General features: G+C 51.6%; 1 protein-coding gene across 4 annotated transcripts; it reads right to left on the bottom strand.

The window, feature by feature from the left end:
• Nucleotides 1-32,595: 32,595 nt before the first annotated feature.
• PATZ1 (POZ/BTB and AT hook containing zinc finger 1) lies at nt 32,596-50,486 on the bottom strand. Of its 4 annotated transcripts, none has more exons than XM_075533314.1 (5): nt 48,223-50,486; nt 46,893-46,956; nt 41,263-41,434; nt 35,426-35,563; nt 32,596-34,141 (listed from the first exon to the last, which is right to left on the bottom strand). In XM_075533314.1, exons 1-5 carry the CDS (start codon nt 49,491-49,493, stop codon nt 33,723-33,725), a joined length of 2,064 nt encoding a protein of 687 aa, XP_075389429.1. In that variant the 5' UTR covers nt 49,494-50,486; the 3' UTR covers nt 32,596-33,722. The 4 variants fall into 4 exon arrangements, with proteins under 4 accessions (XP_075389429.1, XP_075389430.1, XP_075389431.1 ...); XM_075533316.1 differs by having other exon boundaries at nt 33,961-34,141; nt 35,426-35,498; XM_075533315.1 differs by lacking the exon at nt 35,426-35,563.
• Nucleotides 50,487-65,073: the final 14,587 nt, after the last annotated feature.

Genomic DNA, 65,073 nt, shown 5'->3' with positions numbered 1-65,073 from the left:
TGGCTTTCCAATCCTGCCTGCCAGGAGACTGTTCTAGAAATTTCTTCCACCTGTCTCTTCCAAGACCTGCCATCACCTTTTGAAGGGTGTATATGTCACGAAATTCCAAGACACAGTATCATGGGTATCCCTCTGCCTCTGTAGTGCATTGAATTGGACCCTAACCTGCCCAAATAATCCTAACTTCTATGCCCGTGTTTATGGTCCTCTTTGGAAATTGTTTTATTATGTCAATGACGTAGGGTGAGTGGAAGGTAAGTCTGGAGTCAATCTTGACAAGATACAGAAAGAACACATTACAGAAAACCCAGAGAGGGGAAGGTAGATACTGAGGTAGTTAGTTTATTGTGCCAACCTGGCCGATAAACACATGTGGGGTTAATTGAAGGGTAGAGAGATAAATGGCTCCATGAGGCTCTCAGTTCTAGTTCTCAGGTCTCTTGCTTTATGAGGGTCAGACCAGGGTGCAGCTGCCTTAGCCAGTTCCCTGCTTCAGCTGTCAAAGCTCACTTCCTGCAAGACATCCCTGAGGAGAAGCCTCATGGACCTACCCTGATGCAGCCCTGGGTGCTGGAGCAGCCGTGTGGAGACCCCTGCCAGCAGTGAGATGCTTACACGTTCACTGACTCGGCTTTCCTCCTGCAGTCGGCATCATAGTGTCTGTTTTGTGAGATGGAGGAGGACTTTGTAGATTGGTGTCTGACATATAGGCCAATGTTGAACTTGTGGGCTTGGGCAGCACTGGGTTGGGGTGTTTTCTTGATGTGCACTTAACCTTTATATAAAACTCTCTCTTATACATGAGTTTCTATGGATTTGTTTCTTTAAAGTACCCAGACTGACACAGATGCCAAGCAGTATGGAGGGCTAGTAAAACCCCGCTAGACCTAGCATCCGGAGTTTGAGTTTCCAACCTTCTAAGCTGTGTGAAACAAACGGAACTTTGTTTAAGTTAAAGGATCTGTGGTAGTTACATAATCTGGTGTCAATTTGAGGATGAAGAGTGAAGGGGTGAAGTTTAGCCTGTCAATCAGATCGCAGCTTGATGCCTTCATTTGGAGATGCTAAGCGGGAGATAAATAGCTCACTAGAGGCGGGAAACACACACAGACTCCCTGCAAGACATCCCTGAGGAGAAGCCGCATGGTCCTATCCTGATGCAACCAGAACCCTGGCAGCTAGAGAAGCCACGTGGAGACCCTGCCAATGCTGAGATGCTTACACTGCCACAGAATCCACAAGACTTCCCACCCACTGGCCTGTGAGCTTCCTGTATTTGGCGTCATTGCAATGTGCTTCGTGAGTCTAAAGAGGAATTTATAGATTGGTATCGACATATGGGTGACTATCGGATTTAGGGACTTGATCTGGACTGGGCTGGGATGTTTTCTTAATATACAATTACTCTTTATATAAAACATATAATTTATATATATATATATCCCTGGATTTGTTTCTCTAGTCTACCCGGACTCACTAGAGCAACACTGGAGAGCTAAGACGGCTTCCAGTGTCGTTGTCAGTTGTCTGGGCCCACCGGCTACGGTGGCCATCTGTGAGCAGACTAGAGCTGCTCCCTCCGGTGTTCCAGATGGGGAACTTTGGGAAGCAGATCGCAAGCCCTGTCTCCCAAGGCATCTCTGAATGGGTTAGAACAGTCAACTTTTGGTCTAGTGGACAAGCGCTTGACTGTTTGTGTCTTCCAGGGACCAGCCCCCATTACAGTTAAATGGACAAAGGAAAGAAAAAAGAAAAATCTCAAACAAGATTACAGAAGGATGATGGCTTAGTGAAAATGCCAGGACCAGAGGAATCCATGCCCCATTGCTACGAGGCACAACCATGAGATCTGATCGCTGCCCTCCTCACCCCGAGCGAGGACCAAACCCACAAACACAGCCCTCGAGTTGATTCCAGCTCACAGCGTCGTCCCTGTGCCCCTGGAGAGACCTGCCCCACAGAGCGTTCAGGGCTGTGATCTTTACCAAAGCCAACTGCAAGGTCAACTTTCTCCATAGAGAGCAGGTGTGTTCCAGTCACTGACCGAGTGCTCAACCAATGAATCATCATCGGGGCTCCCTTGTGAATGAAGCCCAGGTAGCAGAAATGAGCAGTGTTTGGGGGGGGGGGCACAACATAAGCCAACTGAGACTGGCCCCCCAGCAAGCCCCTGAATTCAATCAGTGGAGGTGAAGTAGCAGCTTCAAAGCACAGTGTGTTCCTGCGGCTATTTCTACCTGGAGCTTTCTTCCCTGTTTATCTGAAGAGCGCAGTGGGAAGCCGGCCATCGCTGTGAAGTGGTTTTGCAGCTTTCTGCGGCACCTGCAGGAGAAGTACAAACACTGCCCACAGCCAGCCGGGCTGTCGCCACAGCCAGCCGCCCAGGCACTTCCACTTTCCAGGATCCCGTCCTCTCCCGGGCTGAGTGGCCGAACCTTCAGTCACCTTCGTGAGTCATCAGATCATGAGAAAGCTCCCTGTTCCTCGAGGGGCCCTGGCCGCAGTGGCAGCCTGCTCCCCGCCTCTGGGTTTGGGCTGTGAGTAGAAAAAGCCACTCCAAGGAGCGTTAGATTCGCTGGCACATGGAGAGTATCTAGAAGGATGCCTCCCAGACAGCAAGAGATGTAGAAGGAGGGCTTCATCGATTGTGACGTCATGTAAAACGCCAAGATGTCACTCGAAGGAAGAAGGTGTGCCTGACCCAGGCCACAGATTTTTCTCAGTTGCCTCCTGCGTGCGTGAAAACTCGACTCTGAGTAAGACAGGCCGGAGGGGAATCGATGCATTTGAACTCCACTGCCTACGGCCCAGGGCTCCGCAAACTCTTGAAACGGGGGCCAGTTCACTGTCTCTGAGACCTGTTGGAGGGCCAGACTATAGTTTTTTTTAAAAAAAAAAACTATGAACAAATTCCTATGCACACTGCACATATCTTATTTTGAAGTAAAAAAATCAAACGGGAGAAAAACACCCGGCGGGCCAGATCATTGTCCTCGGCGGGCCGCATGTGGCCCACGGGCCGTAGTTTGAGGACGCCTGGCTTCGCAATAGAACCCTGGACACACCAGGGGCTGCCAGAAGAAGAAGCACATCTGTTTCGGGAAAAGTTCAGGATGTTCCTCAGACGTGAGGATGGCAAGACTTGGTCTCTCATGCTTTGGGACGAATTTTCAGAAGGGACCGGTCCCTGGAGCAGGTCGGGATGCTCGGTAGAGTCCAGGGGCAGTGGGAAAGAGGAAAGCCCAGGAATGATGGTGAGGAGGGCGCAGGACCGGGCAGGGTTTGGTTCTCTTGTACATCCGGTTGCTATGGGTCAGAACCAACTCAAGGGCATCTACACAGCAGGGTCACTACCACCACGCTCATCTAAGATTAAAAAACAAGCCAACACCGGAGGCTAGCTGAACCTCTGATTTGGTTCTTGTTGAAGTGAGTTGCCTCCAGTCTAAGGATCTGGAAATAGCATTTAAAATAGGTGCCTTCTGTGGAAAAATAAGGAAGCCGGTGCTATCGGAGGTGAGGCAGCGGGAAGATGGAGAAGCTTCAGAGTGCCAGGGATGGAGCCTTGGTATTGATGGAGGAGAGAGGATTGGGTGAGGGGTAGAGAATGCAAAGCCCCCTAGGCACAGCAAGCTGCAAGTGCAGCAGGGCGAAGTAAGTTTATGACTTGAAGCACTCCTGTTTCAGGGGACAAAACGGACCCCGATCTCAAACACAATGTAAGGAGACGTTCATTCACCTCCAAGGGACAAAGACGCAGACGTGTCCTCTGGAAGTGGACCATCAGCTAGGGAGGTCACAGCCAGGATGCAGGTTAAGTAGGGCTTGGAACAAAGGAAACGCACCAATTCATGATTAGTGGCCGATCAATACATCCCCCTTACAGGTGGGACTGACTACAGGAGCCGGAGCAGAACATTATAATGGGGACACAGACATTATGTTTGCAAGATTGGTTCAGGGCCTTCTAATTCATGACTATATGACTCCATGTGCGGTCCCAGTACCTCCATCCAGGACACACCTGGACAAGCGCCTCAGAGACTGCCCCTCACTGGGCTGTCTAGAGAGGGGTGGAAGTCCTCCGCTTTCCAAGGCATTCCAAGGCTCCCCGTTTGTTTCCCCTCCATCCCCCACCCACCCTCCCTCAGGAACCCTTGATAAGTTACAGATTATTTTTTCCATATCTTACATCATCCTCTGTCACCCCTCCCCCACTTTTTCATTATCCCTGGGAGGGGGTTCCAGTTTGATCCTTTAGATCGATTATATTATCTATATCTAGATTAATGATAAGAATTCAACAGACATATATTAAAAAAAGAATTCAACATATGTGGATTGTGATAAGAGTTATATGAGCCCCCAAGAAAATGATCTTAAAAAATGTTTTGGAAATGTTGATGGCAACATATGTACAAATGTGCTTGATACAACTGGTGTATGGAATGATACAATTCTTATCACAATCCATACATACATCAATTGAGTAAAGCACCCTTATACATTCGTTGCCCTCGTCATTCTCAAAATTCGCCTTCCACTTGGTTTCCTGGAATCAGCTCATTTTCCTTTTTTCCCTCCCTCTCCCGCATGATAAAATTATTTTTTTAAAAGAATTCAGCAGCGGCTTAAATCTGCATGGGGGTTTCGGACCGTCACTCTTAGCCTTTGACAATGGAGATGCTCAGAACTGAAGCTCTAAGACACGCCCACCCTTCTAGATAGGTGCTGTGATCCTAACCTAGGATTCAGGCCTAGGGCTTTAATCCCATTGGGGAGTGGGTTCTTTTTTGGTGGGTGAGATCAGAATAATGTATGCTGTATTGAGTCAACCTCGTATAAGATATCAAAGAACAATACTAGGATAAGCCCAGAGAGGGGAGGATCCACACTGTGGTCGTTACATAATTTCATGTCAACTTGAAGCTATCTAAAAGGGTAGGGGATGTGTTTTGTTCTTTGTCAGTGGTTTGTTGTTGTTTTGTTGTATACTGTTGCTTTGTTTTCCTCTGTCTTGTTTTTGTGCATGTTATTATCTCCACAGGTCTGTCTAAATAAGATAGGCTGGACGAACTATCTGGAGGAAAAACAACGGGACCGACAGTTCTGGGGGGACATGGGATAGGGGGTGGTGGGGGAAAGGAAGTGGTGTTAACAAACCCAGGGACAAGGGAACAACAAGGGATCCAACTTGGTGGTGAGGTGGGAGTGGCAGGCCTGGTAGGGAATGATCAAGGGTAAGGTAACGAAGAGGTATAGTGTAACCCAGATGGGGACGGAGCATGATAGTGGGACAGGAGGAAAGTCAAGGGAAATGGAGGAAGGAGCTAGGAGGCAAAGGGCATTTATCGAGGTCTAGACAAAAGACATGTACATATGCAAATATATATATATGAGGATGGGGAAATAGATCTATGTGCCTATATTTATAGGTTTAGTATTAAGGTGGCAGAAGGACCTTGGGCCTCTACTCAAGCACTCCCTCAATTCATTAATACTTTCTTCTATTAAATTGGTATTCTATGATGCTCACCCTCCCGACACAACTGCTGAAGACAAAGCAGGTGAACAGCAAATGTGAAGAAAGCTGATGGTGCCTGGCTATCAAAAGAGATAGTGTCTGGGGTCTTAAAGGCTTGAAGATAAACAAACAGCCATCTAGCTCAGAAGCAACAAAGTCCACATGGAAGAACACACCAGCCTGTGTGATCACGTGGTTCTGAAGGGATCAGTTAACAGGCATCAAAGAACAAAAAATCATATCATTGGGTGCACACCTCCATGATATGATCTCCGAGGACCAATGGGTACATAAGCAAATGTGGCGAAGAAAGCTGATGGTGTCCGGCTATCAAAAGAGATAGTGTCTGGGGTCTTAAAGGCTTGAAGGTGAACAAGTGTCCATCTAGCTCAGAAGCAATAAAGCCCACATGGAAGAAGCACACCAGCCTGTGCGATCACAAGGTGTTGAAGGGATCGGGTATCAGGCATCATCAGAACAAAACAAAACAAAAAAATCTTACCATAGTGAATGAAGGGGGAAGTGCAGAGTGGAGACCCAAAGCCCATTTGCCAGCCGCTGGAGATCCCCTCACAGAGGGGTCTAGGGGAGGAGATGAGTCAGTAAGGGTGTGACGTAGCACCGATGAAGAATACAGCTTTCCTCCAGTTCCTAAATGTCTCCTCCCCCCCCCCCCCAACTACCATGATCCGAATTCTACCTTGCAAGTCTGGGTAGAGCAGAGGATGTACATTGGTGCAGATAGGAGCTGGAGGCACAGGGAATCCAGGGTGGATGATACCTTCAGGACCAGGCGTGTGAGGGGCGATACTGGGAGGGTAGAGGGTGAGTGGGTTGGAAAGAGGGAACCAATTACAAGGATCTACATTCAACCTCCTCCCTGGGGGACGGACAACAGAAAAGGGGGTGAAAGGAGATGCCGGACAGGGCAAGATATAAAAATAATAATAATTTATAAATTATCAAGGGCTCATGAGGGAAGGGGGAATGGGGAAGGAGGGGAAAAAAGAGGACTTGATGCAAAAGGCTTAAGTGGAGAGCAAATGCTTTGAAAATGATGAAGACAAAGAATGTACAGATGTGCTTTATACAATTGATGTATGTATGGATTGTGATAAGAGTTGTATGAGTCCCTAATAAAATGTTAAAAAAAATAAAATGTTTTGAGAATGATGAGGGCAACAAATGCACAAATGTGCTTGACACAATAGATGGATGTATGGATTGCGATAAGAGTAATACGAGCCTCCAATAAAATTATTATTTTTTAAAAGAATATAATTGTCTCCTCAGAGCTCTGGGTTCATGTAAGAGGGCAGTATAGAAACTGGATACCCAGAGATGACAAAATAACAATCTGTGGATTATCAAGAGCTCATGAGGGAGGGGGGAGGGAGGAGGGAGGGGAAAAAAAAAGAGGACCTGATGCAAGGGGCTTAAGTGGAGAGCAAATGCCTTGAGAATGATTGGGGCAGGGAATGTATGGATGTGCTTTATACAATTGATGTATGTATATGTATGGATTGTGGTAAGAGTTGTATGAGTCCCTAATAAAATGTAAAAGAAGAAAAGAGAAAAAAATGATTAGGGCAAAGACTGTACAGATGTGCTTTATACAATTGATGTATGTATATGTATGAACTGTGAAAAGAATTGTATGAGCCCCAATAAATTGTTAAAATAAAAAAAATTAAAAAAAAGAAAGGGAAAAAAATAAAATAAATAGTGAAGGAAAAAAAAAAAAGAAACTGGATACCCAAAGTTGGATGGATAAAGGCATGAAGTGGCTGGCTTACAAACTTTCATAGGTGGGGGAATATATTCCTAGGAATATCTTCTTAGGATTATGGTGTAGGTGTTCACATAAGTATAGGATATTTTTGTCAAATTGACAGGGAGTGGTCTGTGGCAGTTACATAATCTGTTGTCAATTTGAGACTCTTAAGAGTGAAGGGGTGGAGTGTAGCCTGTCAATCAGGTCACAGCTTGATGACCTCATTTGGAGGTGCTAAGGAGATAAATAGCTCGCTGGAGGCGGGACACATAGACTCTCTGCTTAACATTCCTGTTGACAAGCCACATGGAGCCATGCTGATGACAGCCAGAGTCCTGGAGCTGGAGGAGCCCCGTAGTGACCCACGCCAGCACTGAGATCCTCCCACTGCCGCCACTGGATCCACAAGACTTTCCACCCACTGGCCTGTGATCTTCCTGCATTCGGCACTATTGCAATGGCTGCCTGAGACTAAAGAGGAAAAGAGGAATTTATGGACTAGTATTGGACATGTGGGCTAATATTGAACTTATGGACGTGATCTGGACTGGGTTGGGATGTTTCTCAATATACAATTGCTCTACCTAAAATATATATATATATATATATATATACACACACTCACAATTGCTCTTTTATATAAAGCTCTTTCTTATACACACAAAAAAGAAGGTTATGGAAAATGGAACTAACAGATAATGCATATTTCCCCACAAACTTTTAAAAGCCCCTGCTCTCTTTGTTTGGAAGCCATTTTGTTGACTTAATTCACAAATCATATCAATCAGTGGTTCAAATAACATCGAAAAATGTATCTAATCGAGGGTGGAGTGGAAAAGGAGAACCAATTACAAGGATCTACATATAACCTCCTCCCTGGGGGACAGACAACAGAAAAGTAGGTGAAGGGAGATGTTGAACAGGGCAAGATATGACAAAATAATAATTTATAAATTATCAAGGGCTCATGAGGGAGGGGCAGCGGGGAGGGAGTGGAAAAATGAGGAGCTGATGCCAGGGACTCAAGTGGAGAGCAAATGTTTTGAGAATGATGAGACAATGAATGTACAAATGTGCTTTATTCAATTGATGTATGTGTGGATTGTGATGAGTTGTATGAGCCCCTCATAAAATGATTTTTAAGAGTTATGTAATCATTGCCACAATTGATTTTGCAACATTTTGTTCATTCTCGTATCCATTGTTATTAGCATCTCCTGTGCCCCCACCCCCTCACCCTCTGTCCCACCCACCCAACCTCCCCTGTCCTAACCCCAGGGAGCCATTGATCTAGTGGCTGTCTCTGTAGGTTTCCCTCTCCTGGACTTCATATAAAGAGCACCATACAAGACGAAGAAAGACAACAGAACCAGCAACAACAATAAAATGAACCACAGGACCATCTCCTGCCAAAGAAAGTAGAAAGTCATAAAAACTCGAACAAGGTAAAAATGGGTCAGAAAGGAAAGCAAATGGTAAGATGTTAATTGTAAACTAAAGTGTGTCTGTGATTGCGCCCTTTCCGATTCAGCCTGTCGGTGGACAAGACTGTCCTCCTCCATGTGTCTGAGGGAATTCACGAGGCTTCGCCTACAATGGCTTTTGTGGCGCCTCTTCTTAGATCGCCTTTGGAGCAATGTCTTTGCAAAAAATGGGTTTCCCTTTTTGATGATGGTGCCAATAAACACACCCAAATCAACACAACACACTTACAATCCAAACACAAAAGTTCCATGGTTGATGTGGGGCACTGTGTCACCATCTTTTCCCACAACATTCCATCACCGGAACTCAATGCCCCTCCAGAGCAAACACTTGCCCTGTCGCTGTTTGGTTCCTCTATACTTCCTCATCTGACATGTGTGAAATCACATGACGTTTGCCCTTTGCAACTGGCTCCTTTCACTGAGCCCACTGCTTTCAACGTTCATGCATGTGCGGCTGCCCAGCTTCGTTCCTCTTTAGGGCTGAGCAATATTCCACCGGATGGAGCTGGGCCACTCTTCTGTCGGTGGGCAGGTGGATTGTCGCCTCTTCCTGGCTGTGAAAAGTACTGCCATGAACACTGTTGTCTTTGTACATGTCCAAAAAAAAGTAAGTCGTTTGTCTCTCTTTTAAAAATAGCTTTATCGGCAGGTCATTCATATGGCATACAATTCAATCATTCGTTCAGATCAAGAACTGTACAATCGTTACCACAATCAATTGGAAAACGCTTTCTTCTTTCTTGTGCTCATTGTTCTCCGTGTAATATTTTCCCCCTCAATTTTGGCAAAAAAAAAGGACCCAACGAAACACTCTCCAATTCAACAACTTCTACATGTATAACGCAGCGCCATTAATTATATGCTTTGTGAGGGAGGCGGGAGCGGGGAGGGAGGGAAAAAAAAGAGGACCTGATGCAGAGGGCTTAAGTGGAGAGCAAATGCTTTGAGAGTGATTAGGGCAAAGAATGTACAGATGTGCTTTATACAATTGATGTACGTATATGTGTGGATTGTGATAAGAGTTGTATGAGCCCCTAATAAAATATAAAAAAAGAAAAGAAGAAAAAAGAAAGAAAGAAAATGTTTAGGGCAAAGAATGTACAGATGTGCTTTATACAATTGATGTATGTATATGCATGGATTGTGATAAGAGTTGTATGAGCCCCTAATAAAATGTTTTTTAAAAATTATGCTCTTTGTGTTGTACAGCCAGTATTGTTAATCCTCTCCAAATTGTTCCACAAGTAATTTGCCTTTCCTGTCATTGAGTGGTAGGGGTGATTTATATGTTCTGAATTCTAGACTCTTATGAATTATTTTCTCCCCGTCGGTGGGTTGTCATTTCACATGCTTGAGAGTGCCCTTTGATGCACAGACGTTTTTCATTTGGATAAAGTCCCATTGATCTGTTTTTCTTCGATTGCTTGTGCTTTGAGTGTTGTATCCACGAAATGAGTGCTTAATTCAAGGTCATGAAGATTTATACCTATATTTTCTTTCAGTATTTTATGGTTTCAGTTCCTACATTTAAGGTCAATATAGTTAGTTTATTGTGCCAACGTGGCCGATAAACACATGTGGGGTTAATTGAAGGGCAGAGGGATAAATGGCTCAGTGAGCCTTGCCTTTCTAGTTCTCGGGTCTCTTGCTTTCTGATGGTTGGACCAGAGTGCAGCTGCCTTAGCCAGTTCCCTGCTTCAGCTTGCAAGGCTGACTTCCGGCAAGACATCCCTGAAGAGAAGCCACATGGACTGACCTCGATGCAGCCCTGGGTGCTGGAGCACTCATGTGGAGACCCCTGCCAGCGCTGAGATGTTTACACGTTCACTGATTTGGCTTTCCTCCTGCAGTCAGCATCATTGCATTTGTTTTGTGAGATGGAGGAGGACTTTGTGGATTGGTGTTGGACATATGGGCTAATGTTGGACTTGTGGGTTTGGGCAGCACTGGGTTGGGATGTTTTCTTGATGTGCAGTTACCCTTTATAGAAAACTCTCTCTATGTGTCAGAATGGCCGAGCGGTCTAAGGCGCTGCGTTCAGAAAACTCTCTCTTATTCATGAGTTTCTGTGGATTCGTTTCTCTAAAACACCCAGACTGACACAAAGGTCTTGATTCGCATTGAGTTAATATTTGTGTAAGGTGTGAGGTGGGTGGTCCAACTTTATTCTTTGTGTCCCAGGATCGTTTACTAAAATATTCTCCTTTCCTGAGTGAATAATTTGGGCATGTCAGTTTTGTCTGTATTCTTTCCATAGAACTGTGCGTGTATACTTACGTCGGTACCACATTCTCTCGTACATTTGTGAGTAATCTATTGTTCCATATTTGCTTCTGGCTCTTAATGCATGTGTGTGTTGCAGTCTGTATTTTATTTTCTCCTTTTCACTGTGTTTGAAGCATGCATCTCTGAGTGAAACAGTTACATAATCAGCACACTTGTCATTTTACTTATTTATCTATTTAAAACCGAATTATTTGCATATAATCCCCACATCATACAATTCAGTAGTTCAATCATATCAAGGAGACTTATCAATCACGCGCATCATCAATTTTAGAACATTTTCTTCTTCCTTGCACTCATTGTTATCAGCTCCCAGTTTAGCCCAACCACCCCTCCTTTGCCCCCAAGAAGTCATTCACCCAGCTACTGTCTCTGTATATTTACCTATCCTGAATTTCATATACAGAAAAACCTACAAAAGACAAACAACAACAAAATACACACACACAACTATCCCTAACAAAAATAACAAAGTAAAACAAAGAAAAACCTCTATCCAAAAAAAAGTAGAAAACATTAAAAACTAGAACAACTTTAAAATGGGTCAAAAGGGCGATCAAATGACAAGGTGTCCACTCTAATCTAACGCTACCTGCCTCAGTCCCCTTCCCAGTGCCCTCAGCAAGGCTGGGAGCATCCCTGGTCTGTGGTCAGAAGGGATTCACCTGAGGCTGAATCCACTTTTTTTTTTTATTTTAACTGAAACAACTTTTAAATGGGTGAACGGGAGATCAGATCAGATATTATATTTTAACCCAACTATATCTACCATAATCCACTGGCCAATGCTTTCTGGAGGGTAACAAGACTATTCGCATCCATTGCTGACCATGTGGATCACAGCCCAACATGTAACCAGGACACCACCCACAGGTTTCTGAAAAGCAGGTAGTCACAGCTTAAGCTCTGATACCATTTCCTCCTTCGGACTTGGATAATATTATTTACAATCCTTCGACCACACAACCATGTGTTCCTCTCCCATGTGGGCTTAGTGGATGCCTAACATAGATGGCTGCTTGTTTGAAGACAAGCCTTTAAGACCCCAGAAGCTCAACCCAGTGCCCCAAGATGTGAATGCAACATGCCAGCGTGGAGTAGGGAACCAGTGGAGAGGTCTAAGGGGCTGGCCCCAGTACCAAATACTAAGTGGACACCCGGCCCTCCCACAGAAGAATTTATTTCAAAAGACGGCATTGAATCTGCAGCTCCGGGAGAGGGACATATCTGATCAGAGCACACGGGAGCAGATGAAGGGGGAGGAGGAGAGAGTGGAGCACATCCTGGCCCACCAGGCCATGAGAACGATGACCCCAATTAGAGCAGCCAGTCCACAGAGAGGACCACGTGGCCAGCCTCACTATGAGACACGACGTCCCTCACTGACCCAGAGCCCTACAGGGGACAACACCGGAAACACAGTGTGGGAATTGCACCCGATCGGATCCCGCCACACTGAGGCAAAACACTAAGGGTGAGCAACAGAACAGCAAGGGAATGGAGTGGCGAGGTCCCCAGGGAATGCTGAAGGTGGACTTTGGGGCCAGGGTGTGGTGTCCCAACAGACTGGACTGGAAAACACTCCTAAAGGTCAACAAACGAACCTTGAATTAACTGCAAGCTTTTCTTTCTTGTGTTTTGGTTTTTTGTTGTTATTGGTTTGTTGTTGTTGTTTTGTTGTATATTGTTGCTTGGTTTTGCTCTGCCTTGTTTTTGTGCATGTTATTAGCGCCGCAGGTCTGTCTAAATAAGATAGGCTGGATGAACAATCTGGAGAGAAAACAACGGGACAGACAGTTCTGGGGGGACGTGGGAGAGGGGCAGGTGGGGGGAAAGGAAGTGGTGTTAACAAACCCAGGGACAGAGAACAACAAGTGATCCAAATCGGTGGTGAGGAGAGTGTGGGAGACCTGGTAGGGCATGATCAAGGGTAATGTAACCAAGAGGAATTGCTGAAACCCTGGTGGAGATTGAGCATGATAGTGGGACAGGAGGAAAGTCAAGAGAAATAGAGGAAAGAGCTGGGAAGCAAAGGGCATTTGTAGAAGTCTAGATAAAGACATGTACATATGCAAATATATTTATATGAGGATGGGGAAATAGATCTATGTGCATATATTTATAAGTTTAGTATTAAGGTAGCAGAAGGACATTGGCCTTCACTCAAGTACTCCCTCAATGCAAGAATACTTTGTTCTATTAAACTGCCATTCCATGATGCTCACCTTCCCGACATGATCGCTGAAGACAAATGGGTGTATAAGCAAATGTGGTGAAGAAAGCTGATGGTGCCCAGCTATCAAAAGATATAGCATCTGGGATCTTAAAGGCTTAAAGGTAAACAAGCAGCCATCTAGCTCAGAAGCAACAAATCCCACATGGAAGAAGCACACCAGCCTGTGTGATCACAAGGTGTCGAAGGGATCAGTTATCAGGCATCAAAGAACAAAAAATCATATCATTGTCAATTAGGGGGAGTGTGGAGTGGGGATCCAAAACCCATCTGTAGGCAACTGGACATCCCCTTACAGAAGGGTCGCAGGGAGGAGATGAGCCAGTCAGGGTGCAGTGTAGCAACGATGAAACTTACAACTTTCCTCTAGTTCTTTAATACTTCCCCCACCACTATCATGATCCCAGTTCTACCTTACAAATCCAGCCATACCAGAGGATGTACACTGGTACAGATAGGGACTGGAAACACAGGGAATCCAGGATAGATGAACTCCTCAGGATCAGTGGTGAGAGTGGTGATACCGGCAGGGTGGAGGGAAGGTGGGATAGAAAGGGGCAACCTACTACAAGGATCCACATATAACCCTCTCCCTGGGGGACAGACAACAGAAAAGTTGGTGAAGGGAGACATCAGACAGTGTAAGACATGACAAAATAATGATAACTTGTAGATAATCAAGGGCTCATGTGGGAGTGGGGGGGGGGAGAAAAATGAGGAGCTGATACCAAAGGCTCAAGTAGAAAGCAAATGCTTTGAGAATGATGATGGCAAAGTACAAATGTGCTTCTCACACACACACACACGAAAACCTCTTCCATGCATAGAGTTCCTCTAATGTCTCGGGTACCAACTTACAAAGAGTAAAGCCTCTTGAAATGATTTCATTATTTCAAGAGGCTTACTTCTTTGTAACTTGGTACCCGAGAGGCCACAGCAATGGGAGATGCACAAAGGGAGCCTGTCTTTTTGACCTCTCTCGTGCCGCCTGTGCGAGCGTGTACAAGTATTGTTTCCGTCTGCAGTCAACCTGCCTTTAGAGATGAGGCGCTCCGCGGGTATATGGAACAGGTTCAAGGTATCCGAGTAACCTCACAGCGCTTGTGGGAACAGAATTCATCCCATTCCAGTGGAGTCCATTCTTGCCCTCATTGACAAACACCCCTTTCCTATTGGACAACAGAAGGGAGCATGCCTTGCTGGTCTTGCTAGGGGCCAACACACAGATCTACGTATGACAGACCCAACCCTGCCTGGTCTGGTGCCAGTCTCACCATGATTGTGAAACTTGAGCCTATTGTTGCCACCACTTGTTGCATGGCTCTAGTTGGTCAGTCTCATAGACGGTCTTCCTCTTTGGGGGCTGACCCGCTCCCTCAAGCATGATGCTCTTCTCCAGGGACTGGTCCTTCCTGTTAACATGTCCAAAATATGTCAGTCTCGCTGCCTTTATTCTAAGGAGCATTCTGGCCGTACTTCTTCCAGGACAGAGTTGTCTGTTCTTCTGGCCGGCCGTGGTCTTTTCAGCCTTCTTTGCCATCGATTCTGCTCTAGTCCTGCCCGTTCCTTGTCCAGTCTTCACAAGCTATGTTGTTGTTAGGTGGCGGCAGGGGGTCGGTTCTGACCCAGAACAACCTGATGCACCACAGAGCGAGACTGCGAGACTGTGAGGCGACTGAAAACACCATCGCTGGGATCAGGCACACAGTAGTCCTCACGGCGGCATGTGGGCTCCCTAACATTTTTAAGAGGTCTTGGGCGGCACATTTGCCCAACACGGCATGTCATTTGTTGTCCTGACTCTGGCTTTCACGGGTCTTGATTGTGGGTCCAAATGAAATGAGTTCCTTGGAAACGTCACTCTTTTCTCTGTTTAACACAGTGGCTCTCAGCCGTCCTCACGCCGCCACCCTTTCATACAGTTCCTCATGGGTGGTGACCCCAACCATAACATTATTTTTGTTGCCCCCTCATCACTGTCATTTTGCTCCTGTGATGAATCGGGCGGCCCCTGTGAAAGGGTCGTTGCCCCCCCCCCCCCCGCCGAATGGGGTCACGACCCAAGGTTGAGAACACTGGTTTAGCAGGCTGTTGTTTATCAGTTCTTTACATTGAGTTGTAACACATACCGGAGGCTTCAGTCTGATTTTGATCTGCAAAACTCATATGTAGTTGCAGTGTGAAGCAGAGCGGCAGAGAAAAGCAAGCCCAGGGGCACGCAGACCCAGAAGAAAGAATTTTACATCAAGAAGGGCATCCAGGCCTGGTCCAAGCCAAGTCCATAGGTCCAATGCAGCGACGCGGGTCGTTGTAGGCCAATGACGCAGAAAGGTGACATGGATCCAAGATCAGACAACTCTCAGGTAGGTTGGCTGCCCACACAGGCCTGCCTCTGGAGGCAGACACCGAATCCAAGCAAGCAGGAAGATCAGGGGAGAGAGAGGGAGAAGTTCCCAGTGTCTGTCTTATTAAAAGTCCACACCTCCAAGAAAACATCTTCAGGAGGTGGCCTCATGGACTGGACTCCACCTCGACTTTGACGCAGGTTCAGGATGACACAACCTCTCACCTTCCCAGCTCCCCGTTATGTTGCTGAGCAAGGTATTTACAATGAATAAGCTCTTGGTCTTGCAAAAGTTGATCATGTGATTTCCCCAGCTGAAGCATGGGATTTCTATCACCCAGGCTGTTTCCCAACTACCAATATTTCATCATTTCCAATTTGCACCTTGCCTAAGGTGACCAGACGTCCCGCTTTTGGCAGGACAGTCCTGATTTTTCCCGCGTCCTGCGGCATTTTTAAAAAGTCCCAATTTGGGGACTTTTTAATGCATGACAAGCTAGGGTATATGGTTGGTTTTTTTAAATCATTTTATTGGGGGCTCGTACAATTCTTATCACAATCCATCCATCCATCCATTGTGTCAAGCACATGTGTACATTTGTTGCCATCATCATTCTCAAAGCATTTGCTTTCTACTTGAGCTCTTAATATCTGCTGCTCATTCCCCCCCTCCCTCCCCACTCCCCCACACGCTGGGGGTACGGTTTTCGGCTGCCATGTGGCTATTTCGCCAGGATATGAGTTTTATCAGTGGGGTCCCGCTTTCCCAAAGTTAAAATGACTAATAGTAAGAGCCTCTTGACTGCATAATTGATCAGACTCAGCTCGCAGAAGTTAGTAGCAACTTTAGAGCTTGGTGAGTAAATTTGAGCAACGGTTCCACTAACGGATCTTCCCTGCTTGGCTATCGTCCTGTCACAGGTGTCAGTGTACTTCAACATAGATCTTGAACTATTCTCTTTCGACGACGAGGTAGACAGACACAGTTCCTCTTCAATTCTATCATTCCACACATAGCAAATCGTACGCTTATCCGATTTGAAATGGCCAATCCCAGTCGAGTTCAGCTCCCCAATGTCTCGAGTCACATCTCAGTCAAAGCAACCCCGTAGGAGAGGGTAGAAGTGCCCTCTTTGGTTTCTGAGACTGAAAATATTTTTCTTTTTTATCATTTTATTGGGGGCTCATACAGCTCTTATCACAATCCATACATACATCCATCGTGTCAAGCACATTTGGACATTTGTTGCCATCATCATTCTCAGAACATTTGCTTTCTACTTGAGCCCTGGGTAACAGCTCCCTGTTCACCCCCTCCCTTCCCCTCCCTCCCGCACGAGCCCCTGACAATTTAGAAATCATTATTTTTTCATGTCTTACACTGACCAATGTCTCCCTTCACCCACTTTTCTGTTGCCCGTTCCCCAGGGAGGGAGTCACATGGAGATCCTTGTGATCGGTTCCCCCTTTCTATTCCACCTGCCCCTCGTGGTATGGCCACTCTCAGTATTGGTCCTGAAGGGCTTCTCTGTCCTGGGTTCCCCGTGTTTCCAGCTCTGATCTGTACCCGTGGACATGCGGCTGTCAATCCTTTCAGGAGAGAAAGCCTCATCTTTCTCCCAAGGAGTGTCTGGTGGGTTCAAACTGCCAGCCACCGGGGCCCCTGCAATAATGCCTTGGACAATGAGCTTGATGTGCTCCATGTCACTTCTGACAGCGTCCAGTTCTCCCGATTCATCCGTTGACCGTTGATGTGATCGTGAATGGGGGGTTGTCGTCGCCCTCACTTCGAGGCTGGGCCCATCAGCAGAGGCCGGTCCAGGGATGACACTTGGTCACAAAGCCCCATTCTCCCTTTCGGAGGCAGCTCTTAGCCAGGTGCAATTTAGGGCTTTCCAGCACACGGCTCCGCTTCTGGCACCGAATCACACAAGGGTCCACGGCTGCTCCTAAAGTTGTCGGTGATTCATCCTTCAGAAGCAGACCACTTTTTCCCCTTCGTCCTTGGTCTGGAAACTTCCGTGAAACCTGTTCCCCAGGTGTGACCCTGGTGATGTTTGGAACATCAGCGGCACAGCTTGGCAGCACACCATTGCACAAGCCACCACAGCAGGACAAACTGACGGCCCAGTGGAGAGAAAGCAGCCTGAACCTCTCAGCGTCTTTCCTATGCGAGGCTTTGAGTTCCCGCTTGCCTTTTTGGTAAATCGAGTTAATTTGGTTCTAGATGCAGTACCCATTTCACTAAAGTCTTTGGTAGTTTTTTTCTGTTTTGTTTTTATTTATTTTTTTTTCTTTTAAAAAATACTTTTATTGGGGTCTCTACATCTTTTTTTTTTAACAATTTATTGGGGCTGATACAATTCTTTTCACAGTTCATACATATACATACATCAATTGTATAAAGCACATCTGTACAGTCTTTGCACTAATCATTTTTTTCTCTTTTCTTCTTTTACATTTTATTAGGGACTCCAACAACTCTTACCACAATCCATACATATACATACATCAATTGTATAAAGCACATCCATACATTCCCTGCCCCAATCATTCTCAAGGCATTTGCTCTCCACTTAAGCCCCTTGCATCAGGTCCTCTTTTTTTTTCCCCCCCTCCCTCCCCTTTCCCCTCTCCCTCATATGCCCTTGGTAATTATACCTCGTTATTTTGTCATATCTTGTCCTATTCGGGGTCTCCCTTCCCCCCTTCTCTGCTGTCCCTCTCCCAGGGAAGAGGTCACATGTGGCTCCTTGTATGTTTTGTTTTTATTAAAAGATTTTATTGGGGGCTCTTTCAACTCTTATAACAATCCATACATCAATTGCATCAAGCATATTTGTACGTATGTTGCCAGCCTTCTCTTCTAGAACTCTTGGTATCAGCTCCTCCTTTCTCCCGCCTCCCCCCGCCCTAACCCCGAGGTGTTGGTTTTTGGTAACAAAGCTCTCTCGTCTTTGTGTCTATTAGAAATTGTTGTGGACTTAATGAGACCCACTTGAAACTGAATTCTGTGGATCAAGTGCTGCACAGGGTTGGAAGGTAGACGGTCTCAGATTTCCTTTATCACCCCACGACGAAGACCCCGGTTTCCACAGCGCTGGGTCCCGTGTGTCTTTAAGTGGAGAGAAAATGACCCGGGGGGCCCCCCTGAGAAGCAGCGTTCCTCCCTGACCGCTCTGTGCAGCTGCAGAACCGGAGTGCTTTTCTGGCTCCCCCTGCTGGCATTTCCTGGGCAGCGGCAGCCAGGTGCCCTTGGTTGCAGGGGACTGGAGTCACAGCCAAGTGCTGCCAAGCAAAAGAACATTGTTGTGGAATGTCCTTGCCAGTCCAGGCAGGTTGAAGGAAGAGAACAACTTGTTGACAACTGCAGTTCTGGGAAGCGCCGTCTCCTGTGTAAGTTGCAGAAAGATAACCTACTGCCAGCTGGTCAGGAGGGAGGAGGGAAGACTGCCTGCCGGTCTCTGACCTGCAGCCTTGGAAGACCACAAGCATAGTGACCACCAGCGCCCCTCAAGGCCATGCTGTTGAAGTCAGACTCTGGGTTGGGACTGGAGAGACCAAGCAGCCTGTGGTCAGACATACTCACTGCCATCCAGCCAATGCTTGACCCCCAGTGGGTTTTCGAGGCTGTAGTGTTGACAGGAGTAGAAAGCCCAGTCTTGCTCCTGAGGAGCTGCTGGTGGTTTCGAACTGCCGACCACGAGGACCGCAGCCCAACCCTTAACCACCAGGGCTGCATGGGTAGGTCACCGGGAAAGAAGAAAGGTCACAGAGTGTTTACTGAACTAGGCAAGGATGATGCGGAGTCCAGACAGGAGCAGCCCACAGGGTATGGTATTGGATTTGTGACCCCTTCCCTCGGCTCTTAACACAAGAAACAACCCTGAGGGAGTTTGGATGGAGATTCTGCCCAAGTTCGACCTCCGTCTTCTGTATTGAGTTAAAGTTTATTGTGCCAACCTGGCTGATAAACACATGTGGGGTTAATTGAAGGGCAGAGGGATAAATGGCTCTGTGAGCCTTGCCTTTCTAGTTCTCAGGTCTCTTGCTTTGTGATGGTCGGACCAAGGTGCAGCTGCCTTAGCCAGTTCCCTGCTTCAGCTGGCAAGGCTCACTTCCTGCAAGACATCCCCAAGGAGAAGCCACAAGGCCCTAACCCGATGCAGCCCTGGGTGCTGAAGCAGCCTTGTGGAGACTCCTGCCAGCACTGAGATGCTTACACATTCACTGATTCAGCTTTCCTCCTGCAGTCGGCCTCATAATGTGTGTTTTGTGAGATGGAGGAGGACTTTGGGGATTGATATTGGACATATGGGTTAATGGGTTAATGTTGGACTTGTGGGCTTGGGCAGCACTGGGTTGGGATGTTTTCTTCATGTGCACTTAACCTTTATATAAAGCTCTCTCTTATACATGAGTTTCTGTGGATTTGTTTCTCTAATGTACCCGGACTAACACAGTCTAATGCATTTATTTCCCTCACCTACCTGCCCCTAGATCGCATTTCTTAGTTTACTGCATTTCTTAGTTTACTTATTTCTAGGTTTTTTTTCTTTTCTGATTTTTTAAAAACCTTTCTACAACCCGGTCTCCCAGAAGGTAGGCTGTGGTAGAGTGAATCTCTTTTAACTCCATCTAGCTGCGGCGTCCAAAGGAACGGGCTTAATAGGAAGGGACCAAAGAGCTGCCAATAGCAAGAACTCAATACAAAGTAAATGTCCAGAAAAGAATGATGGCAACATATGTACAACTATGCTTGATACAATTGATGTATGGATTGTTATAAGAGGTGTAAAATGATCTTTTAATATAAAGAAGAATGGGCTGAAAATGATTAGTAGCTAAAGGCAAATCCCCTTCTGGCCAATCCCAGACCCAGGAGCAGATTAATCCCCTCAAAGCTGAACCCACCTCCAAAGAGAGCAGGGTTCTCATTTCCTTGCATCCTCATCAATAAATTTTATTTTCGTGTGTTTTTGTCCTAGCCATCCACTTAAACCTGAACTTTGAAAATAGGCTTCTGTTTCTCTTCCGGCCACAGGAGTAGCCACGTACCTTTCCCTAACACACAAGGAAGGCAACCCAATTCAGAAGAAACCAATCGGAGAACCACGAACCAAACCTGTCACTGTTACCGCGGAGTGATTTCCCCGCGTATTACAAGGCGGAGCTGCTCCGGGGGCTTTTCTTGGCTGACCTCTCTCTCCTTTTAAAAAATAATGTTATTATTTTGTTGGTGGTGGGAATACAAGCAGACACAGTTTCTTCTTGTGCCACCTAGTGACCCTGGGGTGGTGCTGCTGTCCTCGCGGCCTTCCCCGCCCGTCCCTTTCTCTCTTAATTAGCATGTATTCACCACCCCCCAGGGTCCCGATCTCATCTTTTGAATTGCTGGCGTCAGTTTGATCCTATAATCATTGTTCAAAGCGCATAATGCTGAAGGCAGACGTTTTTCACCAGTTACACTAAACAATGATTTGGTTTTAAGAATACTTCAGAGGATATGTTTGGCTTAAGGTTTAAAGATTATCTCAGAGCGAGAGTTTGGTTAGGTAGCTAGATTTAGGGACAGGGGGTTGCCCCTCCCCTCCATGCCTGCAAAGGCCCCACAGAGGAGGTTGAAAAGAAATCAGGCGACCATTAGACACGTATGAAGACCCCAAACAGCATGCTCACACTCAAGCCCTGAGCCAGGTGGGAGGTACACCTGGGTGGTTCAAAGGAGGCCCAGGCTCATGACATCACCCAGGTGGACTCAACCCAGCCAATGGGGTCAACCAATACCATCAACCACGCCTCCCCAGCCAGAGGCCTGGAATATTCTGACAGTGGGGAAGCCACTTTCTTACCCAGATCTAGCGACAGGGGAGGAGGAGGGTTCGCCCTCCCCCGCCTGGGCACACAGGTCTGCTCCAGGTCTACTCTGGCCCCCAGCCTCTGGGCCCGCATGCTCTTAGCATCTGGCATTCCTGGGCTTTGTTTAGGCCCAGTTGGGAACCCCAGCTTCCTAGCAGCATGGCACATGCTACCCTAAAATAACATGTACCCCTTTGAGACAGTAACACCTGAAGCTTGTCCTGTCCTTCATAATGACCCTAAACTTGACCTGTCCTTCATAACAACTCCAAACTTGACCTGCCCTTCACAACGACCCCAGGCATCAGCGTGAATTCTTTCATCGTGCAAAGACAAGAACTGAGGTATTATCCACTGGAGAAGCCTTACAGTCTCAGGGGTTCATCCAACCCTCGTGGCCCCCGGAAGGATGGAGTCTATGAGAACTTAAAATTACACTCTGTATGCACGATCCCTCTTTTGATCAGGATTTTTTTTTCATAGTCTTCTATGAAGCTTAGATCATAATGGTAATTTCTGGTCATGTGGCAAAGAAGGTAGTTGTTTAAGGAGACACTGGGCACATGTTCCGTAGCCGCCTCCCACTCTTGACTCTCCTCCTTTCTCTGTGGTTCCAAGCCAGGGGGGGGGTCGCTTGTATGTTGGATGACTCCTTGCAAGCTGTGAAGATGTCAGGTACTATGCTTCAAATCAGGAGGTGGCTAGAAGCACTAAACATAGTATTCGGCCAATTAACTGATATGTCCCACGAAACCATTACCTCAACCTCCAAATCGCACGAGGTTTTTGGTTGTACATCAGCAGCGACTCTTGGTTATTGTAAATGCGTGTCACCCAACCTATGCTAACTCAGCTTTTTACAGGGTACCACTTAGTGCCGTAATGACAGCAATTGGCTGTGCAGCTCGACCCTTAGCCAACATGGTATTTCTACCACATTGAACGCTCCCCTCCCCCGCCTCCCGCCCCTGGTAACTAGCAATACACTTTGTTCTCTCTACCTTCGCCTGTTTCTGTCTTTTTAAGTGGATCATAGACTATCCTTTTGTGACTGCCTTATTTCACTCGGCAGTCTGTCTTTCAGCTCTATACATGTATTCGGACTTCACTTTTCCTTCTGACTGAATAGAATCCCATTGTGTGTCCATGGCCCATTTTGTTCATCCATTGATCCATGGATGAGGGTCCTGGTTAGCGTAATGCTGCAGTGCACACGTCTGTTGGTGCACACGTCTGTCTGTTGGAGTCTCTGCTGACACGTCTTTTGGGTAAATACCTAAATGTGGAGTTGCTGGGTCATATGGTAGTTGGCAGTTCAATTTTGAGTTTTGGGGGGAAGCAGCCATACTGCTTTTGTTTTGTTCCAGACTTGAATTTTTTTTATTTTATGTACAAATAGGTGGCATGGTTTCCTCTTTTGGGTAGATGTGTTGGATTGTCCATCCAAAGATAACTTAGTCCAGCTTGATGAAGCCAATATCTTTCACGCACTGATGGAAACACAGACGGCACCTATTGAGGCCGTATTTCCCAATCAGACTGTGCCGGTTTGTGCACACACGGCAAGAACAGGAACCCTGGTTGGATTTTCTCAGGTGGTTCCAGTAGAACTGATGTGACCCATCTTGTTTCCAGGCTCTCTCCCAGCAAAAGGCGCCATACTGTTTTTCATAACAACCGTAACATTGTGCATTCCCACCAACAGATAGAGAGGGATTCTGATTTCCTCACATCCTCATCAATAATACTTATTTGATTTTGGGGTTCTTTTTTCTTATTTGGTTTTGTTTTCCTCTTAGCCATCGTTTCAGAAGGTCACATCTCATCAACAGCCAATGGTATTAATGGAAGAGGTCCAAGCTGCTTTGAAGGCATTGGCCAAAACAAGGTTCCAGGAATGGACGGAGTGCCAACTGAAATGTCTCCATAGACAGATGTCCCACGAAGGTGTTCAGGAAGGGGACAGAAGTGGCTGTCGGGCCCTACCACAGGTATATGGTCATGGCTTTGCGCCCGATGTTGTGACATCTAACTATAGTTTATGAGAATACAGAGAGGGGGTTGCAGTAGGTGAACTGACACACAAAGTGTATCAATTATTGGATGCAGAATCAGTGATCTGCGCTATAAACCTTCACAACAAAAAGCTAAAAGAAAAGAGAGATGATGGCCACAAAGGTACCAATGTGCTTGGCACAATGGATGTGTGTATGGATTGTGATAAGAGTTGCACAAGCCCCCAATAAAATTATTTTTTTAAGAGAATTTCTTCTTATTTGGGTCCTGTGGTAGTTACATAATCTGTTGTTAATTTGAGACTGAAGAGTGGAAGGGTGGAGTTTAGCCTGTCAATCAGGTCGCAGCTTGATGATCTCATTTGGAGGTGATGACGAGATAAATAGCTCACTGGAGGTGGGACACTTACTCCCTGTGAGATATTCCCGTGGACAAGACACATGGAAACAGGCTGACGGCAGCCAGAGCCTTGGAGCTGGAGAAGCCACATGGAGACCCACGCCAGCGCTGAGCTGCTTCTTCCACCACTGGATCCACAAGACTTTCCACCCACTGGCCTGTGCTATTCCTGCATTTGGCGCCATTGCATGTGTTTCATGAGTCTAACGAGGAATTTATGCACTAGTATCAACATACAGGGTAATATCAGACTTATGGACTTGATCTGGAATGTTTTCTCAATATACAATTGTTCTTTTATATAAAGCTCTTTCCTATAAACATACATGTCTATGAACTTTTTTCTCTACTCTACCCAGACTGTATTAGTCTGGGTACTTTAGAAAAACAAATCCATAGAAACTCATATGTATAAGAGAGAGTTTTATAAGTGCACATCAAGAAAACATCCCAACCCAGTGCTGCCCAAGCCCATAAGTCCAACATTAACCCATATGTCCAACACCAATCCACAAAGTCCTCCTCCATCTCACAAAACAGACGCAATGATGCCGACTGCAGGAGGAAAGCCAAGTCCGTGAACGTGTAAGCATCTCAGCACTGGCTGGGGTCTCCACACGGCTGCTCCAGCACCCAGGACTGCATCAGGGTAGGTCCATGCGGCTTCTCCTCAGGGATGTCTTGCAGGAAGTGAGCCTTGCCAGCTGAAGCAGGAACTGACTAAGTCAGCTGCACCCTGGTCCGACCATCACAAAGCTAGAGACCTGAGAACTAGAAAGGCGAGGTTCACTGAGCCATTTATCCCTCTTCCCTTCAATTAACCCCACATGTGTTTACCGGCCAGGTTGGCCCCATAAACTAACTCACAGACTAACAGAGGTCCACAATCAACACTCATGGAAACAGTAATCGAGAAATCATCTGCCACAGAAGATCCCTTTAAAATGTTAAAAAACAAAACAAACACTTTGAAGACTGAGGTACTCTTGACCCAGGCCATGGTATTGTCAATGGCCTCAGATGCGTCTAAAAGCTGGGTAACAAATAAGGAAGACTGAAGAAGACTTAACGCCTTTGGACGATGATGTGGGCGGAGACTATCCACCATCCCATGAACTGCCAGAAGAGCAAACTATCTGTCTTGGATGAAGCACCGCCGAGATGCGCCTTAGAAGCAAGGATGGTGAGACTTCACGTCGCCTACTTTGGACACGTTATCATGAGGGACCTGGAGAAGAACACTGTGTTTGGTAAAGTCAGCAAAAACAGAGGAAGCCCCTCAGTTAGATGGATTGACTCCGTAGCTGCAACAATGGGCTCAAACGTATCAACGATTGTGAGGATCGAGCCCCGAACCATGGGTGGGCAGTCAGTTCCAGCTCACAGCAGCCCTGCCTGTAGGAGAGAGTAGAAATGCCTGGCAGGGATCCCCAGGCTGTCATGCCGCAGCTTTCTCCTGCAGACGGCCTGACAGGTTCAAACAGCCCGGCTTTCCGATTCAAGTTGAGCCCTTCACTACTCTGCCACGAGGACATGAGACATGATCCCCACGGCCATCCCATCACTCCAGTTTATAGCCACCCTATTAAGGGTTTCCAAGACTTGGTATGTGCACTCTGTCTGGGGGCAGACAGCCTCATTTTTCTCCTGCAAAGCAGCTGGGAGGTTTTAACTGCTGACCTTGTGGTGAGCAGCCAACATGTAACTGGCAGCGACATGAAAGGGAAGGTGAATCCCTGTTTCTTCGTATGTACCCCTACTCAGGGTGGTTCGGAAGGACTAAAGCAAAAGCTGCGTGTTCTACATAATAACCACAGCGATGGGGGGAGGATGGAGGAAGTGAGGGACCGGAAAGTGCGAGGAGGGGGAGAGGAGACTGAGAATGCCCAGCTCCTGGCGGGCAGGGGGGCTGAGGAGGAGGCTTGGTCAACCGCCCCTGTGGCGGATGTGCCAGCTTTCATTTAAGCCCCCTCTCTGATGCCCAGAGGAACCCTGCTGGCGCAGTGGTTACGAGTGGGGCTGCTAACAGAAAGGTCAGCAGTTTGAAGCTACCAGTCGCCGCTGGGGAACGAGATGAGGCTCTCTGCTTCGGGAAGGATTTCTGGTCCCGGGAAGCCCCTAAGGCAGCTCCACTCTGTCCTTCAGGGCTGTTATGCGTCGGAATGGAGAGGGCAGCGAGTTGGTCAGTGTTTTGTTGCGCCTGATCCCGAAGTCGGGTAATTATCTGAGCTGGTCATTGATGGGGATGAAATAAAGGAAACCAGCCTGATGTGGGGAGCGAGAAGGGAGCCTCTTCAGGTGGAAAGTTGGAGAGAAGGGAGCCCCCTGAGAGCGCTCGGTGATCCTGGGGCCATTCTGACTTCCGAAGCTGTGGACAAGGTGACCCCACGGAGCAAGAGTTGGGGAGGACGGAGGCTCAGGCACTTTCTGTTCAAATAAGGATCTCTGGCAACAAGGCCTTTGTGGGAGGAGAGGGTCAGGACAGGGTGGGAGGGTCGGCACCTCTTGTTTACTTACACGATTGAGCCTACTTAAAAATATTCTCCAAACCTGGGGTAAAGTGAGCCCAGGAGGGATCCTGTGTAGAAGAGATGCTCGCAGGAATGAGGCTGGCCCTTCTTAGCCCTCCCGAGGGTTCCGCCTTCGCCTGTGACCCAGCTGGGCCTCTCCTCCTCCTGGTCCTGTTGGCGTGACACCCCGCGGAGGGTGGAGACAGGTAGACTCATTTATCACATGCTGGTCTGGGCCAATCGCCTCCTCTCCTTTGCTCACACCCAATCCAGCCCCCACCCTGGGCCATAGGCTGCCTGCTAAGGCCTTCTGCCCACCTGATTGGTGGCTGACTTTCCCAGCAGCCCCTACAGTGGACATGTCTGCAGGAAAGATAGGTGGCCTGGAAGAAAACATGGTGAACGAGTCCTGGGCTCTGGGGTGGCACAGTCCAAGACTAGTGTGTTAGTCTGGGTACTTTAGAGAAACAAACCCACAGAAACTCATGTAGAAGAGAGTTTTATATAAAGGTTAAGTGCGCGTCAAGAAAACATTGCAACCCAGCGCTGCCCAAGCCCACAAGCCCAACATTCACCCATTAACCCATATGTCCAACACCAGTCCACAAAGTCCTCCTCCATCTCACAAAACAGACGCAATGATGCCGACTGCAGGAGGAAAGCAGAGTCAGTGAATGTGTAAGCATCTCAGCCCTGGCAGGGGTCTCCACACGGGTGCTTCGGCACCCAGGGCTACATCGGGGTAGGTCCATGTGGCTTCTCCTCGGGGATGTCTTGCAGGAAGTGAGCCTTGCCAGCTGAAGCAGGGAACTGGCTAAGGCAGCTGCACCCTGGTCTGACCATCAGAAAGCAAGAGACCCGAGAACTAGAAAGGCGAGCCTTACCAAGCCATTTATCCCTCCGCCCTTCAATTAGCCCCACATGTGTTTAATGGCCAGGTTGGCACAATAAGCTGCCTCCACTGGAGTCCTGCCTCTGCCTCTCCGCAGCTGGGTGACATTGGCAGTGGCGTGCCCTCGCCGGGCCTCAGTGAGATTAAAACTCCCCCCCCCTCTAGGGTTGTGGAGGAGGACGCCAGACTCCTAAGTTGGTCTGTCCTGGGGAGAGACCATCTAAGCGGAGCTTTGAAGGGTGACCAGGGTTAGGGACTTGCTAGGCAGGGGACACTGCCTGTATCGACGGAGAGTTGAGCATCAGCCAAAGAAAGGCTTTTGAAAAATTAAACAGGAGCCTGTTGCGTGGGGATTTGTGTACCTGGCACAGGCCTCCAAACCCTTAGCAGCCCGAGACACAGATTCTGGCTCCAAAGAGGGTGTCCCTGAGGGACTGCACCATCCAGTTCCCACCACCCCAGGCTGGGCCCTCTGCCCAATACTGACTGGCCGCAGGCGGGTGGGGCACAGCCTTAGAGAGGGCAACAGACTCTTCCACACAAGGAAAGGGGTGTTTTTCCCAGTGTGCCCACTCACAGAGGTACAAGCTTTATTCAGCACCTCCTAACCCCACGCTGCCCTGTCCCTGAGGAAACTAGTTGGGACAGATTCTTCTCTGAGATAAATATTGGGCCTTTTCTTTCACAGTAATTTAGCAAAAGAGGCAGGCCCAGAGAGTAATCAGTCACTTGGCCCGGTCTCGCCCACCCCAGCGTCCAGCCTAGGGCAGCGCCAGCTGTGGAAGAGGTGGGGGGCACACCCAGGCTGGAAAGGGAATTCACCTTGACACCCATTCACCTCCTCATGAGAGAGAGTGTGGCTGTGGGGTTTCCACCTTGGAAGGGGACCCATAGTGCAGTCCTGAATTCACCCCTCACTAGCACCTTAAGGAGCCCAGGTGGCGGAGCGGGTTATGCACCGAGTCGCCAACCCCAAGGTCAGCAGTTTGAACCCACCAGCTACTCTTGGAAAGATTGGAAGTCTCATAAACCCACAGGGAAGAGCATGTATGTGTGTGTGTGTTGTGTTGGTTCCACCAGAAGAAAGCCCCGTCTTTCCCCCATGGAGCGGCTGGTGGTTTCAAACTGCTGACCTATGGAGTGCAGTCCCTCGTGTAACCACTGCGCCACCAGGGCTCGTTAGGCATGAAAACAAAGGACCAGGAAACAAGGGAGAAGGCGTATGGGGCAGGCGTACTGGCCCTGAGCGCAGAGGACACTCCGATGGTGGGCTCCGGAGCTGCCTTAGAATGACCTTGGCTGAGAGACATGGCCTTGCACTCTGTGTGGTCGATGAATTGACATCTCACCAGCCCAGGTGGTAGGCAGTTTAACGCACATGAACCAGGAGCCGGTGGGGGGCTGGAACCTGAGCCTGGGTGCAGTCCAAGACCAGATACCAGTGTGTGGGTTATGTGTGCGTATGTGTATATGTTGCATATTGTGTGTGCCTATGGTGTGTGTGGTGTGTATGTATGGTGTATGAGTGGTTTATGTGTGGTGTGTGTGTGGTGTTGCCTATATATGGTATGTGTGGTATGTATGGTGTGTATGGTACATGGTGTGTGGTATGTATGTAAGGTATAGTCTGGTAGGTGTGGCATGTGTGTTTGTGGTATGTGGATGGTGTGTGTAGTGTGTGATGTGTTTTTGTTGTGTATATATGGTGTATGTGTGTATGGTACATGTGTGGTGTGTGTGGTGTGTTTGGGGTATGTATGCATGGTGTGTGTATATGGTATCTGTGGTGTGTGAGATGTGGTGTATATGTATGCTGTGTGTATGGTATGTGTGGTGTTTTTATAAGGTGTGTGTGCTTGTAGGGTGTATGTAAAGTATGTATGTGTTATCTGTAGTGTGTATATATGGTATCTGTGTTTGTGGGGTGTGTGTGACGTGTTTGTGGTGTGACGTGTTTGTGGGGTGTGTGACGTGTTTGTGACGTGTTTGTGGGGTGTGTGACGTGTTTGTGGTGTGACGTGGTTGTGGGGTGTGATGTGTGTACGTGCACGTGTGAGTGTGTCGGGGTTAGCAGGAGGAGCTGGCCTCGGCAGTGGTCTAGAAGCTGTGGCCTCCAGGCTGAACCCCCCCTTGCCATCAGTTTTCGTACAGGCTGAGGGGTCATAGAGGTCTTTACCTGTGAATTCGAGTTTCTTCGTCTGTGAATGAAGCCTTATCCTCACACCTGGCCCTGCCCGTACTTTGGTGGCCCCTCTAGCTGGTGGCTCTTGCCTGTGAGGCCAAGTTGAGCCCAGGTGACAGAGAACACAGGACTCTGCAAGCACACACTTGCCCTCTGGCCAGTCCCACAGGTTGCTGACCCCTGCTCCTGCTCATTCTCCCAGGCAAAGTCAGGAGGGAACGGGCGAGCTGAAGGGGGAGCTTGGGGCGTTTCCTGTGAACACCCACCTGCCCACGGTCACCCACCTAGAAAGTGCTGGTCTGAGCCCGTGAGGCCACCATGCTAGAGGTAGGCCAGGGAGGGGAGCGCACTTCAGGAAGGCCACGAGCAGAGAGCTATAACCCAAATGCACAGCACAGGGGGTGCACAGTCCCCCGGGGGGGGCGGGAGGCCACAGGGGCTGGGAACCAACTGGATGCACAGGGGGGCCCAGGGGGAGCCCACTGGCTGGACCGGACAAGCCGTGGTGGTCCCCAGTGCAGGTGCCAGCTAAGACACCAGCTCTGGGTCTTGACAGTAACTGACGGCAGCTATAGTAGGGGACGAGGTGTAGTCAGGGCGTCTACGCACTGGGACAAGCCGAGTTAACACGTGTCAAGTGTTTAGTGGTAGGGTGACGTGGCCAGGAACAGGATGCAAAGGAAGTTGGCAGCAAGAAAAGCCTCTCACATCAAGAGCTACGAGCACACAGGGGAGCTGGCACTTTGGGGAATACCAAGTAGACAGCCTGGGCTTGGAGCCTGGGAACCCAGGGGACGCAGGCGGTTGCCGAGGTTCTCAGGGGATGGTCCCCCAAGGCCGCCCAGGGAGAGGGGCTGAGAGCAGGCACCAAGTCAGGCAGGGGAGAGGCTGAAATTTACTCACACCTGCAGGGAGCCTGGCTCCGGGCCTTACACCGCCTTACCAAGTGAGTCCTGCCACGCCGCCCACTTCACAGGTATCAAAGCCAAGGTTGGAGAATTGTTAACAGACAGCTCCAACAGGAGCTCCTACTTCTGGCCACAGCTCAGACCTGCCAGCCTCCATGTCCCACCCACTCTGGGCTCTCAGCTGTACCATGGCTCCACAGCTGGGCAGCCTAGGGTCTGGTGGAAGACAGGGCCTGCGGTGCCATGGTATCCCCCCAACTCTGCCAAGCACAGAGAGGGGTGTGGTCACTTTCGGGAAATGAGCACAGAACAATAGCAGCCGATAGGTCCAGATGTGTGCCTTCCTGGGTGAGCCCAGCCCAAGTATGCCTCTATGAAGGTGGCTTGGGGGAAGACAAAGCCAGCTAAAACCAGACAGAGACTGGAAGGTGCTCTGGTGCCCTAGGGGGGTTACTCGCCCGGCTGCTACCCACCAGCCCCTCCTTGTGAAGATCTACAGCCTCAGAAACCCAAAAGGGCAATTGTGTCCTGTCCGATAGGTTTGGGGTGAATCAGAAGCAATACCATAGCAGCGGCTGGGGGTGACCCGAGAGTCCCAGCTGAACCATTTCTCCAGGGCTGGGTTCAGAGCTTCCCAGGGTGCTGTCCCCTAGGTCTGGCAAGCCACCAAGGCTCTGGTGCACCCAGGAGGCAGAGGCTTCATGCCCATGTGGGCTCACTTTGAGAAGTCGGTGAACCTTCTCCTAAGTCTTCCCCCAACCGTCCCCTGGGAGCTCAGACCACCTAGGAGCTGAGCACCCTGCATTCTGCACCCCGTGCGTCTGCCTGAAGCCTGGGGGATGGAGTAGGCTGACCCAGTGCAGCAAGTGGGGGGTGGGGTGCCCCCTTCGCCAAAGGGTGTTGCCACCCAGAGACCCACCTCAAGGGAGAGGCCACTCCACATTCATTGCTACCCACCACGGCTGACTCCACGCTCGGTGATGGTGCAAGAGTTGGACAGACTTCGCTACCATTGTTTAAGTGTGAACGTCAAACACCAACACATGGCTAAGTGAGGAGTGGGTGTGCGACCTGTAAGACACATCCTGAGTCACATTAAACCCCGGCTCAAGGATGTACGCACCACCGGCCCCGTGCTTTCTACGGCAGCCGTCCGTGTCGTGTTTTCCATTGTTGACTCAGCTCCCGGACTCAGCAGCTGGAGTCGTGGGCCTTGTGGCACTCAACCATCACCATCCTCGGAAATAAAACTTTCTCAGGGGAAGCCGTACCCCCGCGAGTTACAAAAGCTAATGAAAACAGGAGGGGGGACCTCTCTCGGATCAGGAGGATTTGCTAATGACGCCGACGGTCGGCCACACACAAAACCCGAATCCTCGGCCTGGCAGCAATCCGTGGCGAGGCCACGAAGCTTGTTCGAGATGCTTCGGGCTAAATCGACGGGACCCGCTGCTCTCCCAAGTCCCGACTTTGCCGGCAGTCAGAAGCCACAATGTGGCGATGGTTTCTCCCTTCCTTTTTACTGGTTTGAAGGTTAAATGCCGTTTCTCTCCGCTGCGGGGTTTCCAGCTCCCCTGAGAATCCTCCGGATGCCCAGGGTGCCGAAGCTTCTCCCTCTTGCTCCCATGAGCTCTCTTGGCACAAACACGCCTGGCCTCTCTCCCCACTTCTGCTCTTAGTGTTGCCCTGCCTCGGGGAGGTCACGCAGGGCCGCCAGGGGAGACTCAAGATGCCAGGTTTCCCGGAGCCCTGTGGCCATGCGGGCTGTCTCATGACTCCCTCACCTTACATTCCTCGGTATATGAAGTCGTACTTCAATCTGCTGACTGTCTGTCTCTGCTAGTAAGCTCCGCAAGGGCGTCTTTCCCACCGCTGTGCTCTATCCCCAGGGCCTGGAACCATGCCTGACACTCAATAGAGAAGACAATAATATAAATATTGAGTCCTTGTTGAACGAAGGGATGCCGCCTGGCAGGAGAAACGCCATCTGTCAGTCCCGGCGGGGCTGGTGCACACAGCAGAATCCTCTCGTGCCAAGAGGCTTGTCCTCTGCTTGGGAAGAGAGGTCTTCTGGGATCCTTCCCCGCCCGGGAGAAGGGGTGCAGCACGCTCAGCCCACCCTCTGGGTCCCCAAGACGCCCTCCGCCGAAAAACTTACAAAGACTCCAAGAGCAGGCAGGGTAACGTACTAGCGCTTTTAATACAGTCTAATCAGATCAATCCACGTCGTGAGGACGAGCTGGGCTTGCTCAAGTGTGACATCACACACAGGTACACAATGTCCCCAACCTGCTGGCTCTCCCACCTTCCCGGCTCCCGAGAGCATCCGAACCCATAACTCCCTGACCAGACTGGCATTGTTTAAAATTTTGCATAAAACTATTTCTTCCATAGACTTAAAACAATCAACTAGCCAAGTTAATTATGGTACAACTAAACAAAGTGTCATCCTAACCCTAACGTGACTGCGGTTTACAAAGAGCTGTTTCACCTGGGGTAGCTTTCAGTAGCAATTCACTACAACTGGTCCTAAAAAATAATGACATTATCAGAGACTGAAAACCCAACAGCAAAGTTGAATGGTTAGAATCACGTAAGAACTGGAATTTTGGGGTGGGGGTGTCCCCCGTAGCTGAGCCTGCCCTCTGCAGTGACATAGGCTGGCCCTCCTAGCGGGGCTCAGGAGGGTCTGGGGCCCCCCAGACCAGGGGTTGAGCTCAGGGGGACAGACCTTTACCCCGTGGTCCGTGGGATGCTGTAGGCTTCTGGCTTCTTGAAAGATGCACACTGGCGCTAAGTGGATGGAAACCCTAGGATTGTTTCTTTTGAGGGGCATGGGAAGGGCAATGGGCTAAGTGATTGGAGAGGCGGGGAAGGAACCCCCCCCCAAAACTCATTGAGGTCCCAGAATGTCATGAGGTGGGATTTGGATTTTTGGGGGGAGGGGAGGGGTCACTAAGAATCGAGCACCAACAATTCCAGCTTCTGCCAATCAGGGAAGCCGGGATTGGTGTTGCCTCCGGAGGCCTATGTAGTGTTTCCTGCCCTCGTCCCACCCTGAGGCTCACAGGTTATTTCTGCAGAGCGTCAGGTGCGAAATCTATTTCTAAAGACCATTGAGGGGCTGGGTGGTTGGAGAAGGGAGCTGGGTGACAGGGCTGGGCTGGGCATTGGGGGGGGGGGGCTTTTTAAAAAAACAAACAAAAATCTCTCAGCTACAGAACCCAAAGACATCACCTCCCTCCGAATTCACAGCCTAGCTCAGCAGTCCCCGGAGGGCGGTGGTCTCCATGGGACACGCTTCCCCCTCATTTCCCCTCGGGCCCCATGGGCTGCTGGTCCACCTCGGGGTCTACTAGGGAGGACGCGAACGCCGACTGAACGATCTGGAACCCGAAGGACTCCAGGAGAGACATGTTCTGCTGGGGAGAGAAGGGGGAGCCGAGGGCAGGGCCCAGGTCCCCCAGGGGGCCCCCGAGGGCCCGGACGTGCACCTTCTGGATGTGTTTGTTCAAGTAGGACTTGGACCGGAAGAAGCTGCCGCATTCAGGGCACGGGTACTTCTTCTCCCCGTCGGATTCCATTTTGTTTTTGGGGACCGCCAGGTCGCAGGAGAAAGAGCCGTTGGCGCTCTGCTTCTCTGGGGTCTTCAGGTCGCTGGCGTCCGAGAGGTCACCGTAGGAGTCGGAGCTCTCAATCGGATCCTGATGCGAGCATTTCTGTCCTTCTACGAGAGAAGCGAGACACAAGAGAGAGGTTAAGGCCAGGCTTTGGGGAGGGCCCCCCTCCTGGGGGGGGTGGGGTTGTGGAGGGCAGCCGATGGCCAGTCGTGGCCCAGACAGAACCCAGCGAGGCTCAGCCCGTCAGCCTGGGTACCTGGCGTGCCCACGGGAGGAGAGAGCAGGGCCCTGGGGCCGCCAGTCTCCCTGTAGGTGACTCTCCTTGCAGGGGGCCACGTGGCGCTTCCGGTCAAAGGGGGCTCACACGGCTGCTGCCCAGACTCAAGACCCCCAATGCCTGGGCGCTCGCTCTCCCTCAGTGGGGGGACCTGGGGGTGTGCTGATGCGGGATCTCGTTCCCAAAGCACTCCAACGAGGCAAAGCCAGAGCCGTGAGGGCCTCAGCCCGCGGACCCCCTCCGGTCCAGTCAGAATCCAGCTGTTTTCCTCCTGCTGCGAACACCAGCCCTGCCCTCACCACCTTCCTGCCGACAAAACGCCCTTCCTTCCACGTCCACGGTCAAGGGGGGGCCGCATCACCGAAAAGCACCTTGGCACAACTGCACCGGCTGGGCGCCTGGGCCCGGCCCACCTTACTGGTGTCCTCTACCGACGACGGGTTCCACGTGCCATGCCAGGAAGGGGGTGGGGGGGCTGTGATGGGAGCGTGGAGCATGCCATCTCTACCATCTGCCGGGCCCTGGCCTCCTCCTCGAGGCAGCGACAGCACGGAGCAACACAGAACCACCTGAGCCGACCAGGGAGGGTGGGGCCGGGGGCGCTGCCTGCAAACCAACTGCACACCAGAGACCCCCATGCACCTCACGAATGCAGCCAGACGCCCTCCACAAAGGGCCGCTCACAGCCACCAGCCAGCCGCTGGCTCCCCGGGCCCGCAGGGGCGGAGGAGGCAGCTTCCAAGCCACACCGCCGCCGCGTCATCCTCACCGGGTGACCAGTCCATGGGCGCGCCCGGACCGACTCATCATGCAGGGCCCCTCTTCCTGCCCTGGGCCCGGGGCTTCCCTGCAGGCCCCGGTCGGTCGGTCGGTGGGGTGGGGTGGGGAGGGGGCCACCACGAGCAGGGGAGGAAGGCTGGGGAAGAGGAGGCGGGGCGGGGTCTCAGCAGGGCCCAAAGGGCTCACTCACTGGCCGGGAGTGGGAGCGACTGGCACTGCCACTCCGATGGCTGGGCCTCCTGGAGGCAGCCTTCCCGCCTCCCCACGCCCGGCCCAGCGCCCCCACGACACAGTCTGCGCAGAGAAGCAAAGTGCAGAGCAAGGGGTCGCTTGCCTTTGTTGCCATAGGTCCTGGCGCAGTGGAACGCTGCTCCCCCATTCGGGATGGGCTCCTGGTGCCTGGAGACCTGGGGAAGGGGAACACCGTGGTGGGTTTTAACATGGGCCTTTAAGTAGGAGGCAGAGGAGAAACCTAAACAAGACAAAAGGAGATGAGATCCCGCGGCCAGCACACACACGCGCTGCTTCCCCCACGCTCGGGGCTGGCCGCGCTGCCTGGCACGCCCAGCACAGCTGCCCTGAGAAGGGGCCCCCTCGTCGGCTCGTAAACCGCCGTGGCCTCGGGAGCCAGGTGCTCGGGAAGAGGGGGGGACTACCGTCCAGGAATCCATCCGTTTCTCTGGAGAGCCTACTCTGCCAGGCTGTGGCCGGGGAGGTGGGCTGGCCGAGACCCTGCCCCTGTCAGACGCCTGAGGCCCTGGGCAGCTGCAAGGCACCCCAGTGGGCAATGTGGTCATACAAGTACATGGGCTCCGGGGCCGCCCCCCCCGAGTTGAGCCAGCAGGACGCCTATGGACAACCGGACCAAGGACCTGGGCCACAAAGCAGACTCTGTCTCGGACGGGTGGGTTCAGGCCAAGAGACATCCTGCAGGAGCCCCCGTCGGGAGGTTGCTTGCCTAGGATGCTAACATCCCCGCTGTCGGGGTAACGGGGTTCAGACGGCCTTGCTCAGCCCCTCTGAACAGCGGCCAGAGGACCAGGCGGGCGAGTTCAGGGAGCGTGGCCTTCTCTGCTTCAAGGGCATGGGTGTCTCTCAGCTTGGGGGGTAGAGCTTCGAGGAAGAAGGAGAAACAGGGGTGGCTTCTTTTCTCTCGGTTTTATTTACAGCTGTGCCCGTGAGCTTGAGCCCTGAGATGGCTCGGGCATGGAAGAGAGGATCTCAGGCTGCAAGTGTGTGGACATGGAACCGGGCGGTCGGGTTTTCAGCTTGGATGTCGCAGGAGGCAGCTGTGCTGTCAGACGTCACCGTGGCCCGGGACCACCTGTCCTCCAGCGAGACATGGCACTCTGTGGCGTAAGGCCCACGCGGAGTGCCAGTGTGCCCGGAGGTGCGCCTTTAGCCACCCCCTACCCGCCCACAGGCTATCCGTGCTGCGGTTCCCTCGGGGGGTGTCTGCAGCTGCAGGGGGACCTCGGGTCCCTCCCTACAGGGTCAGAGGCTGGAGAGTATGCTGCATCGGCCCGAGGCTCATGCTCTTCTGAACACTGACAGGACTAAGTAAAACTTCACCTCTGCTGGGTGCCGGTGCAATACAGATGTTAGTCCGCGGGCTTTCCCAGGACCACCCTGTTACGGGGGTACCATCGCCATTTTGCAGATGACCAGATGGGAGGCCCATTGAGGTGAAACAACTGTAGTCCCTCACATAACGTCTCGAGAGCGGGGCCTGGACTCCAACGAGGGACCGTGTGCCAGGAGAACTTGGCCCTTACCCCTGGGCCCACTCTTCAATGGTGCCTGTGGTGTGCCCCTGGGCCCCTTATAACCATCACCCCCTTGAGAGTCATGTCTCTGCCACAGCGGCAGGCAAGACCGGAAGCCCCCCCGGAGGTGAGGGCTGGCCTGACAGCAGTAGCTGGCCTGCGGGAGGGAGGTGGGAGACCAAGCGAGACCGGACACAGGCTGCTTGCTCTTGGCTCTGCCTGGTTTGACAGGTGGTTCTGCATGGTGATCTGAGGAGTGGCCTGTCCGCGGCCAAGGGACAGCCTGGCTGATAAGAGTCCCACACTCACATTCCAAAGAGGGAGGCCAAACAGAAGCAAGGCTCCTGGGAGAGCAGAGTCTTAGCCCTGGCCCTTGGGTTGGCCTTCTAGACACCCTGAAGGCCAAGCTCAACCAAGAAGCCCTGGCCCTTGGCAGCCACCGCAAGCTATCAGGAGTTTCTGATCAGGCCATCCGAGAAGATCTGGCGCCCCCCTCCCACCTGTTTGTAATCCCATGCAGCGCCTTTCAAGCATGATGCCTCCACAGCGTGCCAGCGCAGATCACTGTCATCATAGGGGACGAGGTGGCGGCAACAGGAATGAGTGTGTGAACTCCTTGTATTGTAGGGGGAGCGGGCCCGAGAGATACAGAAGATGACAGACAAACGTACTTGCTGCGTCTTCCCGCGACACAGCTTGGGACACACATGGCTGGGTCCCCGAACCTTCCCCTGCTGCCAACGGTACTATCTATAGCATGACCCCGGGGTGGGGGGGCGGCGAAGGAGGGAGGGCTGGATCCACAGCTGCCACTTGGAGCCCAGACACTAGACACAGAGCGACTTAGCAGCTAAGTGTGAGGCTAGAGCAGAAGCCGAGCAGAACATGTCTTTCTCACCACACACGGTACCCACCCGCCCGTGATGAGCCACCGATGAGCCAAGAGCCAAGAGGCAAGGAGCGGGGCCTGATGAGAGTAGAAGAGACGCCATAGCCTCTAGCTCCTAGGTCGAAGAGACCCTTGGAGACCACTGGCTCCCAGGAGGGAATTCTTCAAGGGGCTGACTCGCCCACCCTCTGAGAGCACCTAGAGCTGATTCCGGCCCCTCCCTACAGAGGCAAGCCTCATGGGAGAGTGGTCTTTAGCCCTGGCCCTTGGGTTGGCCGCCTGCTAGAGACGCTCAAGGTTCCTCAGGGGGATTTTCTTGCCCGGTACGCCTGCCACTTGCCCTTCAGGAGCAAAGCCTCCTTTGGCAGGTGAGACACCTGTGCAGGGATCAGACGGCCCAGACCCCCGCAGGGCCCGACCCAACGGGAGCGAGGCGCAGTCGGGTCGCGTCCGCTCGGGCTAGCAGGAGGGCAGGCTGCCCCTGTGCTGGGGTTGGCACTGGTGCCTCCTGGTACACGTACTCCCTACCGCGGCGAAGGCTTCCGCTCCCTTTGAAGCAGAGCCATGGGGCTTGAGTCCGTCGGCTCGGCCGACCAGCTGCCCCTCATCCTCACACCGAGACAACAGCCGGTGCCCAACGATCCTTATGCCGAAACCGAAAAGGGGAGGAAGAAAATCGCGGCGCCCTACCGGGCCCTCTCTCCTTCCCACGGACTCCAAACCAACCGATGGCCTCCCACGAGAAGGAAGGAACCGAGTTGTCTGCTCGGAAGCATTCCCTCCCCTGGAAGTATCTCCCTCTGGACACGGTAGGTGGCTCCCAGGTCCTAATCTGTCTCTCGGGCAAAGCCAAGGTCCCCTGGCTTCTAGCAGCAACTCACCTCACTCAAGTCTCCTCCCACGTGCCCGGTCTTCACGAGGCTGTCTATGCGGCCAACACAGACTAAGGGCCCGTTCAAGGATCCAACCTCAAGTGTTCTGACCAGCTAGCTGGCACTTAGCCCCGGTGAAGGCAAGAGCACTCCTGCGCTCGCCGATGCAGCGCCGACAGTCACTGTAGCCCCACGGATGGGCAGTATAAACGGTGATCCCAGCGGGCTCTGCATTCCCGTCAGTGTTCGCTGTCTTGGGTGTCCAGAAAACCCTTGTCCTCCTCTGGGAAAGCCCACCCTTTTTTGGGGGGTGGTGTTGGGGGGGGGGTTTCATCTTCCCATTTCAGCCCAAGGAATAAATCTAGAGGCAGAATCCTGCTCCTCCTTCTCTTCGGAGACAGATCACCATTGTTCTCTCTTCCTCACACGCTAAACCAGAGGCCTCTTTGGACTTCTTGGAAGAATGGGCCTTCCTGCTCTGAGTCCAGCGCCTACAGAGGTCACCTGAGGATCTGGATCGCGTGCTGGCTTTTCTGAGACATGGGGGTTCTGGCTGTACTCTTCGGGCACCCACCCGAGTCCTGGTTGGGGCCCAAGCCCTTTTTATCCACCAGAGAAAGAAAGCGCCCGGGGTATACGCGATACTGGCTTTGCCCCATCTCCTAACGGGGCCAACATCTCCGGGCTCAGGTCTTCTTCCCCGCTGGGCTGGGGGCCCACCGGGGCTAGGGGCTTGGCTCTCCCAGCCAGTTCTCCTCCACTCTGCCATCAGGACCGGGGCTTTCCGAGTCTACTCGCCAGCCTCCTCCATTCGCTTTGGTCCTCTGCCTCTGTTCTTTGAACTTGGCTCCTGAGCTAGGAACGTCCAACCTTGGAAATTTAAGGCAACCTCTGCAGACTGCTGGCACATGGCAACAGACTCCAAGTGGTTGGGGGGCCCTGTCAGGAAGCCCGAGGTAGATGAGGTAAGACAGGAAGTGTGACCTTTTTTTCTAGGGCAGCCACATTCAAAAGCTCCCCTCAGCACGGTACTGCTTTCTGCACACACAGCCCCCCACTGCTCACCACCTGGGGGGGGCCTGCCAGGCCAGGGTTCCCGGGCTCAAAGTGCAGCACGGCCAGTTCTACGCTGCTTTTGTGGCCACTTCCCATTTCACAATGGCTGTGCTGGTGGCAGAGAAGCAGGCACCCATTAGCCAACGGTCTGCAAGAGAAACTCCAGGGGGGCGCAGTCGCGGGGAGATTTCCAAGGCACCAAGAACACACAGTGACACGGCAGGCTCTCTCTACTGGGGGATCTCCGGCACGCACAGCTAGCCCAAGCCCAAGGACCCCGCGCTGTCTGCCCACGCGTCCCTGCTAACTGTCACAACGTGTCAGCGAGTGTACGGCTCCCTCAAAGTCAGCATCGCGGGGTTCCGAGAATGTCCGCATACCTCATCTCCCCAGGTCCCCACAGCAACCCGGCAGGTGGGCAACAAGTCTTCCCAGCCCCCTTGGAGCCATGAAGAAACAGAGGCTTAGGAAGGACAGCTAGAACACACAGAGGGGCTGAGACCCCAACCCTAGACCACGTGTCCTCAAACTATGGCCCCCGGGCCACATGTGGCCCACCGAGGACATTGATCCGGCCCACCAGGTGTTTTTGCCCCATTTGTTTATTTACTTCAAAATAAGATATGTGCAGTGTGCATAGGAATTTGTTCATAGTTATTTTTTAAACTATAGTTCGGCCCTCCAACAGGTCTGAGGGAAAGTGAACTGGGCCCGTTTAAAAAGTTTGAGGACCCCTGCCCTAGACCCTCCAACTCCTGATTCTCCTGCTTCACCCACTTGACCACAGCCCCGATTGTCAAGAGCATGAGGGCCAGAGCATCTCGGGAGAAGCCTTCACAGCGACACCCCCCACCTGACCACGCAGCAAGCACACGACGACGCAGAAGCCACTTTGCACCATCCGCAGCTGCCCCGACTTCCTTCAGCAGAGAGATGGCGCCAGCCGCCGCCTCTGCCGTCACAGGACACGCGCCTCCAGTCCTTCTAAGAGCCACCGAGACCCAGCAGAACCACAGGGACAGGCCTGACCTCGACCCACAGAACCAACGCCCGGGCCACAGGATGAGACGCCGGCGAGGCCAACTTTGTCCTCAACACGATGACCAACTCAGAGCATCTTCTCATCATCCAGGCCAAGGTCCACCTGACGGCGCTCCTTTCTGACCTTCTGTGCTAGAAGGGTCTCCCCTTCTCTTGGTAAGCTCTGCTGAAGTTCATGTGACAGCCAGTCTGCCAGGTAACCCCTCAGGCAGGACCCCTCCTCTTCCACCTCCTGGGACCGAATGACTCCCCGCCACCCCCCAACCTCAGGAGCTTAGAGGTGTCTGTGACAATATAGTCATCCTGTTTCAGGGGCTCAAGCATTCCAAGCACCCCAACTTTCTCCGGAAGGCAGGGTTAGCAATCTGCTAAGCTGGGAGCTGCAGGCAGTTGGAAAGTTGGTGGCTGGAAAGGCGTTTATCACCCGGAGAGAAGGGAGAGCCGGGCAGAGTCTGAGGAAGGATGGGCAAGACACCCTCCCCCCACCGGGTCCCCCACGCAAGCTGCGGCCCATCTTCTGGAATGGAGGAGCTAGTGGGGCAGTTACCTCGGTTACAGATGCTGCAGAAGTTGCTGGGCCCCTCACTGTGCTTCTTCAGGTGATCGGCCATGTACGCAGCCCGCAGGTACTTGCCACACACCTGGCAGGGCACCTTGTCTTCATGACAGGCCAGGTGGGAACGCAGGCGGTCGCGGGTGGCAAAAGAAGCATTGCAGGTCTGAGGGCAGACGGGAAGATGGGACGGGTGAGAGTAGCCCTTCGGCGAGATCCCCCCCCCCCGACACCCTGCTCAAACTACAAACTACCATGAGCATCACATGGCTCCCCCCTTTGCAGTGATCTCAAAAGTCTGGTCCAGGCTTCCAAGCCAAGTGGCTACACTTTATTTCCCATGATGCCTCTTCGTGGGACCCTGGAGTTGAAAACACTGGTCCCCAATGATTGTCATAAGCATGTCAGGTCATGGCAGCTGGAGCGCCCCCTCCTTCGGAATAGAGTGAGGCATGTTTTCATCACAGACACGAAGACCTGGCTTCAGGAGTATTGACTGTGTGCATTTGCTAACATAAAAACAGACCAGTCTCCCTGTTCGCCATCTCTACTCCCCGACCCCCCGTTGCTCTAGATAAAGATTTTGATTCATTCACTTTATTCAAAAGTGCTGGTGGGGGAGGGGGAGGAGAAAAAGGAAAACGAGGAGCTGATTCCAGGAACCCAAGCAGAAAGCGAGCTTTGAGAATGATGAGGGCAACGAATGTATTCGTGTGCTTTACACAACTGACGTATGTGTGGATTGTGCTAAGAGTTGTATGAGCCCCAGTGAAATGCTTTATAATTTTTTTTTAAGTGCTGGTGGTCCTGGCCAGGGAGACGAGCCACGAATGGAAAGGAACAGCACTATAAAACGCAGAGAACTCGTGACATTCTCATGAGTTTGTTCTCCAGAAAAAACCACACCAAAAAACCCCACCAGCCTATGAAATGATACCATCAATTCTGCTCACTTGCGAATCAGCACAAAGCATGAGGGAGGGCCTTTGTGAGCCGTGAAGCTTGGGAAGGGCTGGTGCTGACCAGACACGTGAATGCTGCCCTGTGTTGACTGCGCACTGCTGCTGGGTCGGGCAGGCAACAGGCGTGCCATGGGGCTCACGAGACGCTGAGCAGGCTGTGGGGTGTGCACCCATTCACCACCAGGCCTCAGGGGCTGGAGCGTTCAGGACCAGACCCAATCCCCCAACTCCCCTTCCCCAGCCGGGATGCAGAGGCACCCAGGTCACTGAATGTCAGGCAGGCCCTCGGGAGAATGCGGCCGCGTGACTGCCAAGCTGTACCCCGTTTCTTTTTCTGTGGGTGCATTTGCTGCGTTCAAGCTGTGCTGAAGAGCAAGGCCCATCCGCCTCGGAGTTAGTTACAGACAGAACGTCAGCCTAGGAAAGCCTCGCCACCTGGCTGAGGTGCCAGGATGGTGCTGTGTGCCGGAAGCGGAGGCTGATCCTGAGCTCAGTGTCTGAGTCCTGCCACGGTGTCCCCCTCTGTGTCTCCTCAGAGTCCAGTCAGGGAGAGAGCCAGGCAGCGCAATAAGGATGTCAAAGACACCACTCTTATTCTGGGTGTCCACAATAGGTATCTGCCTGTGCTTCCGTAAGTCTTTGAAGTCAGTGTTATAGAGTTGAATAAAGCAGTTTGTAATGGGGTGAAACCTGGCTTTCACTCACTTTGTGTATTTTGTTTTCGATATGAGAAAAATGAAGTGTTGGAAGCCACTTGGCCAAGAGCACGCGGACCAGGCTACCAGAGGAAGTGGCGGGCTTCCTACTCCGCCAACCCTGCTGGCTGCCTCCGACACTGGGATTGTCCCCAGCTTAGAGAGGTGCCAACTGAGGCCCAGTGAGGCGACCTTGTGGCAGGAAAGCAGACCAGCCTGAGATCTCACCAGTCTACTGACTCCATAGACTTACACTGCTTCGGGGGTGGGGTGGGGGGGTGTGAAACTGCTGGTAGCTGATATCTTTTAACCCCGTGTACTTATAGCCTCGTCATTTTGACGAGAGCAGCCATGCCCCTCCCGGCAGGTGGTGCTGAGAAACTGCAGCACGTTAGCATGCCGGGTCTGATCTAAACTGGGTCCAGCATCAAGGGCCTTGTGACCCCCATCCCAGGCCACAATGGGGCAAGTGGCATCTGACTACAGGGGTAGTGAGAGCTGTCTTATCACCCTCACCAACCTGGGTGGCCAGCCCTCCAGAGGCTGTCTGTCCTACACAGCTGTCCGAGGATGCCGGCCAGCCAGACATCCATGACCCGCGAGTTCTGTATCCCGGACTGCTAAACACACCAGCCTGGCTGGCTCCCCCATCCCCCCACACCCCACCCCACCCTCCCTCCATGATCTGGCAAGGAATGAAAGCCAACTTTTGCCTGACCAGACATCATTCAGAATGCAAATCTGTGCAGGGAAAAGAAAAGCCAAGCAAACACAGAAACCAAACGAAACAGAAATCTTCACTGTGTTACACAAGCCAAGCTGAAAGGGCTGTTGGCTCCTTGGTACCAAAAATTGGCACTCTGTGGCTGAAGTCCCCAAGACTTCCTGGGGGGCTTGTCTAGGCTGCCAGAATTTACGCCCCACAGAACAGGAAGGAGACTAGTCACCTAGCCCGGCCCGGGAGAGGCAATTGAAACCCCCAGGCTGGAAAGAGAGAGAGATAGAGACAGACAGAGAGAGAGAGAGAAAAAAGCAGTCCCAGCCTAAAGACAGAACCTACAGTGGGGTTATCACTGCATCCCAGCCCTGCTCCCTCCCCGTCCTGGCCTTTTTTTCCCCCATCCCAGGCTTCCTAAAAGTTTGGGGCAGGGGCTTACTCACAAGTGCATACCCTGCTTTGGTGTGGTGGAAGTCTGGCAACTCTGAGGCACTTTCCTGCAGCTTGGAAAGGCATAAGAGGCCGTCCTTGGAGCTCCAGCTCCACAGGCCCCCTTTTTGAGAGTGTCCAACCAACTCACTCCTCGGATGAGCTTTCCCTCCAGCTCAGATGCCACCAACAGTGGGGCAACAAGTGGGGCTTCTGGAAGCACTGGGAGAGGTCTGGACTGCTCCAACCTCAAATCTCATGCGGGGCCCCCAACACGTCCCAGACCACTCAACCCAGAAACCCGGCCACACCTAGGGCATCTCAGCTGCACCCGGCAAGGTAAGGAGGCACCACCCGAGCAGAGGTCTGCCTCTGGCCAGTCTCGGGCATTCTGCCCCTTTCTGGTGGCTGTTCACGCAGCTACGACACCAGACTATGTAAACACAGCCCCCTTCCACCTTCTGCACCAATATCCACGTACCACCAGAGGGACTGGGGGGTAACCGCAAGCCCGGCTCTGCCAGGGGCCCCAGGAACCAACTCCGAGCGAGCCTTCCTTCTGTCTCTGATTTGCCCAGGACCCTGCACCAGGCAAAACCGATGCTGCTTGTTTCCCCAAACCCAGGCACACCGGGCTGGCGAGAACAGGCCGGGCAGCCTGTCCTCAGCTCAGGGTGAAGTTCTGGATAGGGGAGGAGGGGGTCCCACAGGTCCGTGAGCGTGCACTGAAGGTGGGGCAGCCCTGGGCTCAGGCACCAAGGGACGGTGATGCCAGGGATATGACACAGACCAAGGACAAAACACACAAAGCCTCGAATGTTAGAATGAAAAGTTTTTATCATCACTCCTGTTCTCCGGCGGAGCCCGTGGGCCTACAAGGACGCACCAGTGGGACCTGAGGGTCGACATCTGCTCGATCCGCCCCACGCCAAGCTACTGGTTAGTCTCATTCCAAGCAATAAAATCAACCTCAAGTCACAAGAGTCTAGTTCACTAGCCAGAAGTGAAAGCAGGACCCTCTGAGTGGGCAGGGGATCAGGGCAGCATGGGTGACTCTAACTAGAGTTGGACCAGAGTCTTCTCTGGAAGTAGGGGAGAGGTGGGGGCCAGGTCCAGGGAGTGGTAAGCCAGTGGCTCCGTTCCCACCAAGAACCAACAGCTAAGATCATCCAGGCAAGTACAGATGCCCAGGCACCACATCCTGTGCTAAAGCAGGGAGAGGCAGGAGAGCCCAGACAAAAACCGGACAGGTCGGGGTGGGGGTTCTAGGCAGGAGCCCTTTGCATCCCCATTTGCAAGCCCTCAGCTGGAAAGACCCCCATCACCCAGAAAGGAACTGGGAATGGTAGGCAGGGACCACCCCAGGCCTTTCCCAGAGCAGAGATCGCAGACCAACGGGCACTTGGAAGCTCTCTTGGGAAGACTCAAGCTAACCTACAGGCCACTGGGTAAAGGCCCGGCCACCCTCGGGGGCAGTCCAGCCCTGCCTCAGATATCCCGGTGGGGCTGGACAGAAGAGAGGGCTGCTGGAATGTGCTGGGCCCAGGCTTTCAAGGGCGGGGAGCGATTTTTTTAGTGAAAGGGCAAAGGCGGTGTCAGGAACCGAATGGGACGACCTCCACAAGGCAGGCTGGGCAAAGTCCCATGATGGCAGGTCGCTAGGAAGAGGTTCCAGGGGTGGCAGGCCGCTGCTGCTCCCAACCCACACCTGGAAAAAGGGCAGAGAGTGCAGGTTACCCCCCCAGGCCACCGGGCACGCCCCCACTGCCCTCTGGACTCCTTCCTCTTAGCTGCCTAGCCGCTCAGCACACTACACGACCCAGGAGAGTCCAAACGTGCTCCGAGACGGGAGAACCGGAGAGAGACAGCAGCGAGGCGCAAACAGATCCGGGCAGGCCCGCCCCCTGGGTCCTCTCATCTTCCTCCAGGGAGGCCACCTGGCCTGGCACTTGGAACACTTTTGTTCTTCGGGCCTTGGTACTCTACCCTCCCTCTTGACATGTCTCCCTGAGCCCTCCCCTCTGGCCACCAAGGGGACAAAGATAAGCAAGGTGTCCGACCAGAAAGCTGTCCCAGCTCCCCTGCTCAGCCCCACCCTCAATACAGTGGAACCTGGCACAGGAGAGGCGCGAGAACCACAAGGACAGAGGCCTGTGTCCCATCCACCGGGCACCAGCAGGGCCTCGGGAAACAGTTGAAGCAGACACCCCAGGGGTGAGGCTGGCCCAGCCTTCCCTACCTGCTCCCGCTACAGAGGTCCGGCAAGAAGGAGACCACCAGAAGCCCTGGCTACACACACACAGCTAAGGATGGTTTAGACAGGTGCCGGGGCTCGAGTGGGCCCACCCACTCCCCATGCCACTCTGTGTGCCCAAGCGAAGGGAACCCAGACCTCCGTCGACTCAGGACAGCCTGCCCGGCTGGCGAAGACACCGACAACACTGGCCTGCCAGGAGCCCTAAGCACACCTTCCCCTCCCAAGGTGGGTCCCTGTGGGGTGCTGGGAGCCAGTGCCATCGTGGCATGAGTAGGGTGCCAGCCACGGAGCCAGCAAGCACCAGTATCGAAAAACTAAGCAACAGAGAGAAGACGGGGTGGGACCCACGATCAGGTAACCAGGAAACGTGGGGGTGGAGGGGCTGAGGGGGTGGGGTGGGGAAAAACGAAGGACAAGAGACAAGGCAGGGACAGAGCGGGAGGTGCGCAAAGCAGGGGTCAACCAGCCGGTCCGGCACACGTGCCAGTTGCCTGTGCCCAAGGGCCATGAGGACAGTAAAGCAGCTCCTCCTTCAGCCCATCTCTGCCCGGCCCGGCCCCTACCTGACACTTGTGAGGCCGCTCAGAGGTGTGCACCTGCTTGATATGTCCGTTCAAGTGATCGGGCCTGGAAAGAGAGAATCATGACTTTAAACCCTGAAGAGACTTGACCAGCAAGCAAACCCCCACCCCAACACACACACACACACACACACACACACACACACACATGCAGAGGGATCTCCCCAGCCACCCCTGAGTCCCACAGGCCTTGCCCAGGAGGGAAATGAGCCTTGGTCTAGCCTGGCCTATGCTACCCCCTTCTCCAACCAGCAGCTCAGGGATTTCTGGGATCTTTGGCCTTGCTGCAGGAAAGGGGTGGGCGTGTGAGACTCATTGTCCAGACTAAAGCCCCTTGGAAACTAATTGTTCCCCTCCCCCCATCCTCTCCTACCACAGAGGCCATTGAATGCCACCCAGATGGAATTTAGTCCTCAGAGGCCATGCGATGGAGCTTCCGTCCCCAGCTGGGCTGGTAAACCAGATGCCCGCTGGAGCAGGTGGGCAGGGGCTGCCCGACCGGTAGGACTGGTTCCTGGATGGGGCCCCTAGAAGGGAGTTCTCCATCCTCAGGTACGTGTGTACGTACACACACACACACACACACACACACACACACACACACACACTCCTCAGGACCAGGCAAGTTAAAACCAGCCATCCACTCTGAATATTTTTTGGGAGGAAAAACCAAACAAGCCCCTGCTCCCAGACAATCCCTCAGTTCCCGCCAGGCTCGCTGGAAAGTGGACCCCTACAGGGATCCTGCCCTGAGGGTACAGAGGCCCTGTGGGTTCCCTAAGCCTCTGGGGGCACCAAGTCCTTGCAGATAAGGATCTGGGATGCTAACAAAAGCCGGTGGCAGGAGACTCTGTGGGGGTGGAGATGAGGATCAGACCGGCTGGAGCAAAGATGCACTTGTCCCAGCCCCTCCCTCAACAGCCATTCATGCAGGGAGAGTCACTGGAGGCGCCCAGCCTCCCGCCCCCAGAGAGGGCCCCATGCCTGGAGCCGGAAACACAAAGGGAGCCCAGGGAGAAGAATGGCCAGGCCTGGTGGCTGTGGCCTGAGGAATCCAGCCCCTTCCAGGCCCCAGGGGGAGACAGTGGGGCTCGCTTAGTGCCAGGGGACTTCCCCACAGGAAGAGAAAGTGGCTCTTGGCAGCTCCATCTCAAAAGTAGGGCCTTTCAAACCCGCTCCTCAAACCAGAGGTGACCACGGGGAGCCCAGGGATTCCCCACCCCCACCCCCAAGTCCCCCCCTCTAGATCTTGATAAAGAGTCACCCCAGAAGCCAGGAAGAGGTCTGGCGGGGGGCAGCGCACCGTTCTCACCTGGAGAAACCTTTCCCACAGCTCTGGCAGATGTAGGGCTTGCCCACCGAGCCGTCGTGGGACCGCACGTGGTAGGACATGCGGTCTTTCCTCTTGAACCGCAGTCCGCACACGGGGCACGAGTAGGGCTTCTCCCCGGAGTGGGAGAGCTTGTGCCGGTTGAGATGGTACACGTCGCGGAAGATCTTCCCACAGATCTCACAGGCCACCTGCTTCCGGGTCCGACTCCTCTTGCGGGGGCCATCGGGGTCCTCGGAGATGGGCAGGCCATTCTCGCCCAGCCTGGGCGGCGGAAGGTCGATGTAGCCCAGCTGGAGGCTGGTGACGCCGTGCTGGGCCTCGTGCTGCCGAAGCCGGTTGGCATCCGTGAACACCTTCCCGCACAGGCCACATGGCAGGATGCCTGCCTCCCGCAGGCCCCCCGGGGACCCAAACATGGAGTCCAGCAGGTTGGCCTTCCTTGGACGGCCCCGGCCGCGCTTGCCAGTCAGGGGAGGGGCACTGGACGCCACACTGGGGAAAGGGGAAGTCAGCAGTTGGGGGGACAAGGGTCCGGCCACCATGGGCAAGCGGTCCACCCCAGGTAGAACAGGCAGAGAGGCTTGGCTGGAAATGGCCGCACCTGCCGCCCGCGCCACCTCGTCCTCGGGCTGCATGCTGCCGGCTATGCCATTGCTGTTGGCGGCCAAGGCCGCCCCATTGGTCATGTCCAAAGGGAAGCCCAGGTCCGAGGTCCCGGGGGGCCGGAAGAGCATGATGTCGGCCCGAGCAGGGGGCACCAGGATCTGCACGTTGGACTGCTTGATGACTTCCTGGCAGATCTCAATGACGGACCTCATCAGCAGGAACTTGGCCGCGGTCATGAGCTCGGGGAAGCTCTCCAGGCGCACGACAATGCGAGACGTGTAGGCGAAGTCCAGGATGTCCCCGAACACCTTGGAACTGATCGTGTGCATCTCCAGCTCCCGGCTGCCCCCCGCCCCGCCGCCGGGGGCTGCAGCCGCACCCCCGACGTCGGCGGGACCCCCGTCCCCAGCTCCGCTGTCGCCCAACTGGGCACTGAACACCGACTCAAAGTACTCGCTGCAGGCGGCCAGGACGGCGCGGTGCGCTGGGAAGCTCTCGTCGCCCACCCGCAGGAGCACGTCGCAGAAGCGCCCGCCGTTTTTGCGCTGCTGGTTCAGGTTGTGCAGCATCTCCGTGCTGTGCCTGCTCACCTGGTAGGTGTAGCAGCCCGAGGGGCCGCAGGAAGCGTCGTTCACGCGCTCCATGGCCTCGGCCCCCTGCTCACTAGCCGGCCCGCAGTACCTGCCCGCCCCCTCCCTTCCCCGAGGCAGCGAGAAACGGGGTGCAGCGGACGAGTCTCCACTCCCCACACGTGCCGGCCCAGGGCTCTGTGGGCTCGCAGGTGCGCCGAGCGCACACGCCCCCCGTCCGGCTAGGGCTATCTAGAAGGCGAGGGGCACGACCCGCCACATGGCCGCCCCGGAACGCTCGCGATCGCCCCTTCCTCTCTCCTCCCGGTCCGCCCGCCCCCCCTCCTCAGTCTACCTTCCGGGGGGTACGCGAGAGAAGAGGTGCGCCCCTCCGGCCAACGCGCCTGCCACCTCCCCTCCCTCCCGCCAGGCGGCGCCGGCGCGCAGCCAAGAGCGGCGCGCGCGCGCGCGCGCGGAGCCGGAGGAGGAGGAGGAGGAGGAGGAGGAGGAGGAGGGGTCGGCCGCGCAGGCGCGCGCGCGCCGCGGCTTTTCCCGGGCCCGCTGGGGGCGCGCGCTGCGTCCCCTGCAAAGCGCGAGCCGGGGCGGGGGCGCCGGAGCGGAGGAAACAAAAGGCGAAGGCGGCGGCGGGGTGCGCGCGGGGGCGGCGGCGCGGGCCGATCCCGAAGCCAGGCGGGCGGCGGCGGCGGCTGGAGCGGGCGGGCGGGCGAGCCGGCGGGCGGGCGGCGGCGGCGGCGGGGCGGGCCCTTCCCCGGGCTAGGCGAAGGCGGCGGCGGAGCGAAGGCGCTGCGGCCCCGGGCTCCGTGTGTTCGGAGCGGAGGAAAGATGGCAGCGGCTGCACTTCCTCTTGCACTTTCACCCCTGGGGGGAGGAGAAGGAGGGGGCGATACCAACAACACCCCCCCCTCTCGCTTACAAAAAAAAAAAAGAAACGGTGAGCTCGGTGGGTGGGGGGGCCCGCCGGGCGCCCCCGGCCCTGCACGTGCGCTCCCGGATCCCTGGCTGCCCAGCACGGCAAACTTTCCACTTTCTTTGTGCCGAACGCCCCCCCCCTCGCTCAGCCGAGGATGCACGTCCCCCCTTCCCTATTTATACAACCCCCCCGGCCCGCTCCCCCCCGCTTCCTGCCCCCCCTCACTCCCCAGCTCCGCCAATGCTAGCGCAGGCTGAGCCCCCGTCCGCCCCCGCCTCCACACCCCGCCCCCACACCCCGCCCGCGGGGCCGGGGGCTGCAGTCCCAACCCCCCCCCTGGCCAATGCAAACGAAGCGCCGAGCCAGCAAACCAGCTCCCAATGCCCCTCCCCTCCAGGCCGAGCGTGGCCGGGAGGGGGGTGGAGGTTCCGACCCGCGGCCCCCAGCCTGCGACGCGCACCCACGGCCCGAGTGGGTGCCGAGGACCCCGCGGAACCTCCAATTGCTGCCCGGAATCCCCAGAAGTTGCCTGCGACCGCTCCCGGCTCTCGGCCCCGGGCACGGCGACCCTCCCGAGCTGCTTCTGCACCCCGTGCGATCCCAACAGCTAGGGAGAGGCAAGCCGTGTCCAGCCGCCCTCCCCAGCCACCGCACACCGAGCTTTGTGCCCCGGAGAGCGGGAAGTCACCAGCTCCGGGAGGCGATGGTTGTTGGGGTGCGCCGAGTAGGGACCCCCGCGCCCCCAGCAGTCACGGAAGTGAGGGCAGCGGCGGGATCGGGAGTACTCTCGGGCCTCCCCAAGCCAACAGTCCCAGTACCACCAGTCCCGGGAGACGCTGAGCGCTCGGAAGTCGGGGGCCCCCGCCGACAGACGTGGGCGCTTTGTCTGTCCCTGGCCCGCCGGGGGATGCTGGGCGAGCACCGGACACCACAGGTCGCCTGCCGGGGAGATGCTGGCGGCTTGCTCAGAGTCCGGGCTGCAAGCATCGCCGCCTGTGCGGGCAGGAAGTTCCCACAGTTGCAAAAAAGGGAGTAGCGTGTGCGTGTGTGTGTGTGTGTGTGTGTGTGTGTGTGTGTGTGTGTGTGTGTGTGTGTGTGTGTGTGTTCCAAACTTTGCACGGTTCCAAACTGAGCGCTTCCATTAAGACAAGCGGTGTGCGAGGAAAGGCATTCTGGGTATTAGCATGCAAATGAACGGCCTGTCTTGCAGCGCCGCCCGGGAGCCCCTGCACCCCGCCTGCCCGTCCACTCCGAGCCTGCGGGAGCAGCTCCAGTGTGCCCACCAGAGCCTCCAGTTCGAATCTCTTCCCGCCGCCCTTTCCAGGCGCAGGCCAGTTAGTTGGTCTTTCTGAGCCTCCGTTCAACGGAATCAACGTTTCCGAACTTGTACCCCAAGAACGGGAACACCTGTCTCTTGTCATCAGGAATCAGGCCTCTCCGCAGCTCCTGTTTCTGGGCGGTCTCTGTCGGTGTCAGACGCTGGTTAGAGGGAAGGAACGAGCCCAGGAAGGTTTCCCAGACCGGGAATCAGGACATCTCTTTTCTCGATGTGTGTGACCTGCTAGTGCCTACACCTCTCGGAGTCAGTTTGGGCCTGCAAATTCCTGGCTTTGACCATTTGCGCAGGGAGCGTGCCACCCGGGAGCAGGGCACAAAGAAAGGCATCGATTCAAGGGCAATCAGGTTAAGTCAGTTCCTCTAAAGCAGATAAAGATTGCCACTCTACCCACCCAGGTAAATGGCTGGCCCAGGGCCAAACAGATGTAGGTGGAGCTGGAATTCCACCTGGCCCCTTTCTCTCCTTTGGCTTCTGAAGCGCCCCAGTGCCTTCATCCGAACCAGGACTCCAATAGGCCCGAAACAGGTCCAGACCCAACCTCAAGCTTTTTTCAGGCACATCACCTTGGCAGTGATCCCTGAGCTCCAATCACAGCCGGGCCCTCTATCTTAGCCATTTTCTCTGGGTCTCCCATATGGCCATGGTGTAACTCAGGCTACCAGGCTTGCTTGCAGAAAGCACGCACTTTTATTTTAATCCAGTGTGTTTTGTTTTAGTAAAGTGAAATTCACATTACCGTAGTGTTCGGTACCCTGGAGCACTGCCACCACTTTCTGCAATCACATAGAATCCTAATCTAGAAGCCCAGAGCCAAAATTCTCCAAAAGGAAGTCCCTCATCCATGAAGTAGGTGCTGTCCATTCCCCCCACTTCTGTTCATATGGGTTTACCTATTGCAGACATTTCCTATAAATGGAAATGCACAATGTGACCTCCGGAGTCTGACTCCTCCCACTCCGCATTATGCTTTCGAGGTCCAGTGTTTCTTTATGTGTTACTCCACATTTTGTTTCTCCATACATCCACTGGGGAACATTTGGGTTGTGTCCACATTGGGGGATTATCTAAGTAGCGTTGCTATGAACACTTGGATACATTGGAATTGTTCATCGGTTGGTCGGGTCTGAGAAGTCACCCACCGCCTGGTTCCCCACCATCCCCTCAACTGTTATCAGGGTGTTTGAGGCCATTGCTGTGTTGATCCTGTGACCCAGGCTCTTCCTCTTGTACGCTGTCCTTTGCCAGGAATCAGTCCCTCCTAGTAACATGTCCAAAGTATGTGAGACGAAGTCGTGTCTCCATCTTTGCTGGGAGCATTCTGGGATCCAACACGGAGAGTAGCTATTTTCAGTTCCTTTGGATATACGTGTCAACCTGGAAGGAGAATGGCTGAGTCATCTGATAACTCTCTGTTTAACTTTTGGAGAAACCACTGAATTCTTTTTCACAGAGGCTGCATCGTTTTACATTCCCATACCCACTATTTTATGTTTTCATACAGTCCCTTACATAAATGATTTTAGAGCTGGCGAAACCTCCCATCTTAATGAGCATTTGGAGGCCCAAAGAGGTTAAGTACATTGTCCCGGACCACACACCAGAGTCTGAATTAGAACAAAATACTCCTTAGTGCTTAGCTCTCTGCACAATAACCATCTGCTACCTACCTTCCAACACCCAAATTACTTCCCTGAGCATTCACGGCTTGACTTGACAAACCTGTCTGGTGAATGACTAAGATCATAACTTTTATGAAGCTCTTGATTTCCCCTCATCATCCAGTTACAGAGCCCTTACCCACTGCCATGCTTCCAATGTCCAGGCTGCATCCTGAGAAGATGCTGTGCTCACAATCCCTGTGTCTGGTTTCTGCCTCTGGCCTGGCAGCCCTCTGCTGTTGCCATGGAAACCACGCACCTCAGTTTTGGCAGCTCACCAGCTGGACAGGGATCTGGGAGCATCCTAATCTCCCAGACTAAAGGGAGCTGTCAAGGTCATTCATTCATTCATTCACTCGATCGATATTTATTGAGCACCCACTAAGCACCAGACATTTTCTAGATCCGAGAGAGAGTTGTGACCATAGTAGCTAGACCATAGCCCCTGCCTTCATGAAGCTTACAACCTAGAAGAGAAGACAAAAATCACAGAAACCAAAATGACTTCTTTTAAAAAAAAAAAGTGACTTCTACCTCCTCACTTCAAATTCTTTTTTAAAATTGTTTTATTAGGGGCTCATACAACTCTTATCACAATCTGCACATTTGTACATTCATTGCCCTCATCATTCTCAAAACATTTGATCACCTAAGCCCTGGCATCAGCTCATCTTTTTCGCCTCCCTCCCCGTTTTCCCCTCCCTCATGAACCCTTGATAATTTATAAATTATTATTTTGTTATATCTTGCCCTGTCCCATGTATCCCTTCACCCACTTTTCTGTTGTCCATCCCCCAGGGAGAAGGTCACATATAGATCCTTGTAATCAGTTCCCCCATTCCAACCCACCCTCCCTCCACCCTTCCAGTATTGCCACTCACACCCCTGGTCCTGAAGGGATCATCTGCCCTGGATTCCCTGTGTTTCCAGTTCCTATCTGTACCAGTGTACATCCTCTGGTCTAGCCAGATTTGTAAGGTAGAATTGGGATCATGATAGTGGGAGAGGAGGAAGAAGCATTTAAGAACTAGAGGAAAGTTGTATGTTTCATCGTTGCTACATCACACCCTGGCTGGCTCATCTACCCACGATCCTTCTGTTAGGGGATGTCCAGTGACCTACAAATGGGCTTTGGGTCTCCACTACACACTCCCCCACCTCATTCACTATGATATGATTTTTTGTTCTGATGTTACCTGATAACTGATCCCTTCGGCACCTCGTGATCACACAGGCTAGTGTGCTTCTTCCATGTGGGATTTGTTGCTTCTGAGCTAGATGGCCGCTTGTTTACCTTCAAGCTTTTAAGACCCCAGACGCTATATCTTTTGATAGCCGGGCACCATCAACTTTCTTCACCACATTTGCTTGTTCACCCGCTTTGTCTTCAGCGGTTGTGTCGGGAAGGTGAGCATCATAGAATGCCAATTTAATAGATGGAAGTATTCTTGCATTGAAGGAGTATTTGAGTAGAGGCCCAATGTCCTTCTGCTACCTTAATACTAAACCTATAAATATATGCAAATAGATCTATTTCCCCATCATCATATATAAATATATTTGCATATGTACATGCCTTTATTTAGCCCTCTATAAATGTCCTTTGCCTCCTAGCTCTTTCCTCTATTTCCTTTGACTTAACTCTTGTCCCACTATCATGTTCAGTCTTCATTTGGGTTTCAGTAATTCCTCTTGGTTACATTGCCCTTGATCACACCCTACCAGGCCTCCTACACCCTCCTCACCACCGATTTGGATCACTTGTTGTTCCCTTGTCCCTGGGTTTGTTAACACCATTACCTTTCCCCCCACACCCCCCTTTCCTACGTCTCCCCGGAACTGTCCATCCCATTGTTTTCTCCTCCAGATTGTTCATCCAGCCTATCTTATTTAGACAGACCTGCGGAGATAATAGCATGCACAAAAACAAGACAGAACAAAACCAAGCAATAATATACAACAAAACAACAACAAACCAATGACAAAAAACAAAACACAACAAAAAAGAAAAGCTTGTAGTTAGTTCAAGGACTGTTTGTTGGCCTTTAGGAGTGTTTTCCAATCCAGTCTGTTGGGGCACCACGCCCTGGCCCCAAAGTCCGCCTTCGGCATTCCCTGGGGACTTCCCTGCTCAGTTCCCTTGCTGTTCTGTTGCACCCCCTTAGTGTTTTGCCTCAGTGTGGTGGGAAGTGATCAGGCACAGTTCCCACAATGTGTCTCTGGTGTTGTCCCCTGTAGGGCTCTGGGTCAGTGAGGGACATGTTGTCTCATAGTGGGGCTGGCCATGTGGTCCTCTCTGTGGACTGACTGCTCTAATTGGGAACATCGTCCTCAAGGCACCTCAACTGAGCACTGATCCTGATCGTGAGCATTTGTTGAGCACTGTGTGGCAGCCACGGTGCTGAGCACATTCCTCAGTGTATTCTCCATGATTTTGCACAAACCCCCCGATACAGCTGCTCTGATAATCCCCGTTACAGATGAGGAAACGAGCCCAGGCAGGGATTCGGCCTGCTCTCTGGACTTCCCTACTCAAGGAGGGTTGCTAAATTTAGTTGATTGAGGGGCCGTGAATCAGGAGCTGATGGGAGGGGACGATGATGGGAGACAGCACAAGAGTGAGGTGCCCTGGCTTCTGCCGGAGAACAAGAAACCACCCCTCTTGTGATCAGGCTTGCTTACAAGGAATTAGAAGCGAATCCACTTCCTTTGCGAACTCTTTCCAACACTAGACTGCATTCGACTCTCTTAGGGCAACAGTGACAAGACCTTGGCTGAGCAATCGTGGCACACCGCTGGGTGCAGGGACAGAGAGGAGAGTTCAGTAAAGGGATCAACAGCAACCATCATCATCATCCACAACACACAACAGGAGTTGATGCCATCCTACCAGGCTTCTCCTGTGGCAGAATCCTTGCTTCCTGTGGCGAGATGGGGTAACCATGGAGACAGATGCTTCACCCAAGCCTCAGGAAGGGTGCAGTTAGCTCCTTGACTTCAACAGCCAGGCACTTTCCCCAAACCATGAGCTTCTTCTGTTTCTTCCAGTTGAGTTTCCTTTGTGACCAGGAAACCAAACAAAACTTAGTTCTAGTCTTGATGACCGGGTATGTCAGAGCAGAACTGTGCTCCACAGGATTTTCAAATTTTAGGATGAAACTGTCAGGCTTTTGAAACATCTCCGAGTGGACTTGGGCCTCCAGCCTTCTGACTAGCAGTCAAATAATTCACTGAATGCACTTTGCAGACATTAGACAGGGTGACGGGGCAGGGTGGGGGTGGGGGCACACAGTGCCAGCTGGATTCATATTGACCCTACAGAACAGAATAGAACTGTCCTGTAAGGTTTCCATCAGTTCTGGATCGTGTGCCACCTCTGTAAAGGGTTGAAGAACAAGGATGTCACCTGGAGGACTAAGGTGTGCCTGACCTAAGCCATGGCATCTCCAAGCGCCTCATATGAAGGTGCGAGGTGGATTGAATAAGAAGGAACCCATGCATTTCAATCACGGTGCCAGCAAGGCATATGGAAAGTATCGTGGACTGCCAAAAGAACAAATAAATTGGTTCAGGAAGAATTACAGCCAGAATGTTCCCTAGAGACAAGGATGGGGAAACGTCTCGTTTCTTAGACTTTGGACATGTTGTCAGGAGGGACCAGTCCCAGAGGGGGACCTCGTATTTGGTAAAGTAGAGGGATTGACACAGTGGCTGCAACAATGGGCTCAACCAGAAGACCAATGGTGAGAATGGAACAGGACCAGGCGGTGTTTCGTTCTGTTGTACATTTGGATCGCTATGGGTCAGAACCAACTTGATAGCACCTAACAACGACAGCACAGAGTTTCCAGCTTTATGGAAGGGAGCAGCCTCATCTTCCCCTGGTCCAGTGTCTGACTGTTTTCAAACTGCTGATCTTCTAGTTAACAGCCCCACTCAGCACCAGGGTTCCTTTACAAACTAGATCGAGGCTTCAACTGACCCGCCCATCCTCAAAGCCCAGCTACACCAAGGATCCGGAGCAGGGACAGGCTCAGAAGTCCTAGCTTCCTGTCCCCACCCTGGTTATCTCTGCCAGCTGCGTTGTGGTCTTTGGGGTCAGACAGGGACCCTGCAGGCTCTGGCTTATCATTTGCCAACCTTCCTGCCCCCGTGTTAGTCATGAGAACCCTAACTCTTTTTAGCTATTTAAGGCCATAAAAAGAAAGCCTCATATGCAATTCTTTTATAATATGTTTTTTAATTCAAATCTATGAGGAGTGTCTTTGCTGAACGCTTCCAGGAAAACAACAAACTAACCTTGCTGTGCGTGCAATTACATGAAGAAGCAAACCAGAGAAAATTGACTATAGATCATAGAGGAGGCGTTAATATCTTTAATGCAGAAAGAGCTCTTAAAAATATAAATAAAGGGGGAAGTGCAGAGTGGAGACCCAAAGCCCGTTTGTCGGCCACTGCAGATCCCCTCACAGAGGGGTCTAGGGGAGGAGATGAGTCAGTCAGGGTGCGATGTAGCACCGATGAAGAATATAGCTTTTCCTCCAGTTCCTAAATGTTTCCTAGCCCCCAACTACCATGATCCGAATTCTACCTTGCAAGTCTGGATAGGGCAGAGGTTGGTGCAGATAGGAGCTGGAGGCACAGGGAATCCAGGGTGGATGATACCTTCAGGACCAGGGGTATGAGGGGTGATACTGGGAGAGTAGAGGGTGAGTGGGTTGGAAAGGGAGAACCGATTACAAGGATCTACATGCGACCTCCTCCCTGGGAGACGGACAACAGAGAAGGGGGTGAAGGGAGACTCCGGATAGGGCAAGATATGACAAAATAATAATCTATCAATTATCAAGGGCTCATGAGGGAGGGGGGAGCGGGGAGGGAGGGGAAAAAAAAGAGGACCTGATGCAAAGGGCTTAAGTGGAGAGCAAATGCTTTGAAAATGATTGGGGCAGGGAATGTATGGATGTGCTTTATACAATTGATGTATGTATATGTATGGATTGTGATAAGAGTAGTATGAGCCCCTAATAAAATGTTTATATATATATATATATATATATATATATTTTAAGAAAGAGCTCTTAAAGTTCAATTAAGAATAAACACCTTGGGGAGGGAGGGAAGGGGTAAAAAGGAAAATGAGCTGATTCCAGGAACCCAAGCGGAAGGGGAATTTTTGAGAATGATGAGGGCAATGAATGTATAAGGGTGCTTTACTCAATTGATGTATGTATGGATTATAATGTATGTATGATTATAAGCCCCAATAAAATGATTTTTAAAAAAAGAATAAATACCTCCTTTGTGAGGGAAAAGGGGAGTGGGGAGGGAGAGGAGAAAAATGAGGAGCTGATACCAAGGGCTCAAGTAGAAAGAAAATGTTTTAGGATGATGATGGCAACAAGTGTACAAATGTGCTTGGCACAATGGATAGATGCATGGATTATGATAAGAGCTGTATGAGCCCCCAATAAAATGATTTTAAAAAGAAGAAGAAGAAATACCTCTGGAATTTGGATGTTCATTTACTGGCTTGTAAGCATTTTGTGATTTTGAATTTTTTTAAGTAAATGCATTAATTAAAATTTTTAAACCACTGTGAATTTGCTTAATGCTACCAAATGGTACAAGTGGAACTGGTCAAAATGGCAAATTTCACCTCAATTTAAAAAATAAATAAGGGGGGGGAGAAAGAATAAGACAGTGACACACACTAAATTTTGTGGGTAGAAAATGTTCCAAGACAGCAGAGGACCATTCTTTTGCTGTGACCCAGTAACGATTCTGGAGCTGCACTGCATGAAACTGCTCTCGAATACCCCACCCGGAGTCGCACTCTAAGTGCACGGTCAACCAGTCAGTTACCTTTAGCTATCAGGATGAACTGGTACCGCATCTCCTAGTAGCAGGGAAGGTACATTAATAGACAGTTGTGTGTGACTATTGAATAAATCATCTTCCTTAATAAATGAAAAATAAAATAAATAAACACTTAAGGTGGAGAAAAATGGGCAAAGAATGCAAGCAGACAACTCACAAAAGAGGAACTCCAAATGCCCTATACAAACAAAATCATATTTAGAACTTCAATTTGTGTTTGTTTTAACGCGACTTCCTCAGGGAGGCTGCCCCAGCGACTCTAAATCCTTCACGAGACCCCCAAGCCCACTACTAATAATCCCTCCCCAAATTGTCCTCTTTTCCACTGATGGAGGTTCTGCTGTTGGGAACCCCACTGTTTCCTTGGCCGTTTCTGTATCTCTGAAGTCCAGCACAATGCCTAGTAAAGAGAAGGCATTCATAAAGATTCCCTGACACGGAAGACACACAGCAGCCTGTGCGATCCAAAGATGACAAAAACAAAATCCAAATATGACCAAGGGAAAAGTATCCGGGCTTAAACTGTGAACACCCGATTTGTGGAAGGCTAAGGAGGACAGAGGGAGCCCCCAAATCCATCTGCTGACTGTTTAGTCAGACTGCTCCTCCGGCCGATCCCCGATCCCCAGTAGCCCCAGGCAAGGGACGTGAACAGCCTCACCATCAGACAGAGGCGACTGTGAACTTGATGGTGGTGGTGGCTGGAACCATGGCATAACAGGATACTTGGTCTGTTGACCTCCCTCTTGGTCCAACCTGAATTTACCCTCGGCTCAGGTATTTCTCACCTGTCCCACATCAGAAATTTCTTCTCTGGCCTCTTTCTTATGCTTTATTTCTATTTTTTTCTATTTTAATCTATATCATTATAATTATTCTTTTTAAAAAGATTCCTTGAAAAAAACAAATGAAAAAGTCATTTTATTATTATTATTATTCTGCCTATAAAATTGGGAAGTGTTTTGCTAACCACTGCTAAGACCGACAAGGACTCAGAATGACAAGCTCACACTGCCTTCTGGGAGAGTGGGTGGCGCTGCCGTGTGTTGTAAAGACTTTGCGAACACTCTTGCCTTTTGATCTGGAAATTTCATTTGTCGACATCAGATGAGAGCTGTGCTCACATCTATAATGGGATTCTCCAGAGAAATTAGGATCCAGAGGATGTGTGTGTGTGTGTGTGTGTGTGTATATGTGTGTGTGTGTGTGTTTACTACATGCCTGTACTCTGGCGGGAAAATGGTGTTGGGGCATGTCTTACATACGCAAGGAGGAAGGAAACTGCAACTCCACCCCAGCCCAAAGCTGATTCCCACAAGGCAGAGTTTATGTTTCCACACCTTCCAACTTTCTTCACCGTATCCTCACACCCATGTCCCTCCCCGAGCACTACTTCTCTGTCGTTTGATAATTCCATTGCCATGGACGCTCAGAACTCATAGACACTACTCACAATTATGGGGCGTTATTAGGGAAGTTAACAAGTTATATGAAAAAATAGTTACAAGTCAGGATCAGAAAACACAAAGGATACAGTTCTTTCAACTACAATACCATGTTGGCAAACGCATGTCTCTTTGATCCTCCGTCTCTCAACCATGTGACCCTTGACCTATTTGGTCAAGTGTAAAACAAACAAACACTCCTTTAGCATTAATAAATGCCCAAAGGGCACCATGCTCTGTGACCCAGCCTTATACCCAAAGGCACTCAGTGTCACGGGCTAGGAAGCCCCCCATTCTATCTCACAGTCTAGGTGCTGCTGTCCTGCCCCGTCTCCTGGTCTCAACACTGCTCCCTGGTCACCTGTCCACACTAGGCTCTCAGATGCATTTCGCATCTTTCTTCCTGCTTCTTAGATGGCTTAGTCCAGACCCACTGAAATGGCACACTGACCCAGCCCCTTTCCTCTGCGTCTTAATTACGTCGTCCCACGTGGTCATTTGGTGGGACTCACCAAGACTATGGGTAGAAGAACCATACCAAGCAATGTCGCATCACTGCAGGGAGTAAGAAACGATTGCTACAAAAATCATAGAAGGAAAAAATCAACATGAAACTGTTGTCTTTCTTCTGGTTTCAACACGTCCTCCCTCAAGGCCTATACCCATGTGAAGGTGGCATTTCCTTCTCTCTAACTTGGAGAAGTCTGCACTTGTCATTTTATACCCCGTCAAATTGGAGTTTTGGGTATCCTCAAGGGACTCAAATTTAAATGCCCCTTTTAAATGTTCTTTGTGTTTGGGGAACACAAAAACGTCTGAAGGGACCAGATCAGGGTTGTCAGGTAGATGGGGTGAGGTTTCCCACAAAATTCTCATCGGGAAGCTCTTGGTACCCACAAACACAGCAGGTCTGTAGTCACGACAGCACGACTTTCCTGGCCTTTTTCTCACCTCTGGCAGTTTCCTTTTTGTTAGCTTCTTCATAATAACGCCCCAAGATTCTCCTGTATCCTTTGAGAAAATCTGTCAAGACTGCCCCTTGATAATCCCACAAAGCAGTCACCACAACCTTCGGAGGCGGCCTCTGTACTTTGAATGCAATTGGCTCAGCATAGACTTTGGGAAGCCAAGGATGGTGCTGGACCTGGCTCTTGGATCGTATTAGTACGACGTCTCAACATCCGGAGTCAGGCCTTGTTCCATAGAGTCAAACACAGCAAGAGCATACTGTGTGCTTTAAAACCAGGAATGTTGTGCATCAAGCTGGGTGGAGGGAAAGAGGAATGGGCTTTGGGGAGCGGGGAGGGAGGAGGCAAAAATGAGGAGCTGATACCGAGGGCTTAAGGGGAGAGCAAATGTTTTGAGAATGATGAGAGCAATGAATGTACAAATGTGCTTTACACAATGATGGACGGATGCAAGTGGAGAGCAAACGCTTTGAGAATGATTGGGGCAGGGAATGTATGGATGTGCTTTAGACAATTGATGTATGTATATGTATGGATTGTAATAAGAGTTGTATGAGTCCCTAATAAAATGTAAAAAAAGAAAAGAGGAGAAAAAAAAAGAAAATGATTAGGGCAAAGAATGTACAGATGTGCTTTATACAATTGATGTATGTATATGCATGGACTGTGATAAGAGTTGTATGAGCCCTTAACAAATTGTTTTTTAAAAAAATGATGGACAGATGGATTGTGATAAGCGTTGTATGAGCCCACATTAAAATGATTTAAAAAGAAAAAAGAGAAAAAAAAAAAAAAGAAGAAAAAAAAAAGAAAAAGAAAAAAAAAAGAGGAAATGATTATTTTTTGGCTTTTTTTTTTTCTCAGACAAATGAACAGCAGCATAAAAAGCAAATAGATAAGCCAATAAAGAGAAACCAAAACATAAAAAGCAAATAAAAATAGTTTTAAAAACTTTTTAAAATTAAGAATATAAAAGTGTCACCAGCTGCTTTCTCTTTCTCATATGTTTTATATCAAAGTCCCGCTCTTTGGTGCACCATATGCACGGGTGTATTGGGACAGGACGGTGGAGGGGGGCGGTGCAAGCAGTGAGGAGGGGGCTGTGATGACGTCTCTGCACAGCGCAGCGGTATAGGGACCCAGCCCCACGCCGGACCCTTCTCGGGAGGCGCAGCGCGCCAAACGAAAGGAGCCAACGCCCTAGTGAGATCCCGCGTCAAGCCCGGGAGGATCCCTCAGCAGATCTGCCCGCCTTCAGGCAAACATGAGCGATAAGCAGCCAGGTTTGTCGGAACTGGACCGGTTTGACCAGCCACAATGGAAGACAAAACCCCAAAAAACTCTTCCTTCAAAGGAAACGATCCAACAGGGGGAAGAGGATGTTTGAACATCCTATACGACCTCCGAGGAGCACGTTTCGACATTGCTTGAGCGTCGGTCTTTCGGTTTTATAGGCTTCGTTTGCAAACCTATGTGTTGGTAGAGATTTTAGGAATCTTCTTACCTATACTCTGTGGCTAACAGGGCAGAGGTAGCCAATGATCTTTGTTTGAAGATGTCCCATTGGTGTGTGAATCACACATGGCCCATGCTGCCCGTGATCCCCCAGGTTTGCGTCTGTGGCTCTTGCCTTCCCTCCAGGAGAAGCCACTTCCCTCCGGGATATCCCTGCAGAATAACCTTCTGCCATGGTGTCTCCATGACTTACAATAACCTTCTGCCATGGTGTCTCCATGACTTATAATAACCTTCTGCCATGGTCTCTCCATGACTTAGAAAGACTCATGACCTCGGATGGTTTTCCAGTGTCTCACAATTTATTTCCATTGCGAATGTAGCAATAAAATAATAAATGTAATCATTTAAAAAAAAAGAGCAAAAAATCAAATGGGACAAAAGAGGACAGAGAAAAACCAATTTCGAGTGAGCACCGGTAGACATTCTCCCAGGGCATCATCAGAAGTTTGTTGTAACAGCCTCCCCCCTAGCACTGCTAAGTTGATTTATAAACGACCCTTACAAAAACACCAAATAAAAATACATTTTAAAATCCCGGAGGCTGCACGGTAGGCCCAGGGCTGTGGAGCCTACAGATGCACTTGCCTGCCTGCTTTGCCACTTCAAAAACTGGCCCAGGTTGGCTCAGTCAGGCCCAATTTTGCGTAGCCTATGAATGTGTACCCACCTACTCTGATGGTGTAAAAGGCAGCCTGATGCTGACTCAGCCCGGCTCCGGGCACTGGTAGCCCCACAACGCTCCATCTGCACTGAATAGGGGATTTTGCAGCCACTGTCAAGTACATACGTGTGGGCTGGAGATCCCTCCATCTACCAGGAAGCTGAAATACCAGTGACCTAGCTTCCAGCATCACAGCAACACACAAGCCACCTCAGGACCACAAACTGACAGACAAGTGGTGGACTATCGTTTGTTTTGTGTTTTAATCATGGAATCATCCCTCCACCGTGATTCAATCAATCATCGATTAGACATTAAGGCTGCAGTTATGCATCGATGTCCTAAAACCTATGACAGAGCCTTAGCACTTCCGCAGAGCTTCTAGATAGGTCATGCACGTGGCAAGACCAGGTTGCCTCTGAAAATATGAGGCGTCATGCTAAAATAACACCCCTAGAGCTACCTGTGGTTTTCTTTACGTCTGTCCTTTTGTAATTATGCTAAAAAGATTATAATGAGTGTACCCCTTTCTGGAAATTATCAAATCCACTAGGAAGATATTTAGAAGGATAGGGCGGATGATAGATAGATAGATAGATAGATAGATAGATAGATAGATAGATAGATAGATAGATAGATAGATAGAACTGAGCAGGCACATATGGGAGCTGGAGGCACAGGGAATCCAGGGTGGATGATACCTTCAGGACCAGGGGTGTGAGGGGCGATACTGGGAGGGTAGAGGGTGAGTGGGTTGGAAAGGGGGAACTGATTACAAGGATCCACATGTGACCTCCTCACTGGGAGAGGGACAGCAGAGAAGGGGGGGGGAAGGGAGACTCCGGATAGGGCAAGATATGACAAAATAATGATGTATAAATCACCAAGGGCACATGAGGGAGGGGGGAGCGGGGAGGGAGGGGAAAAAAAAGAGGACCTGATGCAAGGGGCTTAAGTGGAGAGCAAATGCCTTGAGAATGATTGGGGCAGGGAATGTGCGGATGTGCTTTATACAATTGATGTATGTATACGTATGGATTGTGATAAGAGTTGTATGAGCCCCTAATAAAATGTTTAAAAAACAAACAAACAAAAAAAACTGAGCAGGCAGTTATTTTGTCAAGACCTCAGAGGGTCATTAGGGTGAGTGAGAGAGAGAAGAAGTGCCATGTGATTTGCTGGAAAGATGGAAAAGTGGAAAAGCAAGATGTGAATTATCTTACACACACACACATACACATACACACACCCCATT

Source organism: Tenrec ecaudatus, chromosome 16 (genome assembly GCF_050624435.1).
Source record: "Tenrec ecaudatus isolate mTenEca1 chromosome 16, mTenEca1.hap1, whole genome shotgun sequence".
In the NCBI taxonomy this organism is placed as follows: Eukaryota; Metazoa; Chordata; class Mammalia; order Afrosoricida; family Tenrecidae; genus Tenrec; species Tenrec ecaudatus.
This window is presented reverse-complemented; position numbering and strand designations above follow the sequence as displayed.

Excerpts from the sequence above, each read along its gene's own strand:
- PATZ1 (XM_075533314.1), bottom strand. The coding sequence starts at position 49,493 with ATGGAGCGCGTGAACGACGCTTCCTGCGGCCCCTCGGGCTGCTACACC. Across the intron at positions 35,564-41,262 it reads CTGCAGCATCTGTAACCGAG|GTTTCTCCTCTGCCTCCTAC; the intron begins GTAACTGCCCCA and ends TGTCTTGTTTAG. Across the intron at positions 34,142-35,425 it reads CAGGACCTATGGCAACAAAG|AAGGACAGAAATGCTCGCAT; the intron begins GCAAGCGACCCC and ends CTTCTCTCGTAG.